The 70,348-nt window shown below is 51.8% G+C and overlaps 1 protein-coding gene across 5 annotated transcripts; it reads left to right on the top strand.

Moving 5' to 3' along the window:
• Positions 1-24,811: 24,811 nt before the first annotated feature.
• Positions 24,812-66,690, top strand: FLT4 (fms related receptor tyrosine kinase 4). 5 transcript variants are annotated; one of them, XR_006793489.3, is made up of 31 exons: positions 24,812-24,970; positions 40,520-40,616; positions 41,238-41,482; positions 41,671-41,783; positions 41,907-42,069; positions 42,228-42,367; positions 42,696-42,864; positions 43,143-43,260; positions 45,856-46,010; positions 46,115-46,277; positions 47,555-47,681; positions 48,736-48,844; positions 49,829-50,191; positions 50,490-50,636; positions 50,736-50,867; positions 51,054-51,160; positions 51,460-51,595; positions 52,044-52,148; positions 52,491-52,604; positions 52,771-52,859; positions 53,001-53,151; positions 53,640-53,734; positions 54,100-54,222; positions 55,332-55,443; positions 56,764-56,863; positions 57,198-57,303; positions 57,906-58,051; positions 59,011-59,131; positions 60,347-60,432; positions 61,622-62,139; positions 62,254-64,499. XR_006793489.3 is itself a non-coding variant. In XM_045890689.3 (30 exons), the coding sequence occupies exons 1-30, from the start codon at positions 24,904-24,906 to the stop codon at positions 64,709-64,711; spliced, it is 4,098 nt and encodes a 1,365-aa protein (XP_045746645.1). In that variant the 5' UTR covers positions 24,812-24,903; the 3' UTR covers positions 64,712-66,690. The 5 variants fall into 5 exon arrangements, 4 of the variants coding, with proteins under 4 accessions (XP_045746645.1, XP_045746660.1, XP_045746670.1 ...); XM_045890689.3 differs by lacking the exons at positions 61,622-62,139; positions 62,254-64,499 and adding an exon at positions 64,513-66,690; XM_045890704.3 differs by having other exon boundaries at positions 61,622-64,499.
• Positions 66,691-70,348: the final 3,658 nt, after the last annotated feature.

Here is a 70,348-nt window from a genome sequence, read left to right as displayed (position 1 = left end):
AGCCTCCATGTATTTGAGTTCTTTCAGACTTTCCTCTTGTGATTGAGTTCTAGTTTCAAAGCATTGTGGTCTGAAAATAGGCAGTGAATGATCCCAATCTTTTGGTACTGGTTGAGACCTGATTTATAACCTAGGATGTGATCTATTCTGAAGAATGTTCCATTGACACTAGAGAAGAATGTGTATTCCGTTGCTTTGGGATGGAATGTTCTGAATATAGCTGTGAAGTCCATTTGGTCCAGTGTGTCATTTAAAGTATTTCCTTGTTGATCTTTTGCTTAGATGATCTGTCCATTTCAGCGAGGGGGGTGTTAAAGTCCCCCACTATTATTGTATTGTTGTCGATGTGTTTCTTTGCTTTTGTTATTAATTGCCTTATATAATTGGCTGCTCCCATGTTAGGGGCATAGATATTTACAATTGTTAGATCTTCTTGTTGGATGGACCCTTTAAGTAGAATATAGTGTCCTTCTTCATCTCTTATTACAGTCTTTGGTTTAAAGTCTAATTTGTGTGATATAAGGATTGCCACCCAGCTTTCTTTTGGTGTCCATTAGCATGGTAAATGGTTTTCCACCCCCTCACTTTCCATCTGGGGGTGTCTTTGGGTCTAAAATGAGTCTCTTGTAGACAGCATATCGATGGGTCTTGTTTTTTAATCCAATCTGATAGCCTGTGTCTTTTGATTGGGGCATTTAGCCCATTTACGTTCAGGGTCACTATTGAAAGACATGAATTTAGTGCCATTGTATTGCCTGTAAGGTGACTGTTACTGTATATTGTCTGTGTTCCTTTCTGGTCTGTGTTGCTTTTAGGCTCTCTCTTTGCTTAGAGGACCCCCTTCAATATTTCTTGTAGGGCTGGTTTCATGTTTGCACATTCCTTTAGTTTTTGTTTGTCCTGGAAGCTTTTTATCTCTCCTTCTGTTTTCAATGACAGCCTAGCTGGATAGAGTATTCTTGGCTGCATATTTTTCTCATTTAGTGCTCTGAATATATCCTGCCAGTCCTTTCTGGCCTGCCAGGTCTCTGTGGATAGGTCTGTCACCAATCTAATGTTTCTACCATTGTAGGTTACATATCTCTTCTCCCAAGCTGCTTTCAGGATTTTCTCCTTGTCTCTGAGACTTGTAAGTTTTACTATTAGATGTCGGGGTGTTGACCCATTTTTATTGATTTTGAGAGAGGTTCTCTGTGCTTCCTGGATTTTGATGCCTGTTTCCTTCCCCAAATTAGGGAAGTTCTCTGCTATAATTTGCTCCAATACACCTTCTACCCCCCTCTCTCTTTCTTCTTCTGGGATCCCAATTATTCTAATGTTGTTTCATCTTATGGTATCGCTTATCTCTCGAATTCTGCCCTCGTGATCCAGTAGTTGTTTATCTTTTTCTCAGCTTCTTTATTTTCCATCATTTGGTCTTCTATATCACTGATTCTCTCTTCTGCCTCATTTATCCTAGCAGTTAGTGCCCCCATATTTGATTGCACCTCATTATAGCCTTTTTTATTTCGACTTGGTTAGATTTTAGTTCTTTTATTTCTCCAGAAAGGGTTTCTCTAATAACTTCCATGCTTTTTTCAAGCCCAGCTAGTATCTTTAAAGTGATGATTCTGAACTCTAGATCTGATATCATACTAATGTCCGTATTGAGTAGGTCCCTGGCAGTCGGTACTACCTCTTGTTCTTTTTGTTGAGGTGATTTTTTCCATCTTGTCATTTTGTCTAGAGGAGAATAGATTAATGAGAGAACAAAATGCTAATGGGGTAACAATGTCCCCAGAAAATATACTTTAAAAAATCAGAAAAGACCTGAATCAGGGGGAAAAGAAAGGGAAAGAGAGAAAAAAGAAAAAGAAAAAAAAGATAAAGATAAAGATAAAAACAAACAAAAACAGAACAAAACAAAACAAAAAAAACCCAGAATATGATCAAATATGATCAGGCTGGTACTTAGATCAGTGCCCCACACTAGATTTTGGGTGTATTTTGGTCTGTTAGAAGAAAGTGCCTCCCAAAATTTTAAAGAAAGAAAAACTTATATATGTGCAAAAATAAGGGTTGATATGATGAAGGGATGGAATATGACTGTAAAGATGAAAATTAAAAAAAATTTAATAAAAGGAATTGATAAGAAGTTGTTTGAAAAAAGAAAGAAGAGGATTAAAAAAAAAAGAAAAGAAAAGGGAGAGAATGTGATCAGGCAGGGGAGTAGAAAAAAACCATACACTAGAGATTTAGGGTATATTTTGATCTGTTAGAAGAAACTATCTCAAAATTTTAAAGAGAGAACAACTTATAAATATATATATGCCAAAAATACGGGTAACTACTATGAAGGGATAGAATATGACTCTAAAAATGAAAAATAAAAATGTTTTTAAAAAAAGGGATTGATAAGATGTTGGTTGAAAAAGGGAAAAAGAAAAATTCAAAAAAAAAAAAAGACAGTTAAAAAAAATTTAACTTTGAAAGACTAAAGGATTGTGGTAAAAAAGCCATGGATTCTATGTGCAGTATTCCCCTAGTGCTGGAGTTCTGCCGTTCTCATTGATGGGTAAACTTGGTCTTGGCTGGCTGTTCTCGCTGATCTTCTGGGGGAGGGGCCTGTTGCCGTGGTTCCCAAATGTCTTTGCTGGAGGTGGAATGGCCCTGCCCTTGCCGGTGGGTGCTAAGTAATCTGCTAGGGTTTGCTCTCGGGAGCTTTGGTTCCCTGCAAGCTTTCCCTACAGCTTTGGAGGCTGACAGTGAAAATGGCGGCCTCCCAATCTCCGCTCCCGAGGAGCCAAGAACTCGGGGCCCCGCTCCTCAGTGAGCCCCCAGAGAAAAGCTGTCAGTCACTCCCGTCTCCTGGGTCTCCGGCCGCACTCCATGCTCACCCGGCCTGTGACCGAGCATTTCTATCTCTGGCACCTGACTCGTGTGGGGTCTCCAAACCCCGCAGCTCCCTGCGGTGCGCTCCCGCGCCTCTCCTCCCGGGGGAGGAAGGTGAGTCTCCCCGGATCTGCCGCTTGTTGGGTCCCTGCTGGAGGAGCAGTTGCCCGACTGTGCTGCGGATCACGGTTTATGACAACCCTGAGCTGAGAGCCCGTGCCTTGGCTCCATCTCTGCAGCTGGCTTCCCCACTCCAATACCTGGGAGCTCTGCCGCACTCAGGCACCCCTGGTCTTTCTGTGACCCCGAGGGTCCTGAGACTACACTGTCCCAGTGGGTGTTCCACCCCCTGCTTAGCCACTGGAGTGACGTCCCTCAGAGGAGCAGACTTCTAAAAGTTCTGATTTTGTGCTCTGTGGCTCTATCACTTGCCAGAAGCAGCCAACGGAAGCCCCCTCCCCATTGTCTATCCTCCCGAATATCGCCTCAGATTCACTTCTCCGCATGTCCTACCTTCCAGAAAGTGGTCCCTTTTCTGTGCAGAGAGTTGCTGCTATTCTTTTCTTCCATCTCCTGTTGAGTTTGTAGGTGTTCAGAATGGTTTGATCCCTATCCAGCTGAATTCCTGAGACTAGACGAAATCCAGGTCACCTACTCCTCTGCCATCTTGCTCCACCCCCCAATAAATCTTTTTTAAAAAGAAATACATGGTTCTTTATCCACAATTGAATGAAATTACTATCGGGCAACATCCTCCATTTCCACAGATATTGTAAACAAACCGTGTGCACACGTTTCTTTAGCCATTTTTAGATTGAATCTCAGATCCCTCCAAGCTAACTCAGGCTCCTTTAGGTAAAGGCTTGGTCTGTCAAGGCTCCACAGCTCTCCATCATCTCCCTCTTCCCTGAAAGTGATCTAAGTTTGGAGGTTGTAGAGGCTCCCCGGAGTTCACTCTCCACCCTCAGCCGCTCTGGGCAGAGTTAGGGCCTCCCCTGTCTGTGATCACTGGCATGTGGCCAGCTGGCCTGGTTCCAAGGTCCTGCTGTTTCCTCCTGTTGTGACCCTGGCTCCCCCAGGCCACACCTGCTGCGGTGTGTGGTGGAAACCAGTTCCAGGACCTCTCTTCAGCCTTCTTGGCATGCACTGCCTGGGCCCTCTGGGAGGCTGCCTTGGGCCTGTCACTTAGGGCATCTCCTTCAGCGCTTGCTTGTCTACCCTCTGTAGGCTAGGGGCCTCCAGCACCGTGCTAGATGTGGGCTTCCCTTTGCGGGGCTCATGTTATTCCCAGGCTATTAATTAGGTCTGTTAAATCCATCTGGTCTAGTGTGTCATTCAAAGCCATTGTTTCCTTGTTGATGTTCTGTGTTTTTTTTTTAATTTATTCATTTGAGAGAGAGAACATGAGCAGAGGGAAGAGGCAGAAGGAGAGGGAGAAACAGACTCCGCACTGAGCAGGGAGCCTGATGCAGAGCTCAATCCCAGAACCAAGGGATCATGACCTGAGCCAAAGGCAGACGCTTAACCAACTGAGCCACCCAGGCACCCCTGATGCTCTGTTTAGATTATCTGTCCATTGATATAAGTAGGGTGTTAAAGTCCCCTACCATTATTGTATTATTATTGATTAGTTCCTTTATGTTTGTTATTAACTGTTTTATGTTTTTGGGTGCTCCAATGTCAGATGCATAAATATTTATAATTGTTAGTCCTTCTTTTTTGGATTGTCCCTTTTATGATTATATAGTGTCTTTCTTTGTCTCTTGTTACAGTTTTTGGTTTAAAGTCTATTTTGTCTGATATATTGCTATTCCAGCTTTCTTTTGACATCCATTTGCATGATAAAAGTTTCTCCAACCCCTCACTTTTAATCTGCAGGTGTCTCTAGGTCTCTCTGATAGGCAGCATATAGATGGGTCTTGTTTTTTTGTCCATTCTGTCACCCTATGTCTTTTGATTGGAATGTTTAGTCCATTTACATTTAAAGTATTAATGATGTACTGTCTGGTGACTAACATAACATAATAAAAAGATAAATAAACAATTTTTTTAAAATGAAGTATTTATTGACAGATATGTATTTATTGCATTTTATTACTTGTTTTGTGGTTATTTCTGAAGATTTTCTCTGATCCTTTCTTGAGTCTCTTTCATGATTTGCTTATTTTTCTTTAGTGAAATATTTGGATTTCTTTCTCTTTATTCTTTGCATATTTATTAGTGGTTTTTGATATATGGCTACCATTAGGTTTGTATATAACCTCTTCTGCATATAGCAGTCTATATTAAATTGATGATCATTTAAGTTTGAACCCATTGTTTGCTCCTCTCCTCCCCACATTTTAGGTATATGTTATTATATTTTATATATTTTTTGTTAGTTACTTGACTTATTTTTTACAGAAATATTCATTTTTACTGCTTTTGTGTTTCTAATTTTATGCTATCACGTTTGGTTTCTCCTTTCCACTGAGTCCCCCTTAATATTTCTTGCAGGGCTGGTTTAGTGGTCACAAACTCCATTAGTTTTTGTTTGTCTGGGAAGTTCTTTATCTCTCCTTCTATCCTGAATGATATCTTGATGGATAGAGTATTTTTGGCTGCAGATTTTTCCCTTTCAGCATGTTGAATATATTGTGCCACTCCATTTGGCTTGCAAAATTTCTGTTGAAAAATCTCCTGGTAGCCTTATAGGTTTTCCCTTGTAAGTTACTGACTTCTCTGGTCTTGCTGCTTTTAGAGACTTTTTTCTTTATCACTGTATTTTGGAAATTTAATTATAATATGTCTTGGTATGGGTCTGCTTCTGTTGATTTTGGTAGGAATTCTCTGTGCCTCCTGGATCTGCATATCTGTTTCCTTCCCCAGATTAGGGCAGTTTGAAGTTATTATCTCTTCAAATAAATTTTCTGCCCCCTTTTCTCTCTTCTTCTTCTGAGAGTTCTATAATAAGAATGTTATTATGTTTGATGGAGTCACTGATTTCCCTAAGTCTATTCTCATTTTGTGTAATTCTTTTTTTCAGCTTGGATTACTTTCCACTACTCTGTCTTCTAGGTCACTAATTCTTTCCTCTGTTTGCTCCATCCTGCTGTTCATTCCATCGAGCATGTTTCTCATTTCATTCATTGAAATCTTTATCTCTACTATGTTATTCCTTATCTCTGTGTTAAGGGTCTCACTGATGTCCTCCACTCTTTTCTCAAGTCCAGTGAGTATCCTTATGATCATTGCTTTAAATTCTGTATCAGTCATGTTACTTATATCTGTTTTGCTTAGATCTCTGGCTGTGGTTTTGTCTTGTTCTTCCATTTGGGATAAATTTCTCTGTCTCCTCATTTTTTCTGCTTCACTCTGTCTGTTTCTGTGTGTTAGGAAAGTCATATATGTCCTCTGCTCTTGAAAGTAGTGACTTCATGAAGAGGAGTTCCTAGAATGTCCTGGTGTGTAGTGTCCCCTGTTCACCAGAACCTAGTGCTTCAGGAGAGTATCCTATGTCTGTTGCTTACACCATGCTGCTGTGTCTGAGTCACTTTTCCTTTCAGTACAGTTGTCTTACTGACTCTGCCTGTTGTGGGCCATACTTGCTCTCTGTTGTATTAGTGGGACCCATGTAGGCCAGCTCTGAGGGGGCATGTGCACCAGGGATCTTGGGAGCCTAGTAGCAGTGTTAGCAAAATTTGCATTGAGCCCCTAGTTCTATGCCAGATCTATCTCCCATTTGCCCTGGCATTATGTCAATGACCATTTTTATATTGTCTCTCTGTGCAGGCTGCTCTCTCTTTAAGGGTGGCAACCCAGCTATCATTCACCCTCCCTGCTCACCAAGTGCTGAGTCAGTTGACTTTTAAAGCTCCAGGCCCTAAGTCTCACTTATTTTACAAACTCATGGAATTCAGCCGCTCAGGTTTGTTCTTTTTTGTTTTGTTATTTTAGAGAGAGAGAAAGAGAGAGAGTGCATGAGATGGGGGAGGGGAGGGCAGAAGGAGAGGGAGAGACTCTTAAGCAGGCTCCATGCTCAGTACAGAGCCCAATGCGGAGCTCAATCTCGCAACCCTGAGATCACGACCTGAGCCAAAATCAAGAGTTGGACTCTCAACCGACTGAGCCACCTAGGCGCCCCTCAGCCCCTCAGGTTTTTAAAGCCAAACATTATGGGGATTAATCTTCCCCATGTGAGCTCCTGGGTGGGAGGGCCCATTTCTCTGCCCTCTCCATGCACATAGCTCCCTTCCTTCTGCAGGCAGGCTCCCTCAGCCTCTCTGGCCTTCCTAATCTTTCTTTTTTTTTTTTTTTAAAGTAGGTTCTATGACCAATATGGGGCTTGAACTCATGACCCTGAGATCAAGTGTCACATGCTCTATCTACCAACTGAACCAGCCAGGTACCCCTGACCTTCCAAACCTTTTATCTGCAGCTTCTTCTCTATATTTAGTTGTAGAGTTTGTTCTGCCAGTCTTCAGATCACTCTCTGGTTTATTGACTTGGATATGGATGATATCTAGTTGTAAACATGAGATGGGGTGAGCTCAGGATTCTCTTACTCTACCATTTTCCCCAACACGTACCTCTGCTCTGAGCTTTAAGACATTGAATTTCAAAGTCAAAGCAAAGTCATTATTTGGTGATCCTTTGGCTTCCCATCCTCCAGAAGACTGTTTTGGGCATGTACACGGGTGGCGGCAGGTTCTAAGTGCACAAAGAAAAAAAGTTTTCATGCCGTTAATTTTGCTGAATTCTTTTGGCTAAAGTAAGACAAGAGAATCAAGGGAGAAGAAATCAATATCAACTCTTGATGGAAGAAGCTACAAAGTCACATTGTAAAAGTGCATGAACAGAGGGACAAGTAAGGGATGGTGGCCATCTTTGCAATTTACCATATTAATAGAAGAGAAAAAATGTAATAATAGAAAAAAAACACTTAACCCAACTTGAGCTACAGGTTCAATGCAATCCAAATCAAACTTCCAGCAAGCTATTTTGTGGGTATGGACAAACCGACTTTAATGTTTAAGTGGTGAGGCAAAAAACTCAGAATAGTCAACTCAATATTGAAGGAGAAGAACAAAGCCAGAAGTCTGACACTACCTAACTTCAAGACTTAGTATAAAGCTACAGTAATCAAGATAGTGTGTATTAGCAAAAGAATAGATAAATAGATCAATGGAACAGAATAGAGAACCCAGAAATAGACCCACATAAATATAGTCAACTGATCTTTGACAAAGGAGCCAAGGCAATGCAATGGAAAAGAGTCTTTTCAATAAAAGGTGCTAGAACAATTAGACATCCACATGGAGAAAAATAAATCCAAACACAGACATTACACTGTTCACAAAAATTAACTCAAAATGGAGCATAGACCTAAAGGTAAAATGAAAAACTATAAAACAACTGGAAGGTAACATAGGAGAAAACCTAGATAACCCTGGGTATAGCACTGACTTTTAAATGCAACAACAAAAGTGTGGTCCATAAAAGAAATAATCAGACTTCATTAAACTTAAATTTTTCTTATCTGTGAGAGGCAATGTGAAGAGAACAGTAAGACAAGTCACAGACTGGGAGAAAATATTGGCAAAAGACACATCTGATAAACAACTGCCAAACAAAATATAAAAAGAACATTTAAAACTCAACAATAAAAATAACTCAATTAAAAAATGAGCCAAAATCTTGGACACCTCACCAAAGATGATATACGGATGGCAAGTAAGCACATGAAAAGATGCTCAACATCATATGTCATCAGGGAATTGCAAATTAAAACAACAATGAGATACTACTACACAACTATTAGAATGGCCAAAATCCAGACCACTGACAACACCAAATGCTGGTGAGGACATGGAAAAGCAAGAAATCTCGCTAATTGCTGGTGGAAATGCAAAATAATACAACCAACTTTGAAAGAAAGTTTGGTAGTTTTTTCAAACTAAACATACACTTACCACATGATCCAACAAGGAGTTGAAAATGTATGCCCACACAAAAACTTGTACACAGATGTTTATAGCAGCTTACTTCATCATTGCCAAAACCTGGAAGCAACCAAGATGTCCTTCAGCAGGTGAATGGATAAACTGTGGTCCATCCAGGCAATGGAATATTATTCAGTACTAAAAAGAAATGAGCTATCAAACTAAGGAGATATGGAGGAAACTTAAATGCATATCACTAAGTGAAAGAACCCAATCTGAAAAGCCTATATGCTGTATGATTCTAACTATGTGACATTCTGGAAAAAGCAAAACTATGGAAACAGTGCAAAGATGAGTTGTTGCCAGAGGTTAGGAGATAGGGAAGTTTGAATAGACACAGCATAGAGGATTTTTAAGGGCAGTGAAATTAGTCTATAATAGTGGATATTTGTCTACACCCATAGAATGTACAACACAAACTTTAAACCCTAATGTCAACTATGGGCTTTGGGTGATAATGTGTTAATGTAGGTTCACCAATTGTAATAAATGTACCAATTTGGTGGAGAATGCTGTTAGTGGGGAAGGCTACACATGTATGGAAGCAGGGGATATATGGAAAATCTCTGCACCTTTTCTGTGAACCTAAAATTACTCTAAAAAATAAAATCTATTAACATTTCATTGATCCATAAAAAATAAGAAAGATGAAATAAATTAACAAAAACAGGACAAATAGGAAATAAATGACAAGATGATAGGCATAAATACCTTAGTCATTACATTAAATATAACGGCACTAAAGTCAAAGATTGTCAGTCTAGTTTTGTTTTTTTTTTTAAGTCAACTAAATGGTGTTTATCAAACATTTTAAACATAAGGGAACAGCCACAGTCAGTTATGCTATGATGCTTGTTTTGAATATTTGAATTTTATTCAACAAATTGATATATTAGGAAACAATTTGACCATAACACAAATTTTGCATTTGCTCATGTGTGATTTCATTTGCAAGAAACATTAGTAAACGCAGAAAATTGTACCCAGTCCCAGCTGATTCAGCCATGTAGAAGTGCACAAAAGCACAAGGGCCCAAACACTTCCAACACCTAGCAGCCACCTTGCTTCACCATCTGTTTTATGAGCCATATCCATGATATTTGGTGTAACAGCTTCTCATTCCATCTGATTTCAGATAACCTCCCTTCCACCACTTCACCCTGACTCATAAGCTGCCAACACTGCCAACACTGCCAACAACCATTTCCACAAGCAACTTTGAGTCTTATTCAGGGTAAAATGCCATATTTATTATAGTGTTTATCTACTTCTTAACTATTTAAGATGTGTAAAACTGTGCTACTAATTCACATACTATACAATTCATCCATTTAAAGTATATAATTCAATGCCTCTTGGTATGTTCAAACAGTTGTGCCACCATCACCAGAATCAGTTTTAGGTTTTATCACTTTAAAAAGAAACCTAGTACCCTTTAGCTATCACTCTTTTATGCTCCCATGCACCAGCCCTAAGCAACTACTATTATACTTTTCTGTTGCCATATATACATTCTGGACATTTTGTATAAATGGAGTTGTATAATATATGATCTTTTGTGACTGGCATTTAGCATAACATTTCAAGGTTCATCCATGTTATAGTATGTATCATTACTTCATTCCTTTTCCATAGCAGAGCAATACTCCATTGTATGGGTATATCCCCATTTAACCTATCCATTCATCAGTTGGTAGAAATTTGGGTTGTTTCACCTTTGGACAATTCTGAATAATGTTGCTATGAACATTTGTTTACACATTTTGTGTGGATGTATGTTTTCATTTCTCTTATATATATACCCACCAGTGAAATTGTTGGGTCATATGGTAATTCTTTTAATTTTTTGAGGAACTGCCAAGTGGTTTCAAAGTAGTTCCCACCAGCAGTATATGAGAATTACAATTTCTTCATTTTCTCAGTGAAAATTATTATTTTCCATTGTTTTGATCATGGCCATCCTACTAGGTGTGAAGTAGCATTTCATTTTGATTTTGATTTGCATAACGTTGATGTATGGGGATGTTGAGTATCTTTCATGTTCTTATTGGCCATTTGTAGCTCTTCTTTGGAGAAATGTCTATTCAGATCCTTTGTTTAATTAATTAATCCCATGCATAATTGAATTGTCTTTTTATCACTGAGTTTTAAGAGTTCTTTATAGATTCTAGATACAAGTGCCTTATCAGATATATGATTTGAAAATATTTTCTCCCATTCTGTAATCTGTCTTCTCACTCTCTTTCTGGTGTCTTTTTGTATACAAAATTTCCTAATTTTTTTTATTAAGTTCAATTAACAAACATATAGTGCATCATTTAAAGTATATAGTTCAACGCCTTTTTGATATAGTGTTCAATGATTCATTAGTTGCTTATAACACCCAGTGCTCATCAGATCACGTGCCCTCCTTAATGCCCATCATCCAGTTACCCCATCCCCCCTGCCTTCTGCAACCCTCAATTTGTTTCTCAGAGTCCAGAGTCTCTCATGGTTTGTCTCCCTCTCTGATTTCTTCCCATTCAGTTTTTCCTCCCTTCCTCGATGGTCCTCCGAGCTATTCCTTATATTCCACATATGAGTGAAACCATATGATAATTGTCTTTCTCTGCTTGACTTATTTCACTTAGCATAATACCCTCCAGTTCCATCCATGTCGATGCAAATGGTAGCTATTCAATCTTTCTGATGGCTGAGTAATATTCCACTGTATATATGAACCACATCTTCTTTATCCATTCATCTGTTGAAGGACATCTGGGCTCCTTCCATAGTTTGGCTATTGTGGACATTGCTGCTATGAACATTGGGGTGCATGTGGCCTTTCTTTTCACTACATCTGTATCTTTGGGGTAAATACCCAGTAGTGCAATTGCTGGGTCATAAGGTAGCTTTATTTTTAATGTCTTGATGACTCTCCATACTGTTTTCCAGAGTGGCTATACCAGCTTTCATTCCCACCAGCAGTGTAAGAGGCTCCCCGCTCTCCACATCCTTGTCAACATTTGTTGTTCCTGTCTTGTTAATTTTGGTCATTCTAACCAATGTAAGGTGGTATCTCATTGTGGTTTTGATTTGCACTTCCCTGATGGCTAGTGATGTGGAGCATTTTTCATACGTCTGTTAGCCATTTGTATATCTTCTTTGGAGAACTGTCTGTTCATGTCTTCTGCCCATTTCTTGACTGGATTTTTTGTTTTTTGGGTGTTGAGTTTGAAAAGTTCTTTATAGATCTTGGATATCAGTCCTTTATCTGTTATATCATTTGCATAAGCTAAATTACAAAGCTGTGATCATCAAGACAGCATGGTACTGGCACAAAAACAGACACATAGATCAATGGAACAGAATAGAGAGCACAGAAATGGACCCTCAATTCTATGGTCAACTAATCTTTGACAAAGCAGGGAAGAATATCCATGGAAAAAAGAGAGTCTCTTCAATAAATGGTGCTGGGAAAACTGGACAACCACATGCAGAATGAGACTGGACCGTTCTCTTACACCATACACAAAGATAAACTCAAAATGGATGAAAGACCTAAATGTGAGACAGGAATCCATCAAAATCCTAAAGGAGAACACAGGCAGTAACCTCTTCGACGTTGGCTACAGCAACTTCTTCCAAGGCATGTCTCTAAAGGCAAGGGAAACAAAAGCAAAATTTCCTAATTTTGATAAAGCTCAAATTATCTATGGTTTTCTACTGTTGCTTGTGCTTTTGGTGTCAGATCTAAGAATCACTTACCAAATCCAAGGTCACAAAGATTTACCCCTATGTTTTCTTTCAAGAGTTTTATAGTTCTGGCTCTTACATTTAGGTCTTGATACACTTTATTTTTTTATATGGTGTGAGGGAAAGGTCCAACTTGATTCTTTTGCATGCAGCTATCCAATTATCTGAGCAGTTTGCTGACTAGACTATTCCTTTCCCATTGAATGGCCTTGGCACCCTTGCCAAAAATCAATTGACCCCTGTCAAAAATTAATTGACCATATACAAATAAGTTTATTGTTGGACTCTCAATTCTATTCCATTGATCTTTATGTCACATTATGCCAATGAATTATCATTGCTTTGTGGTAAATTTTGAAAACAGAAAGTTATGAGTCCTTAAACTTTGTTCTTTTTCAAGACTGTTGGCAATTCTGGATACCTTGGGTTTCCATATAAATTTTAGAATCAACCTGTCCATATCTGCAAAAGGACCATTGGAATTTTATAGGAATTACATTGAATCTATAGTTCAGTTTGGAGAGTATTGTCATCTTCATAGTATGTCTTCCAATCCTAGAACATGTAGTATCATTCCATTTATTTCAACAATATCTTGTAGTTTTCAGAGTACAAGTTTTTCACTTCTTTTGTTAAATTTATTCAGGAATAAATACTTAGGAATGTATTTTGGTTTTTATACTATTATATATGTAATCGTTTTCTTAATTTCATTTTCGATTGGCCACTGCCACTGTATAGAAATAAAGTTGATCTATGTATATTGACCTTGTAGCTTATAACCTTGTTGAGCTTGTTTCTTAGTTCTAATGGGTTCTTTTTAGTGAATAGAGAAATTTTACATCTTCCTTTCCAATCTGGATGACTTTTATTTCACTTTTGCCTTATTTCCTTGGCTAGAACCTCCAGTACAATGCTGAATAGAAGTGCCAAGAGTAGAGATCTTTACATTTTTTGTATTTTTTATTTGAGTATAGTTGACACACAATGTTATATTAGTTTCAGGTGCACAACATAGTGATTAGACAAGTTATACATTATGCTAAGTTCACCACAAGTGTAGCTACCATCCGTCCACACACATCACTATTATAATATCTTTGACTGTATTCCTAATGCTGTGTCTTCTATTCCTGTGACTTACTTATTCCATAACTGGAGGCCCATTCTCCCAGTCCCCTTCACCCATTTTGCCCAACCACCCTACCACCCTCCCCTCTGGCAACCATCAGTTTTTTCTCTGTATTTATAAGTATGATTCTGTTCTTTGTTAATCACTTGGGGTGAATGAAGTCATATGGTATTTGTCTTTCTCTTACTGACTTATTTCACTTAGCATAATACCCTTTAGGTCCATCCATGTTGTCTCAAATGGCACAATCTCATCCTCTTATATGGTTGTGTAATATCCCATTGTACATATATACCACTTGTCTCTTTGTCTATCAATGAACACTTATGTTGCTTCCATTTTTAGCTATTGTAAATAATGCTGCAATAAACATAAGTGTGCCTATATCTTTTTGAATTCATGTTTTCATTTTCTTTGGGTAAATGCCTAATAGTGTAATTATTGGATCATACAGATATCTTTCTATTGTTCCTTATGGAGACAAACCCAAATCATCCAGTCTTTCACCATTATGGATCCAGCTGGTTTATAGTGTCACTCAGGTCTTCTATTTCTTTGTTGATCTTGTGCCTACTTGTTCTATCCATTGTTAAAAAGTCAGGTTTAGGGGCACCTGGGTGGCTCAGTCAGGTGAGTGTCTGACTCTTGATTTCGACTCAGGTCTTGATCTTAGGGTCATGAGTTCAAGCCCTGTATTTTTTTTAAAGTTAAAAGTAGGGTTTAAAGTCTCCAACTCTGCAGTTAATTGTCTATTTCTCCCTTTCTTGCTGTCAGTTTTTTATTCGTGTATTTTAATGCTCTGTTGTTAGGGGCATTTGTTTATAACTGCTATATCTTCATGATGGGTTGATCCTTTTATCAATATAAAATGTTCCTCTTTATCTCTAGTAACATCATTTGTTTTGAACTCTATTTTGTCTGATATTAGCCTAGCCACTCCGGGTTTTATATGGCTGCTGTTCACATGATGTATCTCTTTCTATCCTTTTACTTTCAATCCATTTGTGTCTTTGGATCTAAAGTGTGTATCCTTTAGACAGCCTATTATTGGATCTTGTTTTTGTACACTCTGATCATCTCTACCTTTGGGTTAGATCATTTAATTCATTCACATTTAATGTTATTATTGATATGATGGGTTTATGTTTGCCACCTCATTTTCCTGTTTTCTATCTGTCTCATGTCTTTTTTTGTTCTTCTATTTTCTTCTTCTATTGCTCTTCTATTCTCTTTTATAACAAGTGACTATTTACTTTTTTAAAAAGATTTATTTATTTATTTTAGAGAGAGAATGATCATGAGCAGGAGGGACAGAGGGAGAGAATCCAAAGCAGACTCTGCACTGAGTGCAGAGTCCAACTCGGGGCTTGATCTCATGACCCTGAGATCACGACCTGAGCCCAAACCAAGAGTTGGACATTAAGCTGACTGCCCCTAAGGCGAATATTTTCACCTCTTTCACCCTTTCACCCTCAGGTACCCCTAAGTGAATACTTTCTTATGTAACATTTTAATTTCTTTAATGATTTTTCAAACTACTTTTTTTGTTATTTCCTTAGTGATCACTCTTGGGTTTACACATACATCTTAACCAATCAGAATCTACTCACATTTATACTAACTTAATTCCAATAAGATACAGGAATGTTACTATTATATAACTCCATTCCCTTCCCCCCTTTTTTATTTTTATGATATTTAGTTATACATATTTCATCCCTGATAAAAATATAATACACTGTTAAAACTTTAAAGTTTTAATTAGAACTTTATATCATTTTTATGTCTTTTATTTTATTTTTTTAATTAAATTTCTTATTTTAATTCCAGTATAGTTAATATACAGTGTTAGTTTCAGGTGTACAATACAATACAATATGATATTGTGACTCAACAATTCTATACATTGGTTTAGTGTTCATTATGATAAGTGTACTCCTTAATCCCCATCACTTATTTCACCCATCTTCCCACCCACCTCCCATCTTGTAACCATCAGTTTGTTCTCTAAGACTCTGTTTCTTGATTTGTCTCTTTCTCCTTTTTTTTCCTTTGCTCATTTGTTTTGTTTCTTAAATTCCATAACTGAGTGAAATCATATGAGATTTGTCTTTCTCTGACTGGCTTATTTCACTTAACATTATACTCTCTGGTTCCATCCATGTTGTTGCAAATGGCATGATTTCATTCTCTTTTTATTCTTGTTTATGGTTGAATAATATTCCATTGTATGTATATACATCACATCTTCTTATTCACTTTATGTCTTTTAAAGAAGCTGAGATAAGGGACATCAAGTATATAGTTATAGCTTCTGCCATTTTAGCCTTCCTGTTTACCATTTCTGGCTCCCTTTATTTGTTACTGTGGCTTCAAATTACTGTCCAGAGTCATGTCTTCAACCCAATATAGCTTTGCTCACATGCTCCTCCCTTGTGCTATTACTGCAAATATGTTACATTTCTATATGTTAAAGGATCAACAAGTAATCATATACATGTTGTTTTATATAATTGTTTTTAAAATTGTTAGTAGTAGAAAGGAAAAGAAATATGCATTTATACTGTCTTTTATACTTACCTTTATTGGTGTTCTTTGGTTTTTCATGTGGAATTGAATTATTATCTGTGATCACTTGCTTCCAGTCTGGAGAAATTATATAGTGTTTTTGTAAGGTGGATTTTCTTTCTTTCTTTTTTTTTTTTTTTTAAGATTTTATTTATTTATTTGAGAGAGAGACTGAGAGAGAGAGACCATGAGAGGGTGGAGGGTCGGGAGGGTCAGAGGGAGAAGCAGACTCCCCGCCGAGCAGGGAGCCCGATGCGGGACTCGATCCAGGGACTCCAGGATCACGCCCTGAGCCGAAGGCAGTCGCTTAACCAACTGAGCCACCCAGGCGCCCAGGTGGATTTTCTAGCAACAAATTCTTTCAGATTTTATTTATTTGGGAATGTCTTTATTATGCCTTCATTTTCGAAAGAAAGTTTTATTGTCTATAGGATTCCTGGTTGACAAGTTTTTTGTTTTTTTTTCTTTAAACACTTGGAATATGTCATCCAAGTGTCTTCTGGCACCCATTTTTTCTGCTGGGAAGTCAGCTGTTAATCTTACTGGGGAATTTCTGTAGGTGATGATTCATTTTTCTCTGGCTGCTTTAAACATTTTCTCTTTGTCTTTGTCTTTCAACATTTCTACCAGGATATATCTGCTTGTGGACATCTTCATGTTTATCCTACTTATAGTTCATTGAGCTTCTCAAATGTGCAGTTTTTCTTCAAATTTGGAAAATTTTCAGCCATTTTTTCTTCAAATGTATTTCTTCCTTTCATTTCCTTCTCTTTTTATGGCATTTTTACACATACGTTGGTACATTATTGGTGTCCCACATTTCTATGAAGGTCTGTTCAATTTTCTTCTTTTTTCTCTGTATTCTTCAGATTGCATAATCTCTATCCATCTATTATCAAAATTACTGATTCTTCTGCTAGTTCAAATCTAGTGTTAAGCTGTAATAGTAAAATTATTTCAGATATATATATACTTTTCTGCTCTAGAATTTCCATTTGAATCTTTTTAATCATTTCTACCTCTTCTTGGATTCTCTATTTGATAAGACATTCATTATCATATATCCTTTACTTTTTTAATTTAAATTCAATTAGCCAAGGTATAGTACATCATTAGTTTTTGATATAATGTTCAATGATTCATTAGTTGAGTATAACACCCAGTGCTCCTCTATCCTTTACTTTAAGCATGATTTAGTTTAGTTCTCTGAGGATATTTATGGCTACTTTGAACTTTTTAAATCAGACACCTAGTCTTTCTCACAAAAAACTGTTTGCACTGTCTGCTTTTTTCCTCCATGTGTGAGTCAGACTTTCCTGGTTTTTTGCATGTCTTATAAATGTTTCTGTTGGAAACTAGGAATTTCAGGGAATATATTGTAGCAACTCTAGGTACTGGTCTCCACCCTCTCCTTCCCCAAGATTTGTTGTTGTTTGTTATTTATTTGTTTAGCAATTCACTGGATTATTTTAGTGGCTTCCATTTTTCTCCAGCAGTGTGAACTTTATATTGCTCCTTGGCAAGAACAGCCTAGAACATGTACAGTTACCCTGGGATGACAGGGATTTTGGCCCTTTTGATTGTCTCATTCCCGCCCACATCCAGATGTTAAGCTCCATTAATTGCTGACTGAATGCTCTGTTGTTTTTAACAATGCTCTGGGTCTTCAATTGCTTCATAGACTGATCAAATTAGATCTGGGCTCCATTACAGTGATAGATTTTGAAGTCAGAGATTTGTTCTGACCTCAGAAGAGCTCTTCTTAGCCCTTGTGGTTTAGCTTAGATCTCTAACAAATCTATGAGTGTCTCCTTCTCTTATTTTCCCCCAAACCTCCATTGTTTTTGAGCATACCCTCAGGCTTGATCTTTCCTACTTTCTGTTGTGAATGAATTTAGTTCTTTTTGGAAGAGCTTCAAAGTACTGTTTTACACCTACCTCTCCCTCTGGGCAAAAATCTCTGAGCCAGACTCTAGAGCTAGGAGTGGAGACAGTGGTATGCTTCTTTCTGGGAAAAATACCTGCTTTAGGAGTTGTGTGCTCCATAGAAGAGGAGGAAAAGCTGCAGCTTCTGCTCTTCTTGCTTTGCCTCTCCTATCATGAACTTTACAAACTAGCTGAGGTGAGGGCAATCAGGGCCCCTGGATTCTCAGTGCACCACACCTGAGGTAGACCCTCTGTCTTATGAATGGGGGCTGGGCAGAAGTTGTGGGCCTCACCTCTTGGCTACCTACACTCACCCAAAACCTAACCTCTGCAACAGGTAGCCAAGGGACAGGATGAGAAATGTTGATATCCTGCCCCTCCTGGAAAGAAACCATGGGACTTCAATTGAGAGCTAGAGGGGATGGTACCCTGTATTCTTGGGTACACATGTCTGGAGTGTTATTTCCATCACTCTGAGCTTGGGGAGGGGAGGGAGGATACAGGCTGTACTTCAGTGGCCAGAGACTCTGTTTTTACCGAATTTTTATAGGTTTTCTTGAATAAATATTTCTTCATTTTCTGTATACCCTTAAGACCATTTCCAGAGACTTTAAATGATTGTTTTACAATAATTTTCACCAGTGTCCACAGACTCCTTATGTTGCTATGCCAAAAGTAGAGACTCTGCTACCATTTTTACTAGGTTCCTATCTTTTTTTCTTTTTTTAATGTGTCCTGCTGAAGTTTTTGAGTATTATGCCCCTGGTCCCATTTCCCGCCTACACTGTGGTTTTTGTCGTGGGATTTGTGTAGTCTGGTGATTTTTAGCAATGCATATGTTGAATTAGAGGAGAATTGACTGTAAGTTGGAAGAAAAAGGATAGTAAAAGATTGACCAACACCTTCTAGTCAACAGAGAGTTGGTGTGGCTATAATGTCAGGCCAAGTAGACTTTACATTAAGATGTATTACAAAAGATAAAAGTTACAAGTAATACATAAAGGGGCACTGGGCTGGCTCAGTCAGTAGAGCATGTGACTCTTAATGTCAGGGTCCTGAGTTCAAGCCCCACACTGGGTGTGGAGCCTACTTAAAAACAAAACAAAACAAAAAACAAATATTATATACAACTAAAAGGGTCAATTTAACAGCAAGTTATAACAACCTTAAATTTGCATGCCCCCAATAATATTCCTTCAGAATACATGAAAAGAGGAGCTCCCAATCACATTGTAAGGGGTATGGACACAGAGAGAAATAAAGAATGGTGACCATCTTTGCAATTTCCACATTAATAGAAGAAAAAGTGTAAAAAACACTTGACTAGTCTATTAAAAAGGAAAAAGAACCACTTCATTAGCCCATAGAAAACAAATATGTAAATATATAATAATGTACATTCAAATCACATAAAGCAAAAATTAACAAAACTAAAAGGAAAATTGACAAACCCAAATTGTGGGTATAACTTTAACATACCTCTTTCAGTAACTGACAGAACAGGGGGAAAAAAACCCCAAAAAGTTAAAGATATAGGAGATCTGCATAACATGATTAACCAACTTGATTTAGATGCCATGTGTAGTGCCACGCTACACTAAACAACATTTTCAAACATATTATTTCCAAGTACATATGGGATGCTTACCCAGATAGACCACATCCTGAGCCTAAAAGGTAGTTTCAATAAATGTCATTGGATTGAACTCACTGAGAATACATTCTCTGATCAAAGACAAACCAAACTTAGTATCAAAGTTAACTAAAAGAATCCCCAAATATTTATAAATTAAGTAATGTATTTCTAAATAGCTCATAATTCACAGAAGAAATCACACTGGAAATTTAAAAATGTTATGATCTGAATTATAATAAGTATAGCAAATCAAAACTATAAAACATTAGGGATAGAAATAAAAGATTAGATAAATGGATGGACATGGTTGAAAATTATTAAGATGGTAATTCCTCCAAATCTATTCAATGGAATTCTGATCAAATTTCTGGCATATTTTTCATTTCTGAAAATTGACAAGCTGGTTCTAAAGTGAATATAGAAATGCAAAAAACCAAAAAAAACGTAGACACTCTGGAAAAAGAAGCAAGAATTTTAAGCACTAACAATATCACATATTAAAATTTGTTATAAAACCACAGCAATTACAACTGTGTGGTATTGGGACAAGGATATGCAAGTACACAAATGAAACATAAGTCCAGAAACAGACCCCTCCATGTAAGGTAACATGGTTTATGACAAATGTGCTTCTACAATGCAGGGGGGAAAGGTAGTTATTTCAACAAATTATATTAAGCCAATTAAATAACAATATGAAAAAAATGAATATTGATACCTATCTTATACCATACACAGAAATCAATTCTAAATGGACTGGCAATTTAACTGTGAAAAGGGAAAACTAACGTATTGAGCAAAAAAAAAGTGGAGGAAAAAAAGTTTTTTTTTAAGATTTTTATTTATTTATTTGACAGAGAGAGAGAGCACAAGTAGGGGGAGTGGCAGGCAGAAGGGGAGGGAGAAGCAAGTTTCCTGCTGAGCAGGGAGCCTGATGCGGGACTCAATCCCAGGACCCTGGGATCATGACCTGAGCCAAAGGCAGACACTTAACAACTGAGCCACCCAGGCATCCCTGGAGGAAAATATTTCTGAGTTTGGAGTAAGCAGAAAATTTTTAGAATAGAACACAATAGAAGGTTATGCACAAAAGGAAAAGATTATAAGAAGGACCATATTAAAAACTGTAACTTCCATTTATCAAAAACAGCATTAAAATAATGCAAAGGCTAATTATTTACAATAGCCAAGGTATGGCAGTAACCCAAGTATCCATCCATAAGTGAATGGATAAAGAAGACGTGGTATGTATACAATGGAATATGACTGGGCAATTAAAGAGAATGACATCTTGTCATTCGCAACATGGATGGACCCAGAGGTCCAATGCCAAGTGAAATAAGTCAGTCAGAGAAAATGATTTCACTCATATGTAGAATTTAAGGAACAAAACAAATGAACAAATGAAGAAAAAAAGAGACAAACAACAACAAAAACTAGACTTAAATTCAGAGAACAAACTGGTGGTTGCCAGAGGGGAGGTGGGTAGGGAAATGGGTGAGATAATAAAAGGGGATTAAGAGTACACTTATCTTTTTTTTTTTTTAAGATTTATTTATTTGAGAGAGAGAGCAAGCATGCAGGGAAAGGACAGAGGAACAGAATCTTCAAGCAGATTCCCCACTGAGCACGGAGCCTGACCCAGGGCTTGATCTCACAACCCTGAGATCATGACCTGAGCCAAAACCAAGAGTCAGATGATCAACCAACTGAGCCACCCAGACGCCCCAAGAGTATACTTATCTTGATGAGCACTGAACAATGTATTTAATTGTTGAATCATGTTCTACACCTGAAATTAATATAACTCTGTATGTTAATTATACCTCAATTAAAAAATTAACTCAAAATCAAGTAAAGACTTGAACCATGAAACTCCTAGAAAAAAAATATAGACAATAAACTCTGACATTAGTCTTGGCAATGACTTTTTGAATGTGACACCAAATGCAAAAACAACAAAAACAAAAATAAACAAAGGAAGGAAACCATCAACAAAATGAAAAGGCAGCCTACTGAATGAGAGAAAATATTTGCAAATCATATATCCAAAATATATAAAGAATTCACAAAACTCAACAGCAAAAAATAAACAATTTGATTTAAAAATGGGCAGATCTGAGTAGATGTTTTTCCAAAGAAGATATACAAATGTCCAAAGTTACACAAAAACATGCTTAACATTATTCAACTCCAGGGAAATACAAATCAAAACCACAATCACTTCACACAGGTTAGAATGGCTATTATCAAAAAAGATAAGAAATAACAAGTATTGGCAAGGATGTGGAGGAAAAAGAACCCTCAATTCAGGGACTCAAAAAGATATTTGCACACTCATGTTCATAAAAGCATCATTCACAATAGACAAAAGGTAGAAGCAACCCAAGTGTACATTGACAGATGAGTGGATAAACAAAATGTGGTATAAACACAATGGAATAATAGTCCACCTTAGAAAGGAAGGAAACTGACACATGCATGCTACAACATAGATGAACATTGAGAAAATTATGCTAAGTGAAATAAGTTAGTTGCCAAAGGACTAATACTGTATGATTCCAATTATAAGAAGTACCTAGAGTTGTCAAATTTATATTTATTAATTTATAAATGTCCATTTATATATGGAAAGTACAGCAGTGTTTTCAGGGGTTGAGGGGAGGGGGAGAGGGGGAGTTATTGTTTAATGGATACAGAGTTGGGGTTTTGCAAGATAAAAAGAATTCTGGAGATGGATGGTGGTGATGATGGCCCAACAATGTGAGTAGCCGCTGGACTTAAAGATAGTTAAGATAGGGACGCCTAGGTGGCTCAGTTGGTTGAGGGACCAACTCTTGATTTCAGCTCAGGTTATGATCTCAGTCAGGGTCATCATGATCTCAAGCCCCACCTGGGGCTCCACACTCAGCAGGGAGTGTGCTTGGGATTCTCTCCCTTTCCCTCTGCCCCTCCCCCCCACTCACGTACTTGCACTCTCTCGCTCTCTCTCTTTCAAATAAATATTTTTAAAAATGTGCTTGGGCACCTGGGTGGCTCAGATGGTTAAGCATCTGCCTTCAGCTCAGGTCATGATCCCAGGATCCTGGGATAGAGTGCCACATCAGGCTCCCTGCTTGGCGGGGAACCTGCTTCTCCCTCTCCCTCTGCTACTCCCCCTGCTTGTGCTTTTTTGCTCTTTCTCTCAAATAAATAATTAAAATCTTTTTTAAAAATAAAATAAAAATAAAAATATGCTCAACCTCAACAGTAATTAGGGGAAAGCTAATGAAAGTCATAATGAGATGCCACTACAAGACAACCAGAACGGCTAAATTTAAAAAATCAAAACTGACATGTCCGTAAAGATGCAGAGTTCAGGGAACTAGTTACATTGCTCTGGAGTCCAAAATGGTACAAATAACAACTACAACAACAACAACAACAAAATAGCTGGCACTGTCTACGGAAGTTGAAGATACACATTCTCTGACCTAGCAGTTTCACTCCTCGACACACATCTAAAAAACAGATCATATGTACACCAAGAAACATATACAAGCATGTTCGTAGCAGTAAAAAACTGGAAATTGATAACAACTCAAACTTCCATCAACAGTAAATGGACGAATAAACTGTGGTTACCACACCGCTATGAAAAGGAGGGAAGCATGGATCATCATAGTGGTATAGGTGAATCTCACAAAGGATGCCCGGCAAAAGAATATATGTGGGATGAGTCCATTTAAATAAAGTTAAAAAACAATCAAAACATATATTTGGGTAATAAAAAGATAAAGAAAAGCAGGGAAATTGATAAAGCCAGGATTTGGGAGTGAGGGAAGGGTTTGTGATGGGAAAGGGTGGGCACTTCTGGAATGTTGATGCCATTCTGTATCCCCTGATCTGGGCGGTGGAGACATCGATTTTTAAATTTCCATTCATAAATTTCCATTCCATTGACATATACTTCTTTCCATATGTGTGTTACACCTTACAATAAGTTTCTATTTTAAAATAAAAATATTGGAAGACAATATATAGCTGCAAAAAAAGTCTAACTTCATTTATTTGGTTGTCTCGTTCCTCCAACATCATTTTTTAAGTCATCTGAACTATCCCCACTGATTTGTGATTCCAACTTTATAACATACTTAATACTCGCAGTTGAGAGTTGGTAATGGTTGTTATCAACAATCCGGTCTTGGTCTTTGGCCAGGATGAACGGACTTTTGCGTACAGGGTGGCGCTGGAGTGTGAATAAAGTAGACTAAAAGCGGGGGAGGGAGGCCGTGGTAGTCCTCGTCCTGGGGTTTATTTTTAAATAGGAAAATTCTAGAGACAGAACTGAAAAGAGAAAGGAAGTCTGCGAGAGGGTTGCCAAGTCAGAGAGTAAAGTGTCACCTGATACAAGGACTTATGAATGAGCTCAGAGTAAAACTATTTGGGGGAGCTCTTAAGAAGAGGCCAGGCCTGCGAGGAGGGTGGGGGGAGATTTGTTATACTGGATGCCTCCCCCAAGGGTACAACCTCATCCACACCACGTAGGTGGTAAGATAAAGCTTGCTGAACGTTCTCAAAGATTTGACATACTGTTATCTTTAAGTTGTATTCATTGTTTTTTTTTTCTTACTTTAAACACTGTATTTATTGATTAAAGGAAATTACAGAAAAATACACTCTGACACATTTTGTCTAATCTTGACCGCTGCGGAGTTCATTGCCTTTTTAGCGCGCAGTGGAGGACTGGTGCATTACCTGCATTCCCCGTCCGCCCAGAGCTGCCCCGGGGGTCTCGGAAGTGAGACACTAACCAGCCTCCAGCCGCTGAGCGAGACGCGAACCCTCGGATCAAGCCAGCAAGCTCCCCGGCCGGGGGGGGGGAGGGGGGAGCGGGACTGATAGGTGCGAGGGGCGGTCCGACGGGCCTGGCTCCGCCCCTGGGGAAGGGGTCCCGCCCAGTCCCCGCCCCGCCCGCGCCGGGCCCCAGCCCCGCCCGCGCTCGCTCTGTGCGCCCACACTTTGAGCCCCGAGCCGCGGCCACGCAGGTCAGACCCGCGCCGCAGCGGCCGGAGATGCAGCGGGGAGCCGCGCTGTGCCTGCGCCTGTGGCTCTGCCTCGGACTGCTCGACGGCGAGCGCGGTGAGCCCTCTGCCCGCACGCGTGCGCCGCTGGCCGCGATGGGGGCCGCTTTCCCGGGGCGACGGGGGACGGGCGGGGCACTGGACCCCCGGGAGCCTGGGGCTGCAGGGGAGATGGGGCTGGGAGCCAGGGGATACGGACCCCGGATGGAGCCGGCCTGGGCCCGCGGGGCTGAGGAAAGGGCGGGCGGAGACTGCAGCTGGGTCGGGGACTGGGCACCGTCTGCACCGCAGCGCAGGGATTGTGCTCGGGGTCCTCGACCACCCTCCACTATCTGTCCTTTGGAGCCGGGCCCCGTCGCACCGCATCCTCAGCTAGGATCCTTCGCTTGCTTACTGGCTTCCCGGGGTAGGTGTGCCGGGGGTGGGGAGTCCCGGGGCTGCACTGCGCTGCCCTCCCACCCGCGCCACGGGGACGGTACCCCGGCAAATCCCCGCCGGGCCGCAGACCTGGGTGCGCACTTCCCGACGCCTCCCAGCTGCGCTCGAGGTCGGTCCCCCAGAGGGCGCTCCGGGCAGGTGTCCACCTTCCCCAGGCCAGAGATTGCGGAGGCAGGGGTTCGGGGACCAGCAGAGACAGGCGCCGTTGGGCAGATTGGGCGCAGGTGCACAGGGGAACTTGGGGATCTTGAGTTGACAATCCAGGAGAGATCAACGTGGCAGAAGAGGCAGAATGCCGGCGCTCCCTGTATTTGACGGGGCAGGAGCCTTTGAAGGCCCAGCTCAAGAGCTTGGACTATCCGGCAGGAGAAGCCGTGGAAGCGTCTTAAGCACATCTCTGTGGCAGGGTATGGTCTGTGACAGGAATATGACCAGAAGTTGTCCCCGTGCGGTTGGAGAAAAGGGAGTGTGGGAGATGAGAAAAGGAGCAGAGGAGTATTGTTGTATAGAGATGTCAGAGGATGGGTAAGGATGAGCTGGACGTCTATACAAGATCTGGTGACCCAGAGAATCAGAAGGTAGAGAGAGGGTCATGGGTCCCCAGTGGTTGGAGGAAAAGTGCTGGAAGGGCTGGAGGGGGTCCAGATTTTTGAACACGGCAGATATTAAATACTGGCTTCACATGCTTCATCCCTTTTAATAATCCTCACAAGGGAATATTAGACCCGTTTTACAGAGGAGAAAGCATAGAACAAGGACATCTGTAATTTCTCCAAGGTTCCCAAAGGCCAGCAGTAAGGGAAATGGTCAACCCAGATCTGTAGGATAACAGAGCCCTGTTCTCTATGCCTTCACAGACTGAAGGGCAGAGGACAGGGGAGATGAAGGAGGTGTGGATGAATCTAGAGGCAGGATGGAGGAAGACATCTGCCTGGGGCCTCTGAGGCAGGTCAGAGAAGAGGGGCTGCCCCTTTGCCCTTCCTTGCTCCCCTGCATCCAGCCCAGGGCCAGGCTCTCACCAATACTTAGTGTGTTTGCTGAGTGACCGAATGAGTGTGGAGAGAGAAGTGAAGTGGATCAGGCTGAGGAGGGGGAGACCCCACCTTGAGGAGACATCCGGCAGACCATTGGGTGTAGTGTCTGAAGCTCAAGAGAGGCTGGGCTGGGGAGCTGGAGAGGAAGCAGAGCAGAGTCCGGGCTGCATTTCCCCCACACCAGGGAGGGAGCCAGAGGCTTCCAGGGAGACAGGGAACGTACTGCAAGGTGTGAGAACGAGGAGAGCCTGAGGTTGGGTGCTCCGGAGGTGGAGGAGGGAAAAGGGATGAGGCCAGTCTTACGGGGAGCTCAGGTGGTTCATACAGAGTCAGGCAGTGAAGAGGAGGAGAGAGGATGTTAGCTGAAGGGGCCCATGGAGGAGGATGGCCCAGCTGGACCGTGACACGGCTGGTGGGAAATGTGCCCTGCATTTGCCCTGGGGAGCTCCCCAGCCTGATGAGGGATGCTGGAGCAGAAGCATAAACACTTCAGTTGCAGCCAAGTGTCAGGACAACCAGACTGGGTGGCCAGGTACTGGCAGGTGAGAATCTCGGGGAAGATGAAGCTGACCCCTCAAAAGTATGCAGTTAGCCCTAGATTCACATTTTTGTGGATGCAGCTCTGCCCCTAAATTCCTGGCTGTGTGGCCTGGGTCCCAACTTCCTCTCCCTGCACCTCAGTTTCCCCATGCATAGTAGTGCAAATGAGCAAGCACTTGAGGGGCTGTGCTTGGGCTGGACTTTATGGCTTGGGGTCCCGGTCTAGTTTCAAAAAGCAGTTCCTTGGCAGTGTCCCTGTGGAGAGGGCAGGTGGCAGAGGACAGGCCCAAGAGGCTTTGTTTGGGGGGCTTAGTCTAGAGAGAGGCTGTCTGTGCTGCTGGACAGTGGGCAATCAGCTCAGGGACATGTAGGGGAAGCAAGTGACAGCCGGGCAGCTGGTTGCCCTGGCCTGAGGACACTGGCCCCTGCCGTGGGCTGAGTCTCGTGTGGCCAGCCATTCAGTTCTCTGCTGTCCCTGTTCCTCAGCCCTGAGCCAGACCCAGGTGTGGACAGAGCAATGGGGGAGGGACGGGGCATGCCAGTGAGGCAGGATGTGGGGGCTGGGCCACCTTACTGGGGTCCTGTGGGCCACTGGCCCCATCTCAGTCACTGTGGCTTAAGGGCTCTCTTCCTCCTCAGAGCACAGAGCCCACACAACCAGGCACTCGACTGAGAATGAGGTGTGACGAGGATTATCTGGCCAGCTCCACCCTGTTCCACCCCCACGCTGCCCCAGGCAGTGGGACCTCAACCTAGGGAAGGAGACTGCAGTTCTATGCCAGTCACAAGCTCTGGTGCCTGTTCAGGGTGGCTCAGGGAGGATTTGGACCAGCCCCATCCTGCAGGGGTTTTGCTGAGTGCCAGACTGGCTGGGACACAGACATGGTATCAGATATCTGTATCATAGGGACAGAAGTGCTCAGGACCCCCACGAGGCCCAGCTGGTAGCCGTGGGCTGCAGAGGAAGGGGGCATCACTTCTAGCTGGGGGCTTCTTGAAGGGATCTGCAGAATCCAGGGAAGGGAATTCCAAGTAGGGCAAAGAACCCCTCCAAGGCTCAGAAGCAGGGAAGTCCAGATGGTATATGGGGACTTGTGGGTAGTAGATGAGGCTAGAGGCTCGAGGGGGCTGGGGGTAAGGTGGGGGAGGTGAGGCAGTTGGAGGGGGCAGGAGTCAGCGGCACACCTGGAAAAGAGAAGTTCTGGGCAGGGAGGCTCCTGGTCAGGTCCCCTGAAGGCACTGCCAGAGGTGCAAAACAAGGTGGGGGCCCACAGCAAGGGGGTACCACAGGGGAGGAGGCAGGGGAGGGCAGGGATGTGTGCTAGTCTCTGGCCTAAGTCACAGAATGGGTCATGAAGGTGGTTTACCAGATGGGAACCCTGGGAGGAGGGGCGCAGGTAGGGACATGAAGGCTGCTCAGGGAGCCAGGTCCTCCAGGAGGAGGTGCCCTGGGGACTTCCTGGGAGACCCCAGTTGATACAACTGGGCCAGATAAGGAAGGAGGAGACTTGGGAGCACCTGACTGTAATAGGGCAGAAGGCAATCCGGGAACCCAGGAAAATTAAGTGGGGTCTTAGCCTGGAGGGAGAAGTTCTCTGTGTCTAGCTTACACTCCTCCCGCTGTTGGTTTGGGCGCTTTCCCCCACAGGGCAGATTTCTCGCCACCAGGGCCTCGCCGGCACCCTCCCCCCCCCCCCCCCAAGCTCTCTGAGAGGCCTCTCCGGGAGGGAGGTGGGCCGGGGAAAGGGTCTGGAGAGCCCCTCACGCTCCCTGCGCTGACTTCGGAGCCAGAGGCAGCCGACGTGTCCAGCTGGAGCCAGGGATTCCTGAGTTTCGATCCTTTTCAGACACTGGCTTCCTCTGGGATCTCAGTTTTCCGGTCACGCCGAAGGGAGAAGTCTGCGAGCAGGAAGGTGCGGGCATTCAGGGCTGGCAGCGGCTGGGCCTGGGTGGGGCAGCCGGGCGCGCCCCGGCCGCGCTCCCGCGCCGCGGGTCACCTCCGCCACCCCCCATCCCAGGCCAGGCCAGGGTGTAGGTGGCCCCGCGAGCAGGCGCAGGTCAGGGTGGCGAGTGGGGGAGCCCCGCCACGTGGCCAGCGAGGTCAGCAGGGGTTCATGGGAAAGGACTTGTCGGCCACAGGAGAGGACATCCTGCCTGCGTTTCCCTCTTCCTGCGGCAGGAGCCCACGGCCCCGATTTAGCAGCGCTCGGGGGCCTCCTCTGAGCCAGCTGGGCTGTCTGATAACACGGCCCGTCCTGCCGCCCGGGAGCGGAGTCCTGACCCCAGGCGGGCGGGCTAACTGCCTGGCACAGCTGGCTGCACCCGCAGCTGGGCTGCGCTCGGAGCTCAGCGTCTGCCAGGGTGCCCCTCCTCCCCGTCACCCTCAGGGGGTCCTCCGGCAGCCCATGCTCCCACTCCGCCCCACCTCCCTCCCTGCTTCCAGCGGGACCTTTCTAAAACACAGATCTGAGTTTTCCGTGGCACCCCCTCCCCCCGCCCGAGCGATAAAGCACCAACTTCTTGAGCTGGTGGTCCAGACCCCTCCTGCTATGGTCCCAAGGGCATCCCTAACCCCGTGTCCACCTAGCCTGTACCCACCACACACCCCAGCTCCCAGCACATGACCTTCCTCCTGCTCTAGATACGCCCTGCCTTTCACCCCACCTTTGGAGGGGTTGCCAAGAACTGCAGGTAGGGGATGGTGCTTCTCCAAGTGGGTGGGTTCGAGGGGGCTCCGTTCCCACACGCTGCCCCCAGAGCATGGAATGCGGGCTTTCAGGCGGGTTTGGGGGAAGCCCTGATCCTCACCCTTAGTGCAGAGCTTCATCCTCAGAGCTACACTAAATTCTACCCAAGGGAGATTTATTCGTATTAGGCGGCACACACATGTGCATTTGGAGTGTCTGGCGGTGGAGCCTCACCTCGGTGTCAAAACGGCTAATCAAACTACTTTACTCTAGGGTATGCGAAGGTTTTAGCTTTGTGTCATGGCTTACTGTGTCCACCTTGGACATTAGGAGTTAAGGCTGGAGGGTGAAATGGCTCGCTTGGGCAGCTTTGAAGGAGTGTCGGGTGTCAGGTATCTGGTCCCAGATGGCATGGGGGCTAAGGGGTCAGAAGGGGCAGGTGGTTGTCCACATTCCCCAAGGAAGGGTCTGGTGGGGTGGGCAGGTGGGGTCCTAAATTTTTTACCACTTCTTGGACATTTTTATCTTAATTGTCCCAGAGACCTTTCAAAAGCGGCATGCCCTGCAGACACATGGCCTTTCTCCCAAGTTTCCCCCCGGCCAACGTGCCTACCTCAGTGCAAGACATCTCCACCTCTGTTGCTCACCTCCACACCTGCCCACACACTCTGTGCTCTCCCTTTGCTCCCCAGACCCTCAGGGAAGTCGGGGCAATCACGCCAAGTCTCATGCTGGGGACACCACCATGAAAGGCAAGCATAAGCCCCTCCTCCTTGCACTAAGCAACTGCCAGATGCAATGAGCCAACCACTGCATGGAGCTGCAGAAACATGCAGCAGGGGCCCAAGGAGGGGGCCTCAACTTGTGACTCTAGGGTTGGAGGGAGCACCAGTCATCTGTAAGGCCATGCCAAGAACGCAGCTTCTGCCCCCAAGTAGCATAGTGGTTTTAGTCAGGAGAGGGACTTGTATTCTAGAAAGATAATCTAACCATTGGGTAACCCTGGACCAGTGGGGAGACACTGGCGTGGCAAGCCAGGGGATGGACGTTGAGGCCGGCCGGACGGTGGGTTGAAGAAGCAGGGGACTGGACGGGGGCTGTCCCATGATCTGGCTCTCTGGGCAGAAGGAAGGCGTCCCCTGCTAGGTGTCTGAGTGCTGTAAGTGCGAAACACTTTGCTCGGGGGGAGGGGCAGGGAGAGAAGAGGGGCAAGCCTGGAGCTCCCAGCTCCCCACCGGCCGTTGGTGCTGCCTCTGAGGATGGACATGACTTCGTGACCCGTTGGCTGTGGGGGCTGAGTGGAGTCAGGAATGCCTGACAGGTGACCACCACTACGATGGCAAACAGTGGAAGGGAGAGCCGTGCTTCCAGGGCTGATGGAGAAAAGATGGTTCGATCTGCAGAAACGCAAAGAATGCAGACATGCACGGAGCAAGGAGTAGTTGCCGTGATCCTGCACCCCAGAGATAATCTCTGAGCAGCATGTTAACACCTGTGCCTTTAGTTTTCTCAACTGCAAAATGACAAGAACAGTACCCACCTCAGGGGGCATGAGTGGGGTGTGGGGTGCGCAGGTGCGCAGGCCTGGGCTGGTACACAGAAAGTGCTAAATCCGTGTTTGCTATTATTATCCTAACAGGATGTATGGGGTAAGCAGAATTTGGGGGTCAAAGAGTATGAGCCTTCGTTTAGTGCTATGAGTGCCTATTTGCCTATTTGCCCACATCCTTGCCAATACTGGGAATTGCCTATCTTTTAAACACGTGCTCATCTTGTGGGGTGGGGAGTTGTGCGCTCTGTGGCTCCAGTTGTCCTGCCCCGCGGTGGGTGTTGTCTGGTCTGAGGGGTGGGGCGGGGTGCCCTCCCAGAGACATGCTGGAAGCATCTCCCCCGCCCCAGGTCCAGAGCTCAGGAAAGCTGCCAGGGAGGGTGGAATAGCTCAAAGGTGGGCCTGGAGCCCTGGAGGGTGCCATCACCAGGAGGAGGGAGCACACTGGTGAGCAAGGCCAAGAGCCTCAGGCTGGCCTGTGACCGAGGACCCTTTTCTGTGGCCTCCTTGCCCCACATCTGTTCCATCTACCTGACAGCCCAAGGTCCCCCATATGCTAGCCTTGCACGTCCTGTCTGTCCTGTGTTTTCTCCTGGGCCAGCAAGCTCCTGCTCAGCCTACCAAGCACGTTTCAGCTCACCCCGTCCTACCAGCAAGGCCTTCTCGGTCCACCCCCTCCCACCACCACCACCACAGCTGTGGCATGCAAAACACTTAGCAGGCAGTGACGGCCATGGGCTCAGCGTGCATGAGCCAGCAACAGTTTGTTCTTGCGACGGTTTGTAACGTGGTATTATGTTATGTGTGGCTCCCTATCATCCTGGGGACAATTCTCATTTTGCACATGGGAAAACTGGGGCTTGGAAAGAGGAAGGGCCTTCCTCGAGGCCATACAGCCAGAGAGTGGCATTGTGGGGCACGCAGCCCGGCTCAGGGAACGCTCTGGGAACAGCCCCTCTTATCCCAGCTATCTCAGTCTTGTAGGGTCAGGGGACTGTGGCCTTTTGACCCTCACCCTTGACCTCTGGAGGCACAGAGGTTACCAGCCAGTTTTGGGGGGTGCGGGGGGGAGGACTCTAGGACTGAACACCCTTGTGCCTCCCCTCCAAGAGTGAAGGGAGAGGGAGGACCTGGAGCAGGTCTCCCCAAATCTGCCCAGCTCTAGGACAGATGCATAGAGACCCCAAGCCCGGCCTCACCTGGCCAGCTGTCCCCCATGTTTCTCCTTCAGCTTGCCTCGAGTATGTAGCCTGGCCCCTGGATGCCTCTGTCGTCCTGGGCACAGCTGCTAGGGAGAGTGTGGATCAGACTGGCAGGACTGCCACATAGTACCCATCACCCACAGGGTGACCATGACAGCATCTGCGGTAAGAAATTGTCAGTGTGTGGAGAGGCACCCCCGAGCTCACCGACCATCCCGACTTCATCCCTGGGTTGCCGTACTGGACCCGAGGATAGAGCCGTGACCAAGGACAGGGCCAGGGGAGGGACAGAGCACTCAGACTCCAGCCTCCAAGCAGGATCAGGGATTCTCCAAGCACAGAGAGCAGGAAAGGACAAAGGACACAACCTGAGGCCAGCAGGGAGGTGGGCAAGGACCTGGTGGATGCTGGAGGTGGCAGGGGCACTGGGAGGTGAAGCCGGCCAGGAGGGCAGGACCTGTTGGGATGGGCTTCACCCTGGAGGCCAGGCCAAGGGTATGCACAGCTCCAGAGGGCCACAAGGAGCCAGTGAAGGTGTCCTCAGGCCACGACAGCCCTCTGGGCTGAGGGACAGATTGGAGACAGGAAAGGAGGCTGCTGGGGAGCAGAGAGGCAGGCACTCGGGGTTGTGCTGGGAGAGAAGGGGACAGAGAGATGTGAGGACTGGGAACTGGGCAGGGATGTGCCTCTGTGGGTCCTGGAGCCTCAGTTTCCTCATTGCCGACTAGACTCGTGATTCTTCCCTTCCTCCCAGGTTGTGTGAGGATCAAAGGAGGCAATGACCTCAAGGCCATGGTCAGTGCCTAATGCACAGGACTCCCCACACCCCAGCCTCCTGCCACTCGCCCCTCACCCAGGATCCCAGCGCTGCTCCCACAGCTGGCCGCCTGTGGCTGACGCCAGGGTCCTCACTGCCCAAGGCTGCTGACAGCACAGAGAAGAGGAGGTGTGCACTCTGGCCTCCCTGACCTCGGCCCGGCGCCTGCCGCAACTGCTCTGTTGAGAGCTGGGGGGCCAGGGCCGCCGGCCAGGGGAAGGAAGAAGCTAGTTCCTGGGCCAGGAACAGGAAGGCAGGGGGAGTGCGGCAGAGGCCAGGATGACAGCGCTTCCTGCTGTGGGAAGGGAAGGACAGTGGGGACAGACAACAGCCCGGCAGGAAGGATGCATCTTCGTTGGGGTCGCAAGTGGGGGCTGGGCGCATGGAACCTCTGGGCAAGACAGTCATTGGGTCAAATCTGTCTTAGCTACTGAGCATTCTGGGGTACACATGGTCACCAGGGAGCTTGGTCTTTAAAAATGGAAACATATCTTCCAGAGGAATGACAGGGTCTGACATAGTTCCAACATAAAGGAAAACGTGAGGCCTGTTTAGCCAGCCAGTCAGCCATCCACCTATCCTTCCATTCACCCATCCATTCAACCATGTATTTATCCATCCATCCATCCATCCATCCATCCATCCATCCATCCATCCATCCACCTATCCTTCCATCCATCCAACCATTCACCCATCCTTCTATCAGTCTGTCCATCTATCCTTCTACCTAGTCATCCCTCCTTCCATCCTTTCATCCATCTTTCCATCCATCCTTCCATCTACCCATCCATCCAACCATCCATCCATCCATCCATCCATCCACCCATCCTTCCATCTATCCATCCTTCTATCCGTCTGTCCATCTATCCATCTATCCTTCTATCTAACCATCCCTCCTTCCATTCTTTCATCCATCCTTCCATCCATCTTTCCATCCATCCATCCATCCATCCACCCATCTTTCCATCTATCCATCCTTCTATCCGTCTGTCCATCTATCCATCTATCCTTCTATCTAACCATCCCTCCTTCCATTCTTTCATCCATCTTTCCATCCATCTTTCCATCTATCCATCCGTCCATCCATCCATCCACCCATCCTTACATCTATCCATCTTTCTGTCTGTCCTTTTATCCATCTATCTATCTATCCTTTTATCTAGCCATCCCTCCTTCCAACCTTTCATCCATCTTTCCATCCACCTGTCCATCCACCCACCCGCCTATCCATCCATCTACCCATCCTTCCATCTATCCGTCTGCCTGTCCATCTATTCTTCTATCTAGCCATCCTTCCTTCCATCCATTCATCCATCCATTCTTCCATCCCTCCATCCTTCTATCCATTTGTCTGTACATCTCTTCTTCCATTTAGCCACACTTCGTTTCAACCATCCATCCATCCTTCTATTCATCTATCTGTCCTTCTATTCATCTATCTGTCCATCTGACAATCCAACTAGCCATCTTTCCATCCATCCACCCATATTTCCATCCATTCACTCATTCATTCACCCATCCACCCATCCGTCCATCCACTCATCCATTTATTCATTCAACAAATATTTATGGAGTCTTGATTCTGCGTGAGATGCTGTGCTAGACATGCGGTGGGGTAAAAAGGAGACTGTCCTGGTCCTTTGAAATTTACCCCCACTGAAGTTTACTGTCTAGTAGAGGAAATGGAAAAACACAAGTTGAGGGGCACCTGGGTGGCTCAGTCGGTTAAGCGTCTGTCTTCAGCTCAGGTCATGATCTCCAGGTCCTGGGATTGAGGCCCATATGGGCTGCCTGCTCAGCGGGGACTCTGCTTCTCCCTCTCCCTCTGCCTGTCACTCCCCCTGCTTGAGCTCTCTCTCTCAAATAAATAAATAAAATCTTTAAAAAAAAAACATAAGTTGAACAAACAAATAAATAAAGAAGATAATTACAAATTGTGACAAGAAGGATGAAGCAACCAGGAAGTTAAGATGGATATTAGAGGGGGACTTAGGTTTTGGAGGGGGTGAGTAGTCATGACTAAGCTAAGGCCTGAGCATGAGAAGAAGCCAGCCTGTGCAGGGCATGTGAGAGGAGGCAAATCAGGAGGAGTATGTGCAAAGGCCCTGGGACAGGAAGGAACATGCATGTTATGGAACAGCCTGAAGGGCATGATGGCTGAAGGACATGAACACAAGGTGAGAGTGGCCCAAGAGGGTATGGAAAGGGGGTCAGGGACCCAGCCACAAGTTTGGATTTTCCTGAAAATGCAGTGGGAAGTCACTGATGGGATTGAAGCACAAGCATGATATGGCCCATTTCTGTTTCTTAACTGTCACTAACAACTATGTGCAGGACTGAAGGAGGGTAAGAGTAGGCCCAGGAGCCCCCACTTTGGGGCTGAGTGCAGTTGGGCAGGCCCCATTGGGAGAGCAGGGGCTGGCTCTGGGATGCTTTGGTGGTGGGTGGTTAGACAGGGTGAGGAGAAGCGCATCCATAGCTGGTCCCATACAGGAGATGGGAGCTATCAAGGAGAAGCCTTGGGCGGGGTGAAGAGAGTGTGAGTCTGGAGTTTAGCATCAGAAATATGGGAGCCGGGGTGTCTGTAGGATGGCCAAGTGCTATGGCAACTGGATAATTCAGGCTGGAGTTGAGAGAAGGACAGGAGGTAGAGACTCTGGAGGTATCTGGACACTTAGGGGAGATACATGTGGTGCTGGGCAGAGGGGAAAGAGGAAGACAAGGAGACAGTGAGCTCACAAAAGGTGGCAGAGGAGGAGTGCCCACTGGTACTGCAGCATGGGGGTCATGGGAATGCCTTGACCAATGGCTCCATAAAACAGGGGTGGCATCTGCACCCCAGAGGGAGGATGAGCAAATGTGGGAGGAGGGGACAGCAAGCAGAGTTTTTGCTGTGGAGGGAAATAGGAAAGGGAGCAGGGCTGGAAGGGAATAGAGGATCAAGGAATTTGGGAGGGGTAGGGTTGTTTATAGGATGGAAGATGGAGGGTTTGGACTTGGGAGGGGGAAGCGTCAGAAGGTTTCCAAGGCCCAGGCAGGGAGTGAGGAGTTTGGATGTAGGAAGATGATCTCCATCTAATGGCTTTACTTCATTAATGCTGACAGTGAGGGAGGAGGGAACACCCTGAAAACTTCAGTCCAAGGGCCCATTAGGGTCTGCCTACAAGACAAGAAAGGGAAAGAGCTCTGGCTTTGCACTGCACGCTGAGCCAGTGGGGGCCATGGTGGTGCTGCAGTGTTGGGCTGGAAGGTGAGAGGCAAGGAAACAATCCGAATCATGGGCCAAGGGCCACATGGGTGAGGCCAGGAAGAGGTATCTATGGGGAGGGGTCCCTGGACTGGAAGTTTTGATGAGGCTTAAGAACTTAGAGGCTGTCGGACAAGGGCACCTAGCAAGAGGCAGAGGGGATGGGGAGAGCAGCACAGGAAGGCAGGAACTCGGTGATGGCGTAGCTTCTGGTAAGGACCAGGTACAGGGTGTGCCCAGGAAGTGAGTGGCTGAGAGGAGGAGGGAGGACAGTGGAGATGAGGACCACAAGGGCCAGGACACTGGTGAGTCATCTCTGTGGATGTTGAAACCATGGGGAATGGCCTGAGTTGGGGTGGCGGGAGCTGGAGAGCCAGGAGCAAAGAATGAGGGGAAGTAACCAGGACAACAGCTAATGACAGCTTTAGCAGGGAGCAGGTGGTACCATCAGAGAAGGGAGATGACCACAGGAAGCTCTCCGCTGCCAGGCATGTGCCATGGAGAGCACTACTACCTCAAGGGGCAGTGGTGCTTCAGAAAGCCAGGTTTCAGTTAAGGCAGAAGGGATGGAGGAGGACAGTGAGGTCTACAGCACAGTCTGCTGATCATACAGGGCCTGGTGGATGTGAGTGAAGACAGGGCCACTGGAGCAAAAAAGGAGAGACTTGCACAGATGGATAAAAGTGTTGGCAAGGACAACAGATGGTCTATCTGTTTAGTACAGTGATGCGGATGCTTCCTTTGGTGGTATGGTGGCCTCTAGGGAGGAAGATCCTACAGGCCCCATTCGCCATCCATCAACCCACTCCAGCATCCACCCTTCCACCCATCCACCCCCATCACCTATCCACTCCCATCCACCCATCCACCCACAATCCAACCATCCACCCCCCCATCTACCCATCCACCTCCATCCACCCATCCGCCCTCTGTTCACCAACCCACCCATCCACCCATCCTCCCACAATCACCCACCCATCCACCCCATCCACCCATCCACTCCCATCCACCCATCCACCCAAAATCCAACCATTCACCCTCATCCACCCATTCTCCCACAATCCACCCACCCATCCACCTGTTCACTCCCATTCACCCATCCACGCTCCATTAACCAACCCACCCATCCACCCATCCTCCCACAATCCACCCACCCATCCACCCACCACCCACCCATCACTCATGCATCATTCCATCCACACTCCATCTACCCACCATCAATCCATCCAACTATCCATCCACCCATCCACCCTCCCACCTACCCACCCATTTATTCATCTGATCATCCATCCCCCATCCTACCATTACTGAATTCATCCCCTACACCTTCGGTGTGCATCTCCTCTGTACTGAACTTAGGAAGGTGAAGAAAATACAGCCTCTTTTCAGATGTGACCAGAAAACCACAATTCAGTTTGAGAAGTGTTCTAACAACAGGGGCCCAGGAGGCCGAAGCTGCCTGAGTAACGTTGATTGCCCCACCACAGGGACGGGACATGTGAACCAGGCCCTGAAGGGGGGGCTCCGCAGGAAGAAAGGAAGTACAAATGTCCAGGGCAAAAAGATAGGTGAAGGCAAAGACTTCAAGATATGAAAAGCCTGGGGGTGCCTGGGTGAATCAGTCAGTTAAGCATCTGCCTTCAGCTCAGGTCATGATCCCAGGGTCCTGGGATTGAGCCCCGCATCGGGCTCCCTGCTCAGCGGGAAGCCTGCTTCTCCCTCTCCCTCTGCCCCTTCCCCACTGCTCGTGTTCTCTCTCTTCCTGTCTCTCTCAAATAAATAAAATCTTTAAAAACAAATGATATGAAAAGCCTGGCCCTTTGGGACAATGGTGAGAGCTATGTGTCTCTCAGAGATGTGTCAGGAGATGAAGTGGGGAGAAGGGCAGTGGGCAGAGTCCCGGCGTGCCCCTACTTCATCTTGGAAGCAAAAGGGAGCTGCGCAAGGAAGCTGTGCTGACATGTGCCACAGCTCCATAGCCAGGGGTGCCAGGGGTGCCAGGGATGTACCCAGGATGTATACCCCAGAGAAGGGGACCCTCGGCCTCCCCGGGGGTCCTAGGGCAAAGCTGCAGGCCTCAGCCTGGGGCAGATGGGTGCTGGCAGCCGTGCCTCTCCTCTGGTGGCCACACACTGGCCTCAGGCCTAACCCCTGACTGGTCCACTGGGAAGGCAGTTATTTCATCCCCTGCAGGTCCAAACCCAAGCCCGCTGTCCTTCCTCTTCTGTTGTCAGAGGCCAGTTGTCTGCTTGCTGTGGCTTTATTCACTTTCCACTTCCTGGAAAATCCTATTTCTCCTTCAACACCCAACTCAGAGGTGCCCTCCGGGATTTCTTCCTAGCTTCCAACTACCCGAGGGGAGCCTCCCCTTTGCAGGGCACCCCCTTCCCAGCAGCCTTGGGGTGTGCAGTGGAGGCTGGTGTGCATGGAGGGCTAACACTCACCCTGGGGAAGATGGAGCTGGTGGCAGGAGGGGGTGCTCTGGGTTCAGGCTAAGGAGGGATTTTGCAGTGGTCACAGCGGCCAGGCGAGGAGTTGCCTTCTGAGATGGGTGCTGCTGTCCAGCAGGAGGGCCTCCATTTCCCTGTCTGTGCAATGGGACTAGGTGCTCAGTGAGGACCTTCTGCCTCTGACCTACAGTGCTGTGGTGCCTAGAAAGTTTTGGCCAGCAGGCAGCATGGAAGGGAGGGACAGGCCAGGCCCTGGCTAGTGGCTGCCTTGTCCATAGGATGCCGAGAAATGAGATTTTGGTGTACAGAACGTGCCATCCTGGTACTGTTTCCTAGGGCAGGTCAGGGTCAGGGTGGTATAAAGCCAAGTACAGTGGGAGGCCCTGGGATCCACGTCCCACAATTAGCTGCCAGGGCAGGACAATGGGCATCAGAGGACTGGGGAGGATGGGGGAGGGATCTGTGGGACCGGAGAGGGCTGCGGGCTGGGGCCGATAGTGGGCTGTGCCCCCCAGGAGGACAGGGACACAGGGGGAGGGACAGGACACAGCCCTGGGCCTCCAGCCACACAGTCCTCTCTTCCTGTTGTCTCAGGATGGTCCTGGCAGGATGCATCTGCCAGAGTTCCAGGTCCAGGCCTCCCCCAAGGCCTGCTCCCACCCCCACCGGGATCTCACACACACGCACACACACGCGCGTGCACACACACATACGCACACACGCCCATGGGCACGCACATACTGACCTGTCAAAGATACATGCATACACATCCGCACACAAAGCCACACACACCACTTACACACCAGCCCCACAAACATGTGGGTCCACGCCCACAAACACACACACACACACACACACACAAGGACCCACACCTATCGACATGCACACACCCAGGCACACGCTATCCTGCTGGAAGGAGGACGGTAGGCTGGAAGCTGCAAGGGCGGCAGGAGGGCTTTCAAGCAAGCAAAGCAGGGTTATTTGTGTGTCTGGGGTCAAGCCCTGGGGGAAGGATGAAGGAAGAAGGCCCCGGGACTGGAGGGAAGCTAGGGCAGCCAGAGGGGGCTGCGAGGGTGGACAAAAGCCGATGGAGCCAAGGACATATGAGGAAAACGCCACGGGACCCGGGAGAGGGTGAGCTCATGGGCAGAATTTGGTGGGAAAGCCAGGGCCCTTGGTTCTGGGCATTTGGGGAGGGGCCGCGCAGTGCGAGACGCCCCCCCTACAAGCAGCCGCAGTGCATCTACAGTGCAGGATGGAGGGGCCTTCCAACAGACATGTGAGGCTCACACACTCCAGGTCTCCCCCAGTGTAGGATGAGGCCTGCAGTCTCCCCCGTCGGCTTCATGCTGGCAGCTGAGCCTATGTGCGGCCAAAGATTGGGGTTCGGTTAGGTCAGGGTTCACTGGGAGCTGGGACCAGTCTGCTGCCAGGGACCAGGGCCAGGGGCACCTGAGGTAGAGATTACTGATTGTCTTGGGGCCTTGCAGGTATGGCCCAGGGCCAAGAGCTCGGGCAGCCCCTGCCCTAGGGAAGAGTATGGTATTATGGGCAGGGAAGGTCCATCAGGACCCGACTGACGTCACCATGTCACCATGTGATCTCACGACCCAGCGCCATACTAACCCTGTCTTCCACCCCAGGCCTGGCGAGTGGCTACTCCATGACCCCCCCAACCCTAAACATCACGGAGGAGACACACGTCATTGACTCCAGGGACAGCTTGTCCATCTCCTGCAGGTACTCAGTCCTCAGCCCGGGGGGACAGGGGCCTGGGTCTCCCCAGGCCAAGGGGACCAGAGAAAGCCAAGGCAGGAGATGGTAGAGGAGAACCCATGGAGAATCCCTACCAACCAGGAGATGGTAGAGGTAGAGGGCAGAGGGGCCTCAAGGCTTAGTGGGGCTCCCTGGTCACCTGGGTGTGGGTGCCTGGAGGCACGGACCATCCCTGGCCCTGCAGACACCTTGTGCCCACCCCTACTCCTGGGTCACTCCACGCTGACTCCAGGCCAGTCCCTGCCCACCTTCCATGTTACCCTGCATGGACCCCAGGTCCCCTACACCTACCCCCAGCCACCCTCCACTGGCTCTAGGCCCACCACACAGAGCTCAGACCCATTATGGTCCCTGCAGCCCGGGGATGATCAGCAGGCTTCTCTGCAGGCCAGCCTACCCCACGTAGGCCTTGGAGCCAGGCAAAGGCCCCGAGGGGCCTCAGGGAGCACCCTGCCCCAGACTGGGTCCATGGCGTGTGCCCCCAAATTGGGCTGTTCTGACCTCTGGGTGAGACAAGCTACGGGCAAGGCTTGTGACCCGGGGCTGCAGCTGGGGCCCCTCTTGTGCTCTCGTGTCCTCTGCCAGGGGGCAGCACCCCCTTGAGTGGTCCTGGCCAGGGGCTCAGGAGGCGCCGGCCACAGGGGAGAAGGACGGCGAGGACACAGGGGTTGTGCAAGACTGCGAGGGCACGGACACCAGGCCCTACTGCAAGGTGCTGCTGGTGCGTGAGGCCCGCGCCAACGACACGGGTAGCTACCGCTGTTCCTACAAGTACATCAAAGCCCGCATCGAGGGCACCACGGCCGCCAGCACCTACGTGTTCGTGAGAGGTGAGGGGGCAGGCCGCCTGGCCCTGCAGCTGCCCAGGAGGCACAAGCAGGGCCTGGATCCTGGAGGGCATCTGGCACCTGCAGCCCCGGGGCCCAGCCTGCGGGCCTGGGCGGGGGGGCTGCCCCACTGCCCCTCACCTGAGTCGAAGCCCCGCCTTCCCCTCCCACAACCTGCCCCCTCCCCTCAGACGTGGAGCAGCCATTCATCAACAAGCCAGACACGCTCCTGGTCAACAGGAAGGATGCTATGTGGGTGCCCTGCCTGGTGTCCATCCCGGGCCTCAACGTCACGCTGCGATCGGTACGGCCCTCCTCCTCCCCGACCCCCGCCCCGGGATCCGGCCCCCTCCTGTCCCGTCCCGGGGAGAGGCAGTCCCTGGTCTGGTCAGGAGAGAGGGCACTGACAGCCACCATGTCCCCGCAGCAAAACTCAGCCCTGCGGCCTGACGGGCAGGAGGTGGTGTGGGACGACCGCCGGGGCATGCGTGTGCCCACGCCCCTGTTGCGCGAGGCCCTGTACCTACAGTGTGAGACCACCTGGGGTGGCCAGGACTTCCTATCCAACCCCTTCCTCGTGCACATTACAGGTACGCACTGTCTGGTGCAGAAGGAGGATGGGGCATCCCCCAAATCCCAGGGACGGGGCTGCAGGGGCCATAGCCGGGCCCAGTGGGCACCCCGTGCCCTGTGCTGTGTGTGCCATCCTGTTTGAGGGGCGTGGGGGTCACTGTGCATGTGTCACCAGGCAACGAGCTCTATGACATCCAGCTATTCCCCAAGAAGTCGCTGGAGCTGCTGGTCGGGGAGAAGCTGGTCCTGAACTGCACCGTGTGGGCCGAGTTCAACTCGGGTGTCACCTTCGACTGGGACTATCCGGGGAAGCAGGTGAAGGCGACGGCCCCAGCAGGGCCATACTGGAACCATCCCCCGGAGTCCCCGTCACTGCCTCCACCTGCCCTATGCCCACACAGTCCCCAGGAGTCCCCATCACTGCCCACGCCCACCCGGCCTGGTGCACATTGGCCTCTGAATAGGTGTGGACCCAGTCCTGCCCCAGGAGCCCCTGTCTGATGAAAGGGGCTGCCCCAAGGAAAATTCTGGGTCTGGGTGCAAGGCTTCCAGAGCCACGGCTGGGCTGGGGTATGTGCCCTTGGTGCTCAGTTCTGCCAGAGCCCACCTGCTCTGACCCTGGGCTTCCCCTGGGTGTGGGTAGGCAGAGCGGGGTAAGTGGGTGCCAGAGCGGCGCTCCCAGCAGACTCACACAGAGCTCTCCAGCATCCTGACCATCCACAACGTCAGCCAGCACGACCTGGGCCCATATGTGTGCGAGGCCAACAACGGCATCCAGCGGTTCCGGGAGAGCACCGAGGTCATTGTGCACGGTACGGCCTGGGGCTGGGCCGGGCGTCAGTCATCAGGCCTGGGGAACAAGGGTCCATGTGCAGTGTGGGCGGGGGTCAGAGGTCAGGGTGCACCTGAGCAGTGTGGAGTCTAGCCAGAGGGAAGAGAGGGCAATGAGTGGACCCCCGGAGGGCAGGGCGAGCCCCAGTCTGCAGGCGTCTGGCTGCTGGGGGTGCCGGACCATGGCTGGGCGTCCCTGGGCAGTGGTGGGTCAGTGACTCCAGGCCCTGGCTTTACACGGATGCCTCCCATCTGGCAGAAAAGCCCTTCATCAGCGTCGAGTGGCTCAAGGGTCCTGTTCTGGAGGCCACGGCAGGAGACGAGCTGGTGAAGCTGCCCGTGAAGCTAGCGGCGTACCCCCCGCCGGAGTTCCAATGGTACCAGCCCTGGCCCCTGCCCCCCGCTACCCCCTAGGCCCAGCACGAGAACAGACCACAGGGCGGAACCTCTCCTCTGAAGACACTCTAAGGAACGCGCACCTAATACAATATTTAAGCCAGAGGGAAAGTTATCTTGCTACAAAACTGCGCAAGCTTGCACCTGCCAGTGGGCTGTCGTGTGTGGGTGTGCTGGGCACCCTGCTGGGCTTCATCTAACCGATCCCTGCACCTGCTTGGTATCTCCGAGGGCCCCGCCAGCAGGACGAGGTCCTGGAGCTCTGGCCTGCCCAGCAGCAATGGCTTTGGGTTTCTCAGGCCTCCCTCTGAACAGGTTGCCACCCCCACCCCAGGCCCTCTTATCCAGAAATTCAGAGATGCCACAGGGGTTCCACAGACTGCTGTAGAGCCAGGCTCTGGGGCAGGCCTGAGCTGTGTGGCAGAAAGCAAGTTTCCAGAAAGCCCACAGGCTCCAGAGCCCCAGCTCTGGCCTGTGACCTGAGAGTAAGACCTTCCCTATGGGTGTATCAAGGGTCACTGAGGGGGGTCCACCCTTGCTAGGTGTTCCCCAAAAGCTAAGAGCTCAGGTTGGCATTGTACGCCCACACACACCCTTGGGTCATCTGAGCCTTCCGCATGGCCCAACGCTGGGAGGTCACACTCTAGCCTGACCCCCATGGTGCAGACGAGGAAACAGAGAGGTGGGGGAGGGGACAGGGCGTTCCTACCTGAGCTCTGAGCCCCCTGGGAGGGCTCTGCGTCATCCTTTCCCAGCTGGTCATCCTTTCCCAGCTGGCTGGAGGAGCCCTGCCCTTCGCAGCCTGGGAGAGCTCCCTCCAGACAGGATGACCTTTTCGGAAAGCCTGGGGCTGAGTGAGCGGAGGCCCCAGACATTCTCAGCTGGGATCTCACTGTGCTGGCTGTAGGCTGGCAGCAGGCTTCTCCTGGGGGGACCTCAGGAGGCCCTGGGCCTGGACCTGGTATAACCCTACCTCTGAAGCCACAGGCTTTGGGGTCCATTGGGGGCACCTGGACAGGACGAGCATTAGGGAGGGCAGGAGGCAGCCTGGAGCCTCCCTCACACGTCGGCCTCCTGGAGACCACTGGGGCTCTGTCCCCTGCCCTCCAAGCCCAGTGGGACTCAGGCTGTTCTGCGAGGGGAGCCCAGCTCTGCTGCCTCCAGGGTCTGGCCCAGGCCTGATGCTCAGGCAGCTGGCTGCCTCTCACCATTCCCACTGCATCTGGCTTTTCTCCGCTTATTTGGCCAACATCTGCCTCCAAGAAGTGCTCACTGGGCCCACTGTCCACTGAGACACCAGCCCCGGGGCACTAGTAACCACCACAGCCCCACAGGGGACTCTTCTAGGCTGTCATGTGATGATTATAAATGAGTGGATGGAGATCTAGCCGACAGATAGACAGGCTGGTCCTCCGCTCCTAAAGCACCCTTTGTGTCCAGCCCGGTGCACACACTAAATGCTGTAACTCAGTTAAACCTCAAGACCCCTGCAAGAAAGTCCATTTTGTTTCCCCAGTGTTTAGACTGGGGACCCTGGGGGCTCAGGGCCGTGAAGGGGTTTGTGTAGGATCACTGATGCTGCAGGTGGTGGACTCAGGAGTTTGCATCAGAGCCTGGCAGACGACACAGCCTCGGGTTTACTCCGCCCTGTCCTGCCGTGGGACCCCGGCTGAGTCAGGTCCCTCCCTTACACCGCTGGCTGAATACCAGGGGAAAGACCATTTCCAGGTAGAGCCCGGCTTGCAGAGTGGCTGCCTTGTAGCACTCCCAGCTCAGGCCTGGGCAGGTGCCACCCCTTGGGGTGGAAGGCATCCGTTTATTTGCATGTGCATTTGTTTGCATATGAATATGCACTGAGGACTGCATGTACTGCTCTCCCCTAGTACGGGGACAGGGGGACAGTCTCTGCACTGCTCCATGGGGGTGACGGATGGCCAAGAGACTCACGTGTGAAAAGCAGGGTGCTCATGAGCAGGCAGGTAGAAGCAGGGCAGAGGGCAGGAGCTGGTTCCTAGGGCGGTTGCTCTAATGAGTGGGTATTTGTGTATGGGAGAGAGGGAGCCACGCAGGTGTCTAGAGGACTGAGCATCCAAGCAAGGTGGGGACAGCGAGTGCCCAGGCTCCAGGTGGGAGTGTGAGGACAGCAAGAAGGTCCTGTATCTGAAAAGCTCCAGAAAGGGCAGAGCTGGGGTCAGAAAGTGAGGCAGGGCCCCCCAAGGGTTAAGGCTGTGCTTCTAGGGGACCACACCTACAATCCTTCCCAGCACACACCACTCTGAGAGGCAGGGCGTACAGGGCGCTGTAGCTGGTCCCGAGCCTGCAGGGGCCGTGAGACCAGGGCAGACCCTGCAGACCATCCCCATAGCCCTCCGGTCGGCAGTCAGCTGCCCCAGCCCGAACCCCCGCCTGGTCCAGTGCAAGAGGTGGCTCTTGCTCGAGCCGGGCCCATCAGGACTCTGGCGCCAGTCTCTTCTGCCCTCTACTGCCGTTGTTGGGGCCTAGGTGCGGCAGGGGAAGAGGGCCAGGATGGGGCAAGAGTGGGGTCCACACAGTCCCCTGAACTCCCTTCCTGCCAGGTACAAGGACAGAAAGTCAGTGTCCGGGCGCCAGAGTCCGCACGCCCTGGTGCTCAAGGAGGTGACAGAGGCCAGTGCAGGGATCTACACCCTCGCCCTCTGGAACTCCGCGGCCGGCCTACAGCGCAACATCAGCCTGGAGCTGGTGGTAAACGGTACAGGGGCGGGATGGGGGAGGGGGCACCGGGGGGCTGGCTGGGGGGAGGGTGGGGGGTGTGCTGACGGGGCCTGCTGACCAGCCGTCCGCCTCCGCCCCCAGTGCCCCCCCACATCCACGAGAAGGAGGCCTCCTCCCCCAGCACCTACTCCCGCCACAGCCGCCAGGCCCTCACCTGCACGGCTTATGGAGTGCCGCCTCCTCTCAGCGTCCAGTGGCACTGGCGGCCGTGGACGCCCTGCAAGGCCTTCGCCCAGCGCAGCCTGTGAGTGTGACTCCAGCCTGTTCCTTCCCCGCTTCCCGGCCCCATCCCCAACCTTGGCGTGACCCCCACTCCCTGCCTGCGCCCCTCCCCAGGGCCCTGCTCTAAGCTCGAACCCCGCCACAATTCAACGAGAGCCAATCCCTGACCTCACCTCGCCTGAACAAGGCCCAGACCCTCTCTCGCATGAGTCGGGCTGGGCCAGACACTGGGGATGGTGCAGCCCCCACCAACCCCCCTTGAAAATAAAGCCCCCCAGGACCCATAATTGCATCATCCAAGAGGACACGGGACCTGGGCTCCAAGTGGGCGGACCTGAGCTAGTTTTATGAGCCTTGTACTGAGTTCCGCAACACACCAACCATGCCCAGTTAGCTTTTCCTGAGCCCTGTTCATGATGACCCCTTATAGAGGAGGCAACCGAGGGTTGGAGGAGAGACCTGCCTCTCCCAAGGTCACGGCTGTAAGCAGCAGAACCCACCTGGGCCGTGCTCCTCTGTGCTGAGCTGGGTGCCAACAGGACAGAGAGGCCCGGGAGTATGCTCCGAGCAGGGACAGCTTGGACAAGCAAGAGATGGGAGAGGGTGCCAAGGTGGCCAGTGGTCTGGAGGGCACTAGGGAGCCGTGAAGGGCGCTGAATGGGCAGGAGTGGGGGGCCACATTTGCCGTTCAGCTAGAGATCCTTGTGGGCAGGGTAGAGGGTCACAGGCTGGGCAAGGATGGATGCTGGGAACCCCAGGAGGAGACAGAGCGGCTGCACCCGGAGGCGGGCCATAACCCCAGCATGGTCAGAGGAGGAGGTTCTGTAGGGGTGGCCTGCTGCCTCCAAGGCTTGTAAGAGATTCTTCTACACCACCAGGCACTTCCAAATTTGCCTCCCTCTGATGCTCTACCTTTATGCTCTGGACCACCTGACAGAACCCTGGGGTCCTGCTCTGCTCTGCTGGAGGCAGACAAGAGCCTCCCTTGGGACCCGAGACCCATGTCCCAACAAGAGACCAAAGGTGCTGGGGTCACACTCAGCCCAGGAAGGGGCTGCAGCTCTGGAAGGAGGAGAGAGAGGGTTTCCTGGAACAGGAGTGGTGGCTCTGCTGCCCCCCGACCCTGGGAGATCTAGGTGGACTTTGCAGGAAGGGGCACATCTCGAGTAAGGGATGGTGGGCGCTGCAGGCCAGAGGGGGACCGTGGGGCCACAGGTGTGAGCTGCTTGACGGGCAGCAGCCCCGAGCCTACCAGGGAAGGCTGTGTCCAGCAGCCCTCACAGGACAGGCTGTTCCCAGCAGCCGGCGGCAGCAGAGAGACCACATGCCACAGTGCCGCGACTGGAGAGAGGTGACCACGCAGGATGCCGTGAACCCCATTGAGAGCCTGGACACTTGGACCGAGTTCGTGGAAGGGAAGAATAAGGTACACGCACCAGCTGGTGCCACTGATGGGAAAGGAGAAGGGAGAGGGGGAGGGGCCCTCTTCTGGCCTTCTCCACCTCTACCAGGCCTGCAGAGTCGCTCTGCAGTGTCTCTGGGCCTCAGCTCCCCTTCCTGCCTGTGGATGGTGGGCTGAGGGGTGTGGGGACCTCCAGCTGCTTCCCAGACAGGGAAGCTTAGATTGAAGGCAGCCTGGCCAGGCCCTGGGCCCCAGCCACCCACAGGCCCCAGGGCTGGGAGGACCAGGCCTGGGGCCAGCCAGGTCCCCACCGAAGACAACTGAGCTGCTGGCCCAGCCTGGGGGCAATGCCTAGAAGAGGCCAGGCGGGGGAGGGGACTGAACAAAGGCACCCACTTCCTACAGTCACTTCCTGTTTTCCTACACACCTCCAGAGCCTCTTCCTGTTCCAGGCCTGGCCAGGAAGTGCCCAGCTTGGAATGGGGTGGGGGGGTTGTTTGGATGGTAGGCAGGGCCTACAGCGGCCCTCTCCCCTCCCCCTGCCTCCAAGTGTCCTACTCCCCAGGCCAGAGTCCTTCAGGAGACCTGGGACCCATTCTCTTCCCAGGCCACCACCCAGGGCCCTGAGAGAGGGGCCGTGAGCAGCCCTGGGGGGAAAGTGGCCCATCACAAGGATCTCATGCAGTGATCAGCCTTGCTCCACACCCCAAATCCTAGCCCTGGCTCGCACTGCCCATTGCTAGACTGGGCCTGTCCCCTGCCCCACGTGGCCACAGCCCGAGCCCATCCACACCCAGAGGCCTCGCTAGCCCAGCCTCACGTTGCCCTCCGACCTCAGCCTCAACCGCAGCTGCTCCTAGCCATGTCCTTGATTGTCCCAGAGGGGCCACCTCTGCCGTGCCAGGGCTCTGCCTCCTGCGCCCCACCAGAACCTTCCTGGTGCTGTCTCTGAGCCTTGGTCCTCTTCAGCTCGGGGCCTCAGTTATCCCCACCCCGCTGCTGGGCGCAGAAAGGGAGGACGGTCAGGGTGGGAGGAACTTGGGCAGGCAATGGAGCCCTGTGCTCGTGCTCTGCGCAGACGGTGAGCAAGCTGGTGATCCAGAATGCCAACGTGTCCGCCATGTACAAGTGCATGGTCTTCAACAAAGTGGGCCAGGATGAGCGGCTCATCTACTTCTACGTGACCAGTGAGTGACCTGGGTGGGTCGGGAACCAGGTGGGCACAGGAGGCTGGAGAGAAGGCCTGGGAGAGGCCAGTGAGGCCAGGTGGGGCCCAGTGAGTTCTGATGCTGTGAGGCACTGGGACCCTGGGTTTGGGCGGGAGGGATAGATTTGGAGGTCATCAGCATATGGGCCGGGGTGCTGGTGTGCTGGGATGGAGGGGCACACTCTGCCCCTAACCCTGAAGGTGCCTCCCCACTGGGGTCCGTCCACTCCTTGTGGCTCCATCACCCTCCAGCCCCCTTCCCAACACAGCAGTTGGCTCACAGGCACACTCTTCCTGGGGAGACCACAGGAAGCTTCCTCCGATGTTCAGATGCGCTAGTGACCCCAGGAAAGCTAAGAAGCCCATTGACGGACAGTCACTGGGCCCAGGAGTGTAGATGAGGGCACCCCGAGGAGACACGGGGCCAGAGAGAACCCTCTGCAGGAGGGAGCCGGGAGAGGAGCCCAGGAGCCCCACAAGGAGTGTGGCCAGCTGGACAAGAGGAAATCAGGAGCAAGGCGTTGCCACAAACTAGTGAAACAATGAGATTATTTCCAGGAGAGGACAGTGGTGGAAGGTGGTCAGCAGCGAGGAGGATGGGACAGGACCGCACCAAGTGTGCTGATATGGACTGCACCGATGGTCTGGGCTCCTGGGAGCAGTAGGGGCGGCAGCCCGGGTGGGGCTTGTCCAGGAGAGGGCTAGAAGGTGAGGCAGGAGGAGTCAGTGGGGCTGACTTCAGGGAGCTGGTCCCACTGGTCAGCGGTGGGGAGAAGAGGGGTGAAGAGGGCTCCCTGGTGGGGTACCCAGCCCAGATACACGTGATGCATGGTCCTGGTTGAGAGCAGAGTGAGTCCAAAGGCAGTTGGGAAAGGGAGAGCAAAGGGAGAGCGGGCACCACGGCAGGCAGGGAGGTGAGCCAACTCTGGGCGAGGTGTCAGGCAGCCTCCTCCTGCCTCCCCAGACATCCCCGATGGCTTCAGCATAAAATCCGAGCCATCGGAGGAGCCCTTAGAGGGCCAGGACGTGCGCCTGAGCTGCCGGGCAGACAACTACACCTACGAGCATCTGCGTTGGTACCGTCTCAACCTGTCCACGCTGCACGACGCACACGGGAACCCGCTGCTGCTCGACTGCAAGAACGTGCACCTGTTCGCTACGCCTCTGGCCGCCCACCTGGAGGAGGCAGAGCCAGGGGCGCGCCACGCCACGCTCAGCCTGACCATCCCCAGCGTGGCGCCTGAGCACGAAGGCGACTATGTATGCGAGGTGCAGGACCGTCGCAGCCATGACAAGCACTGTCACAAGAAGTACCTGTCAGTGCAGGGTGAGGCCGGCGGGGCTGCAGGGGAGGGCTGGCGGCGCTGTGCAAGGAGCCTTTCTTCCCTCCCAGAACGCGCCTGGGCTGCCACTCGGGGAGCCTGAACCTGCAGGAGGGTCCTCCCCCCACCCCCGCTGTGGAGGTCCACAGCCCTCCCCACCCGTGCGCCCAAACCGGATCCTTCCTAGAGCTTGGCGCCATCCGTCCCCACTCTCTGCTCCTAGCCCTGGAGGGCCCCTGCCCCGCACGCCCTCCTGCTTTCTGCAACTCCACTTAGCTCCCTCTCCACGCCCCCACCCCCCAGCCCTGGAAGCCCCGCGGCTCACGCAGAACTTGACCGACCTCCTGGTGAATGTGAGCGACTCCCTGGAGATGAGGTGCCCGGTGGCCGGGGCGCACGTGCCCAGCATCTTGTGGTACAAAGATGAGAGGCTGCTGGAGGAAGAGTCTGGTAGGGTGGTGGACGCGGGCCAAGGGCGGGGGTGCAGAGGCTCGCCAGGCCGAGGCCCCAGAGCCCTCTGAACTCAAAGCAACCCGCCGTCCCCTGCAGGAATCGACCTGGCGGACTCGAACCAGAGGCTGAGCATACAGCGCGTGCGTGAGGAGGACGCGGGCCGCTACCTGTGCAGTGCGTGCAACGCCAAGGGCTGCGTCAACTCCTCCGCCAGTGTGGCCGTGGAAGGTCCGCCCCCCGCCGCGCCCTGCCACCCACCTGCCCCACCCCCTGCCCCGCACTCGCCGCCTTCTCAGAGCCACCTCCCTCAAGTCGTGCCCACCAGAAGGGGAGCTGCTCGCAGGGCGCACCCTCCTCCCCCTAACACACACACACACACGCACACACAAGACTAGCCCCTTTCTGTCCACTCAGGCTCTGAGGATAAAGGCAGCATGGAGATCGTGATCCTTGTCGGCACCGGGGTCATCGCTGTCTTCTTCTGGATTCTCCTCCTCTTCATCTTCTGTAACATGAGGAGGGTGAGCTCTCCTCCCCCAACTGAGCCTCTCAACCACTCCTTGTGGGGTCTCTGTTCGCCCTGCACAGCCTGTAAGATAAGGAATAAGGTCCTCAACCGCCCTGGCTCACCTGGCAGTCTCACCTCCTGGGAAGCCTCGCTGAGCCCTCCATGCTGGGCTCTTGCACAACCAGAGGTTGTCAGTCCGTCTGTCCCCTCCTTGCTTGAGAGCCCCAAAGGAGATCCCATCTGTCCTGGGGAAAAGTTCACCCAAGACCGTGGTATGGCCAAATCAATTAGTTGTCCCCACCCCCACCCCAGCCAGCCCACGCAGACATCAAGACGGGCTACCTGTCCATCATCATGGACCCTGGGGAGGTGCCTCTGGAGGAGCAGTGTGAATACCTGTCTTATGATGCCAGCCAGTGGGAATTCCCCCGGGAGCGGCTGCACCTCGGTGAGGCGGTCCCCCAGTGCCCCCCACCCTACCCTGCGGCCCGCATAGACCGCTTCCCTCTCAAGTGCTGAAATCCCTCCATTCTCAGGCCAGAAAGTCATGCCTGGCCCCCACCTGGCCTGACCTGCCCATCTGGGCGTGCATCCTAAGAACAGGAGCCAGGGTTCCAGTTCTCAGGCCCCCCGGGGTCACTTCCCGCTGCTCTGAGCAGGGCGGGCCCATCACACCTGCTGGGAGAGGATGCAGGCCTTCCTGTCCGCCTCTCCTCGCCCTCTCTCTCTCGCTCCTGCTCTCCTTGCTCTTCCTGTTTGGCCGAGAGGGCTCCCGAGTTTCCTCCCCGTCCTGGGCCTTCCTTCCTGGCCCTCCAGGCAGGTCGCCCCTGCTGCCCGTCCCTCTTCACCCTCGCCCTTGAAGAGCTCACCTGGACCCGGCTCCCTGCCCCCCACAGGGAGAGTCCTTGGCCATGGGGCCTTCGGGAAGGTGGTGGAAGCCTCGGCTTTTGGAATCCACAAGGGCAGCAGCTGCGACACTGTGGCTGTGAAAATGCTGAAAGGTGTGCGGTCAGCGGGTGGAGGCGGCGGCGGTGGGACTGGCGGGGGCAGCGACTCTGGGTGGGCTGGTGGGTCTGTGGTTCGGGAGGGGAAACTGACGTTCAGAGCCAGAGTCTCCCCCAGGGTTCTTCATGGAGGCCCTGGGCTCGGATCTGAGGAATTCTTCCCAGTCCCACCGGAAACATCAGCCTCCAAGGGGCGAGCGGGACGAGCTGGGGACCCTACGCCCCCACGGGCAGGAGCTCTAGCTGCGCCTTAGCTAAGCCAGTGGCCGGGAAGAGGGACGCGCAGGGGTTGGGGGGCGGCGGGCCCAGCACCACGCGAAGCCCCCATGTCCCCTCCAGAGGGCGCCACAGCTAGCGAGCACCGCGCCTTGATGTCTGAGCTCAAGATCCTAATCCACATCGGTAACCACCTCAACGTAGTCAACCTGCTGGGGGCGTGCACCAAGCCCAATGGTACGGAGCTCGCGGCCCCTGGCTCCCTAGTGGGTGGGGCCTCTTGGGCCTGTATGGGAGGGGCCGGGCCGGGGCGGTGCTGGAGGGCGGGGGGGAGGGGTTGTTGAGGTGCCTGCGCTCGGGCCTGCCCTCCGTCACCAAGCGCCTGGCTCCTGCCCTGCCCTAGGCCCCCTCATGGTGATCGTGGAGTTCTGCAAGTATGGCAATCTCTCCAACTTCTTGCGTGCCAAGCGGGAGGCCTTCAGCCCCTATGCGGTAAGTGGGAGCCCTGCCAGTGGCCCAAGCTCTGCTGGGAGCCCGCAGGACGCCAAGGTGGGCTGGGGGGAGGGGGAGGGGGAGTGGAATGTCTGCTGTGGGTGGCCGAGCCCCCCTCAGACCCCCTCTATGCCTTCGCAGGAGAAGTCCCCTGAGCAGCGAAGGCGCTTTCGCGCCATGGTGGAAGGGGCCAAAGCTGACCGCAGGAGGCCAGGAGGCAGCGAGAGGGTTCTCCTCTCCCGCCTCTTGATGGGCAAGGGCGGCGCAGGGCGGGCCCCTCCAGTCCAAGAAGGTAAGAGCCTGGCTTCCCCTTGCCGGAAGAGGTTTGGCTGGCAGGAGGATGCCTCATGATCAGGGGACTGTGGGAGAAGCTGGCCTCAGGCCCTCCTGGAGGGGCTTACCTAGGAGACTGTGTAATGGGCTCTTCCTTTGGGAGGGAGGACACCACAGGGACAGTTTCCACAGAGACGGTTGACATTTGATTGGGCATCACTGGCTATCTAGGCCTTTGCCTTCCAGACAAGGGTGGGAGTAGCAGGTGCAAAGGTCTAAGGACGCAACAAGATTCCTGGTTCTGGGAGTGGTTAGTGGGTGTTGCAGGGAGAGTGGGTGCTGAGGGGCAGGCGAGGGGGCCCACATGCTTGTTAGCTAGCACCAGGGGCCTCAGGGGCCCAACCAGGAGGAGGTGAACACATGGTCCCTTTGGGGAAGGGTAGAAGATGGGAGCCATGGAAGAGGCCCCCTCGCCCTCCGCTGAGCCTGTCTTGCTCCTTTGTGCAGCCCAGGACCTGTGGCTGAGCCCGCTGACCATGGAGGACCTTGTCTGCTACAGCTTCCAGGTGGCCCGAGGGATGGAGTTCCTGGCCTCCCGCAAGGTGACTGCCCCAGCAGGCCCCTCAGAGGGGAGGAGGGTGCAGACCACCAGCATACCAAGGCAGGCCCTGTCCTAGCTCGCCACACAGCAATGCCGTGGTCAGTGCGCGTTTCTCCCACTTTGCAGAGGAGAAAACTGAGACCAGGGTGTGGAAGTGATTTCCTGAGATCTGTAGCTAGTCAGTGACAGGGGAATGTGGAATCTGTCCCACCCCACAGCCTTCTCTGTCCCCATAGTTCCATGAGCCCTCTCCATGGAGAGTCCTGGGGGAGCATAGAAATCGCCCCATGAAAGAGCAAGGCTCAGGCATGGGTGGGCCCTGGGGACCGGTGCTGACCACCCCCTCGCCCCTCCCCGTCCTTCTAGTGCATCCACAGAGACCTGGCCGCTCGGAACATCTTGCTGTCAGAAAGCGATGTGGTGAAGATCTGTGACTTCGGCCTGGCCCGCGACATCTACAAAGACCCTGACTACGTGCGCAAGGGCAGTGTGAGTGCAGGCCATGGAGGGAGGGCGGGATGGGGGCACGGATCTCCCATCCAAGAGCCATCTCCATGGAAGGTTGCAGAGCCCACACTTACAGGGACCTTAGTGGCCCCACCAGGGAGTAAAGACAGGAGCCGACGGGCAGGGACCCTGGTGCTTCATCTGGAGCTTGTGTTGGCCCCCTGCCTTTGTCCATGGGGCAGACGCTGACTGACCCCACATGCCTGCCCTGCAGGGGCTGGGCATCAGAGGTGGACCCTGCATGGTGCAGTCACAGAAGGGCACGTGGGTGCTGGGGGCAGTGTGCATCTCATCGGTGGTGCTCAGAGGTGGCCAGGCTGGCACTTGAATGAACACTCAAAGCCAATTGGGGGTTTGTGCCCCGGAGGAGGAAGGAAGAGGCTTGGAGAGGGAGACAATGGGCAGGATGGGTCTAGGATGTGGTGGGCCACCCTGTCAGCCTAGCCACCTTGAGGAAGGCCTTTGCCCTTCACTCTAACTCATGGCTGAGTGGAGGCGGGTGGATGGGAGAGTCAGGTGCACCTTCCAGAAGCCCCCTCTGCAGGCTGTGAGGAAGAAGGAGGGGGTGTGCTGGGCCGGAGGCGGCGGCCAGTCAGGAGGGGCCAGATGCCCTCAGGGCTCCCAGGTAGAGGCCCCAGGAGGTAGAGAGACAGATGATGGGGAAGGCACATCATGAGCCCCAGGACAAGCGGTCAGAAGTGATGCCCGGCTTCCAGTGTGGGGACCAAGCTGAGGTGGGGATGGTGAGGGGGTGCAGGGTCCCGATTCCTCCAGAGGCTAGGCCTGGGGTCTGGGGGAGGAGGGCTTCCAAGTGCCCCCCAAGAGCACACAGGGGAAGAAAGGGGCCCAGACAACCCAGGAGAGCAGCAGGGCAGAAGCCTTCAAGGAAGACACCTGGCACCTGCAGGGTGGGGGCCAACTGTGAGAGTCTTGTGAACACACAAGGGGCAGATACGGCCCAAGGCCTTTCTTAGGGTGTGGCTCCAGAGTTCTGGGCAGGCTGGGGGTGAGAGAAGGGGCTGCCCACGTGTTTGGCCTTCTCCCTCTCTTCCCTCCCTCCATGGAGACGTGCTTCCTTCTGCCTCCCCCAGGCCCGGCTGCCCCTGAAGTGGATGGCCCCTGAGAGCATCTTTGACAAGGTGTACACCACGCAGAGTGACGTATGGTCCTTTGGGGTGCTGCTCTGGGAGATCTTCTCCCTGGGTAAGTGCAGGGCAGGCTGTGGGGGAGGGGAGAGGCAGGATCCTAGGCTGCTGGTCACGGCAACCTGCCCTTCTGAAGCAGGGGGCCAGATGGCCCAGAGCTGTTGCACCTGCAGCAAGTGGTCCAAGAGCCCTCCACCTCTCCCCTCTGCCTCCACCATGGGCCCCCCTGGCGCCACCTCTGCAGGGTGGTGTGCTCTGGCCTCTGACGGGTGACAGGGCACGGCCTGTGTTTCCCGGGCAGTCCCTGGGATCAGCATAGGTCCCAAGAGGAGAGGCCTCATGGGTCCCCCAGATCTTCACCTCCCTGGATGAGCCCCCTCCTCAACCTGTCACTGGGGAGGCCGTTCCTGCCTTCAAGGGCTGGGGAGCGTCCCGGAGGAGACTGGATGCTCACACACAGGTGTACCTACTTATGAGAGCTCCACGTGGGCCCCTGGGCCCCGCTGGGACCAGGGTGAAGCCCCCACGCTAGGCCGGAGCCGGGCAGTGAGCCAACGGAGAAGCAAAGCACCAAAGATCCACCAGGATGAATGCTGTCACTGCAAACACAAGGGCCTGGAGAGCGCAGGGAGGGCAGGGCTGTGTGTGAGCTGGAGGGGAGGGCCCAGCTAATGAAGGGGCTCGCTGGGGAAGACAGCAGGCCAGGGTGAGGGGGCAGCCAGGCTCCTGGTCCCCGCCCATTGGCGGTGGGCCGGGCGTGGGCAGGGGGAGTCAGGAGGTGCAGCCAAGGGCGGAGGGGAGGTCCATGCAGCCCCTGCAAGCCGGCCAGGGGGAGGACCCGGACTCTGAGTCCCAGGGGAGCCACTCAGGGCTTGGAGCAAGCGAGAGAGCAGCGTGACTTGTCTTACGAGGATCGCCCTGCTGCGTGCGGCTTGCCCTCGGGGGCCCAGGGGGACCGAGAGGCTCTTTGGGGCTGTTTCTCCTGTGGCCAGGTGCTGCAGGGCTAGGACAAGTTAGGTCCCGGGTGTGTTGGCAGGCAAAGCCACGGGATGTAGGAAGGGGTTCAACTGAATGGCCAGGGAGGGTGTCTCTGAAGAAGGGTGATTGTGACAGGCCTGGCTTGATTGGCTCAGTGTGGCTCCCCGACCCTGGTGATCCCCCATGTTTTCATCTATCATCCTCTTTTAACCAAATGAAGAACTATCATTGGGAGACAAAGTGCCTTGGCCACCCCCGCCCCCGGCCCCAACCCTGGCCTGGGAGCAGCAGGGCCAGCCCCCTGCCATAGGGGGCCAGGAGAGAGGCAGTTTGGGGGGCTGGGCTGGGCAGCAGGTGTCTGCTCCCCACTCACCCCTACCTCATCCTGTTCTGCCATCAGGGGCCTCCCCCTACCCAGGAGTACAGATCAATGAGGAGTTCTGCCAGAGGCTGAAAGAGGGCACACGGATGCGAGCCCCAGAGCTGGCCACCACTGCCATGTGAGTTTCCCTGCTGGCTCTGCTGGTGGTGGGGGGTCGGAGGGGGAGGGAGGTTGCCATGGGTGGGGGGTCTTGTATGCAGGCAGGGGGCAGGAATGGGGAGGGGCTGCAGGCACGGGGTTGGGGTAGAGACCTGCAGATGAAGTCTCCTACTCCACCCCTGACCCCTTCACTGGTCCATTGACAGCTCTCCTCCCCCCACCCCCAGGCAGAAGAGACTGGGTGGGCTGGTGGAGGGTTGTGAGGGACCGGGATTAGGCAGGGGAGCTGGGGTCTGCTGGTGCAGGGTGCAGGCGTGCTCAGACCACAGGCCAGCAGCCAGCTTTACCCACAGACGCAGCGTCATGCTGAGCTGCTGGTCAGGAGACCCCAAAGAGAGGCCTGCATTCTCAGAGCTGGTGGAGATCCTGGGGGACCTGCTGCAGGGTGGGGGCCGACAGGTAAGTGTACCTCTGTCCTCCCGGTCGGGCTGCAGCAACCTCTGGCCCCCAGCCCCAGGGCCCTTAAGCAGCTGACCAGGGCCCGTCTTTGGCCAGGAGGAGCCCCAGGCTGGTCTTCGGGGGGTCTGCAAGGAGCCCCTGTCTCCAGCTGAAGGATGGTGTGTCCCTCCCTCCACCTTCCTCTTTGCGCTTCTGCTTCCTACAGCCCCGCCCCCCGCACCCACCCCTGACTTCCGTCTCCCTCCCTGGGGGGTGCCCGGGGAGGGGGCCGTGCAGGGAGCACAGCCAGCTCAGGTCTGCCCTGGTGCTCTGGGATCTGGAGGAGTGAGCAGGAGCTGCCTGCAGCACTTGGGAGTCCAAGTCTGCCCCCAAAAGAGGGGACCCTGGATTGGGATTGCCCCTGCCGCACCTCCCTCATTGTAAGTGGGGTACCTGTTGGGAGAATTTGCCAGGCAGGCTCATTTAATCCCCAGAGCACCTTGGAGCGCAGAACTTCCCCAGTCAGGAGCCCCGCTGTCCTGAGCGCGGAGGTGGGGGCCGGAGGTGGGGGCCGCGGGGGCATGGTGGTCTCTGACCGCCGCGGCCTCTGCCGTTCCTGCCAGGAGGAGGAGGACTGCATGGCCCCCTGCGGCTCTCAGAGCTTGGAGGAGGGCAGCTTCTTGCAAGCATCCACCACGGCCCTGCACGTGGCCGAGGCCGACACCGAGGACAGCCCACCGAGCCTTCACCGGCACAGCCTGGCCGCCAGGTCAGCCGCCCTTGCCCGGGGGCCGGGATCCCCCGGGGCAGGGAGAGAGCAGCTTGGACGCGGTCTATTTTATTCCCGCCAGTCATCAAGGACCAGCAAACTACAAGGACTTGAGAGATCTTTGTACACCAACTGAAAGAGCACAGTGGTTTTTTAAATGACAGTACTCGGTCTGGGGCTCCCTGGAGGGCCTGGCGAGCCTTGGGGCCCCTCCAAGACCATGTAGCCTGTGACTTCGCTTTCCTCCGTGCCCCCTCAGACCTTCCCTCTGCCCTGCAGCCTCCTCTGCTTCGGGCACTCACGGCCCCCAAAAGCCCCTTCCCCAAATTTGAAATTTGGGGTCCCGGGAGCAGGGCGGGCCAGCCACTCACCCGTATTCAGGATTTAGAACATAGCTTAAGTTCCCAGAGTTCTAGACCCGAGGTCTCTTGCCAACAGCTATTTACACTCCGGGAAGACCGTTCACATTCCCAATGGGGTTGCCGAGAGAAGGACTCCAAGAACTGCCACCCCATGTGCCCCAGCGGAGGGGAGGGCTGGGCTGGGGGACAGGGTGCCCACTAGGCTCCTTCCACGAGCCACCCCAGCGCACACGCAAACATGCACACACACGGCCCCGCGCACACAGGCCAGGTGGCGGCTTGCACAGAGGGCCCCCTTCTGGGGTGAAGGCCCCCCCATCTCACCAGCCCCATGCCACACCCAGGCTGGGTGTGCTCCACTCACCTCCCACACCCTTCCCTGGAGGCGCTCTCCTCTTGCACAGGCGAGGAGACATCCTGGCACAGGGGGGCAAAGCAGTGGATAGCGACAGCGCCCCCTCCCCCGGGAGGAACTCAGACCAGCACTCAGACCCAGGTCCCATACTCACAGCCCAGGCCTGGGGTCCTTCTGGGAGGAGAGGGGGCAGAAAGAGAGGTGGAGAGAGCTTTCTTCAGCACTCTGTTTTCTCCCCACAGATACTACAACTGTGTGTCCTTTCCGGGGTGCCTGGCCAGAGGGACTCAGACCCAGGGCTCTTCCAGGATGAAGACGTTCGAAGAATTTCCCATGACCCCGACGACCTATAAGGCCTCTGTGGTAAGTGGGGAGCTGGGCCTGTGCACCCCAGGTCAGGTTTTCTCTGCTGGGAGGAGGTATCAGGACCTCCGGAGGCCAGCAGGGGAAACCAGCTCAGGAAGGGGCACCACATTGAAATGTCAAGTCCATCGTTGGGGCGCCTGGGTGGCTCAGTTGGTTGAGCAACTGCCTTCAGCTCAGGTCATAATCCTGGAGTCCCGGGATCGAGTCCCGCATCGGGCTCCCTGCTCAGCGGGGAGCCTGCTTCTCCCTCTGACCCTCCCCCATCTCGTGCTCTCTCTCTGTCTCATTCTCTCTCTCAAATAAATAAATAAAATCTTTAAAAAAAAAAAAAAAAAAAAGGAAATGTCAAGTCCAGATTGCCGGTCGGGCATGTTGGGGTCTGTGTGGCCCTGTGATGCCACCATCTCTCAGCTGCTTTCCCCCGTGCCCTCCTCACACACACCGGTCTCCCCTCCACACAGCAGAGAAACCCAATGGAAAGACAGCTTCTCCTTCCAGGTGATTATCTTTGGATTAGCCTGAGTCAGGGCTTCCCTTTGGTGGCCACCAAGCCATGTGGCCAAAGAGAAGGGGACGGTGTCCCTCGAGGAGGAGCCCGGGGTACGGGGTACACGACACAGCGGTGTTCTCAGATCTACTCAAGCAGAGTGGACCTCTCAGGGCACTGGGAGGCTGGAGCCCGTGGGTCCATTTTGCAAAAGCACAGACTCATCCTCCGCCTGGAACCTTCCCGCCCCGGCCTCCCTGCAGACAGGCCTGCTCAGCGATTGCTGGTCCCCGGCTCCTGTCCCCCAGGGCAGATGGAGATGCTGGGGGGACCCCAGCTGTGACAAGAGTGCTGTTCCCCTCCATGTCATGCAAAACGAAAACCATGCCAAGTCATGCACCATCGAAGGGCAACAGAGCCCTGCTAAATGTGGGATGTGTCTGCGTGAGGACCATTTTGTTACCCCATGAGCTGCCAGATTCTTTCAAGAGGCTCCCTGTTTCTCTCTGTGTTCCTGCTCTGCCTGCACCCTGAGCCTCAGTTTCTCCCTCCCTGGCAGGGGTGTGTGACCCTCACCTGCATGCTTCAGCGAGGAATGGACACGTGCTTTCTGCTCAGTTTCCACAGGGCGGGTCTCAGGCCTGCAGAGAAGGTCCATGCCACGCCATCCTGGCTGGGGGGTGCAGGGGGTGCTGCCTGCAGACGGGCTTGTTCTCTCTGCACAGGATAACCAGACGGACAGTGGGATGGTGCTGGCCTCCGAGGAGTTTGAGCAGCTGGAGGGCAGGTACAGACAAGAAAGTGGGCTCAGGTAAGGCTTCCAGAGCCTCTTTCCCTGCGAGGGGCCGGGACGGGGAAGCTGGGCCTGTGTGTGCCCATCACTGACTCACCTGAAACCTCTTGTGGCTTCTTATTACCTTTTTGGGTGTTTAAAGCAAGCTGCTCTGGGACTCAAGACCTTTGGCCACCTGGGAAGCCCCCTCCCCCATCAGCATCCTGGCCCAGCACACCTGGTGCTGGTCCCCACACTTCCCTTCCATGTTACAGGTGCTCAGAGGCCACCTCTTTGTGAACCAAGTATGATCTCGCATGCCCACTGTGCCTACGCACCCCTCCCACAGCCAGGGGGTGCCACCACCATCCCCAGCCGACCCACCCTCCCCCAACCTCCCATTTAAGCTCCCCTTTGAGCTCTGAGGCCTCAGGAGCCAGACAGATCATGTGACCTGGAGCTGGCTGGTGTCCTTTTTTGATACGAATGCAGTCACAGAGAAATCCTCACATACCTGTACAGAGGGTGACCTCCCTTTGTCCAAGAAGATAGCCACCCCCCCAAAAAAAGCCCTGAATGTTTAATCTTTTAAGGGTATAGATGAAATAATTAAACGTCTACCTACTTACTCTAGTAGTCAACTTGCACATAGCTGTTTAAATGACAGAACCTATGGGGCGCATGGCTGGCTCAGTCGGTAAAGCATGGGACTCTTGATCTGTGTCTTTGTCGGGAGCCCCTTTTTGGGGTCGTCCGACACAGTTTTCCGGAACGAATCCTGGCCTCTGCCTGTGCTGTTTTTTAATCAATGTGTGATGTTGTCACTGAGTTTTTTTTACCCGAGACCATAAGTATTTATTTGTATCACGTTAGGATAGTTGATGTGATTCTTAGGTGTGTTTATGATCTCTGCAGCTGAACCAACTAGCGGTTATTTTTCCAGCAGCCTACAAAAAGTGTGTTTGCTGTGGGTGCTGGTGGTTTGTGGGGCACATACCCAGCTGTACCGTGCATCTTGGCCTCCTTGATCACCCATCGGGTGATCTCTGTTAGTAACCTAGTTTTGGAAAATGAATGCTAATTGCATTATTTGAAATAGTGTCTGGCTAATGTTTCTTTACCCAACAGTATTTTATATCTCAAGAAAAAAAAAAAAGGTAATTCAGTAAGAGGGTGAGCCGGGGGATGGTTGCTACTTAAGTTCTAATCTCCACACGTCTTCATAAAGACAGCCCATGGAGGCAGGCCCCTCAGAGCCCACACCTGTGCCATAAGCAGGAGAGAGAGACTCAAGTTTATGCGTGAGTAGGAAACCCAGCGCTGGGACCAGCAGAGCCGTGCCTGAGTCACGCGGAAGGAAAGGAAGATGCGGCCCGCCCGGGAGAGAGGAGTATCTCGAGGTCCTTGGGACAAACCAGGGAGATGAGGGAGGAGGCAGAGGTCTGGTGGAGGAGGCTCCAGGGGCAGCCGTCTGGGGAAGGCAGTGCTTCTGAATGGCCAGTGAGCAGGATGCGAGCGCTTAGTGCTGAAGGAAGAAGAAAGTTGCAGAAGATAAGAGTCCTCCAGAAGCAAGAATCCAGAAGACAGATCCACACCCAAGGGAACCGTTTATTACAGAAACTGCACCTCACAATAGCAGCAATAGAAAGTACTCTTGTCCACACAGGTTCCCTTGGAAACACATCATGACCAGCCACTGAGAGGTGCACCTGCATTCGCTTGGCGTGTGGAACAGTCTCCAAACAGGTGCAAGGATAGAATGTGCCTTGGATGGCTCTGTGGGGGAGAAGTAGGAGGGGGTCTCTCTGCCCAGTCCTTTCCCGTCTCCTTTGAACCACCCCACAGTGTCCTCACTTTCAGGTCATTCATCCGGCCCTTTCAGCGGCCGCACAGGATCCCACATCCACACCCTGCAGGGTGGCGTCTCCTCCAAGTGTGTAGGCAAGAGGAAGATCTGGAAGCCCTCGGCTTGTGGTAGGTCGGCATGGCTGCGTGGCAGCACTCCCAGCAAAGTGACTGGTTGGTTCCTGGTGGCAGTACAACACCATAACACGAATGGAGCCTTTGCAAAGAAGGATGCAGTTGAAGGAATTCAGGGTGATGCCAAAGATGTGGGTCTAATGCAGCACGGCTAAATGAGGAAGCCTCCAAAGCCACCCACGTCCCAAGCCCCTTCCATAGGAGAACCAGATATTTCTAGTCCTGGAAATCCCAGCACGAATCATCATGAACAGAAAAAATAAGCATAGGACGCTTGGGTGGCTCAGTCATTAAGCGTCTGCCTTCGGCTCAGGTCATGATCCTAGGTCCTGGGATCGAGCCCCAGCATCGGGCTCCCCGCTCAGCGGGAAGCCGGCTTCTCCCTCTGCCCCTCCCACCCCGCTCATGCTCTCTCTGACAAATAAAATCTTTTTTAAAAATTTTAAAAATATCCATACACTATTCATACAGTTATTATAAGAATAAAAAAAAATAGAATGAAAACTTTTCAGTAGCTGTCAACACTCAAAAAAAAAAAAAAAATGAAGCAGAGAAAAGCTGATACACTACTCTGACGTGAATTAAATACATAATTAAACAAGGAGCTGCACCAGGAGTCGGAAATTCAAACATTCAGAATGGAAATGAACAGTGCGAAGGTATCAAATGGTGGCTGACTACGTTTAGGAAAGAAATTGAAATAAAAGACATCCCCTCAAAAATCAAGACCAGGGTCGGGGGAGGCCCAAGGATCAATAGATACAATCAATGCTCCCTTACGGGGAAAGACACAGAAGGTGGACATGAAGAGACAAAAGAAAAGAAAACCAAAATAAATAAAAAGGTAAAGAAGACCAGAAACGAAGTTGGCAAGTACACTAGTGCAATATTTGAGTAGAAAAGATCCAGTATATATAAAATTGGAGTCTCCGAGGGAGACAATGCTGGCCATGGAACAAAACTAATATTTTAAAATTGTAAGTCAAGGGACTCTCTCAAATAAAAGAACTGAATCTACATCGCAGAAGAGGGCCTGGGAAAACTACCCCAGAGCGGTAGACTTGGCTGCATATCTGAGTTGAACTGTTAGATTTTCAAGGTAAACATTCTGGAATTCAGGCAAAAAGGCTGAGTCATTTAATGAAGGAAAGAAAAAAAAAAAAAAAGGTTGGCACCAGGCTGAGCACCATGCACAGCAAAAACAAAATCAGAAGAAATGAAGCAAGGTCTTCAAAAATCTCAAAGAAGGGGGCACCTGGGGGCGCAGTTGGGTAAGCGTCCAACTCTTGGTTTCGGCTCAGGTTGTGATCTCAGGGTCATGAGCCCCAGCTCCGCGCTCAGTGGGGAGTCTGCTTGAGGATTCTCTCTCTCCCTCTCCCTCCCTCTGCCTCTCTCCCCGCTGGTGCTCTCTCTCTCAAATAAATAAATAAATAAATAAATAAATAAATAAATAAATAAATAAAATTTTTTTAAATCTCAAAGAAAGTGAGAGCTAAGTAGGAGCATCCTACGGCCGTCGGGGAGGAGGCAGGGGTGGGGGCTGGCACCTCTCTCAGGGTGAGAAGCTCGGTGCTCATTCTGGGAATGATGAAGAGCCACTGGGGGATCTGTCGGGAGAAGGACATTCTCTGGCAGAAAGGATCTCTGAAGCAGCGTTGGGAGAAGAGGGACGGGCCAGGAGAGTGCAGAGCGTCAGAGTTGGGCGCTCACTCTGGACCGGGGCAGGGCATGCAGAGAGGGGCTCGGGCCCATTCTGGAGTCAGCACAGACAAGACTTCTGGATAGACTGGATGTGAGGGGTTTGGGGAAAGGGAAGAGCAAGGATGATGCCCAGGGCCCTGAGCCACGGAGTGGTGCGTTTACAGAGATGGGCGAGTCTGGGAGAGAAACAGGTCTGGGGGCACGAGGTGGGCATTCTCCGTCGTCCCACGTGCCCAGGCTGGGGACAGAGAAAGCTCCAGGGTTTGCCAACCCTCACGTCAGTCCGGTTCACTGTGTAAGTCAGGTCTGTGTCTCCGAGGGCTCTGAGCTCGCTTGGAGCTCCGGTCGTGTCTTTGGTGACTCCAACCAGACCCCGACTGGGGTCCTGTGCCTCTTCTCTTCTTGTCTTACTGACCATCACCTTCCCTGTCTCGGCAGCTGTAAAGGACCGGGCCGGAACGTGGACGTGACCAGGGAGCACCCTGACACTCAAGGGCGGCGGCGGCGGCCAGACCGGGGGGCACGGGGAGGGCAGGTGTTCTACAACAGCGAGTACGGGGAGCTGGTGGGGCCGCAGGATGAGGGCAACTGCCCCCCGCCCGCCCGAGCACCCTTCTTCACAGATGACAGTTACTGAAGCAGCCCCGGGCAAGGCCCCCGAGCCCCCGGGTCTGACAGCTGGTGGGGGCCGTGCCTGGAGGCGAGCAGAGGGCTGGGTACTCCTCTCCCTCAGCTTGGTCAGCACATGTTTCCTCCTCCCTAGTTAGGAAGATCAAGACCCAGGCTCCAGGGCTCCCCAGACTCCATCACCACACCTGCCCCGCCAGGCCACCCTGACGATCCCCCAGGGCCTTCTTCCCTTGAAATTCAGATTCCATGCAGCCCCATACCCACGGGGCCGGTCTGGATTGCCTCCTCCCACCATGGTGGGTGGGGGCATGATCCCCATTTTCTGAGGAGGACTCTGAGGGTCTGAGAGTCACAGTGTTGGACGCGAAGCCAGACTTGAGCTTCGGTCCCCAGATCCCACCCCACTATCCCCACTCATTCCCGTGGGAATGGCTTTCTTGGCTCTCCAAGGCAGAGAGAGGGCACCATATTTCCATCTCAAATGACAGATAAGGAGTTGGGGGGGATGGGGTGTCCTCTCCAGAGCCCGGCCAAACAGCTCACCCTCCCAGGGGCCGTGGTCTCTGCTGGGCCAGGCGTCACGGTGTACCTACCCCTGGGTGTTGACAACTATTCAACAGATGCATTTTCATTAGAACTTCAGAGACTCTTGGAGCTGCTGTGAAGAATTCACTTTTCAAGACGTTAATCTGAGGGGAGCCCAGGGAAGGTCTTTCTGAATCTAGATGATTCTCGCCTCTGACCCCCAGGCAGGTGCCGACATAGGACAGGCCACTGTGGCCCCACCTGCCTGGCCCAAAACTGGAAGAAGCAGCTAATGGTCCAGAACAGCCCAGTTTGAGAAATGGCCGGTTCTTCCCTCAGAGGCTGGGATCTGCCACCCAAAGCCAGCTTCCAAGCTGTGAATGGCCTTTTGAGAAGCAAACACCACGGGACCCACTGAGGAAGGTCTTTGGTGCTGGCCCAGAGGAGCCACCACGTGTGCCAGGAGGCTGTCAGCAGATGTTCTGGTGGCCCCAGGGGGCCCCTGTGTTCATCCCCCCCGGTCTGTGCCTGATGTCGGCGCCCCGGCAGATCAAGCCTCTGGCCTCCCAGGAGAGTGGGCAAGAGCCCCCTGCAGGCTGGAGCTGTTCTGCCCAGGGCCCCCCATTCCAGCACCCACTGCCCAGCCACCCCTACCCCCAGCCGGAGAGGGACCCTTCTCCAGTTAGCACCGTGGAGATGGACATCCCACCCCCACCCCACGAGACGCTTGCAGGACAGGCGGTCGTTCAGCGAGCAGGGGCTTGCCCGGCAGAACAGCCCCTCCCCCCACCGCCCCTGTGTAGTGTGCCTTTAAGATACGTCGAACACACGTGTCTCTGCACTCCTCGCTGTCCCCAGTGGCCCTCCTCCTCTGATGTCACCTGACCGGGAGACATAGTTCTCAGGTTTAGCTGGTGGAAGTCCAGAGGCTGTTCTCACCCAGAGGACCAAGGCCCATGATGCAGGTGCAGGGGCGCCCCCCCCAGGGCCCTCCCTACATGCATACCACCTGTTTACGTCCCCTCCCCCCCGTCACATGACTGCACCCGCTAAAATGTACTGGGAAGAAAACCCACCACAGCCTTGTAGACCATGTGTTCTGAAAAGATCTAAAATATTTAACAAACGATAATAATAAATTTGATGCCAGTCTTTGAGTTACAATGAATGGGTTCTCAGCTAAGTCCCAGCTCTCTGTGAATATTGGATTCCGGCGTCCTCCCACGGGATCGTCAGCCCCACCAGGCCACTGGGCAGGCCACGCCAAGGACCAGACAGCAAAGGCCTGAGCTCCGGGTCCTCCCTGCCCCCCCAGCCAGTTGTGCAGTCCCCCAAGGCCACCAGCAGAGGGCGCTCGGGAAGCACCAGGCGGCCGGGCTCCTCTCCCCATGCCAGGAAGCGCCCAGCCTGGGAGCCACAAACCTGTCCTGATGTCTGCTTTATGGTAAAGTGACAAGGCTCTCTGTCCCCGCCTCCTAGAGCCAAATGCTGCCTCCGGCCCTGAATATCAGTGACACAGGGGCCTGTCTCCCCGGGCCCAGCAGGTGCCTTCGACCACCCCCATCCACACCCAGGGGGACAGGCCCAGCTCGGTGGACTCCGAGATCAGGGAGGTCTGAGCTGGGACTCCAGCTTCATCACCCCGGGGAGATGCGCTCCAGCCAGGCGGGCGTGGCAGGGCCCTCCACGAGCCCTGCCCTGCCACGTTTGTGTGATTTCCCTTCACATGTGAGTGGACGGCATGGGGGGGGCTGCAGATTGGGGCGTGACACTGGCCATAGGGATGTGGCCCATCAGCAGCTTCAGGGGTTCGCGGGGCAGGGTAGAGACCTGGCTTTGGGCTGGGCCCAGGGAACACCTCACCCAGGGGAGCAGATAGGATGGAGCCCAGCAAAGGTCAGGAGCCAGAGGCCATCCTGTATCCAGGCCTCTCCCAGGCTGGGGAGACTTCTGGGTGCCTGCACCCCTCCTCGGGCTGTGATGCCCACTGTCCTGGCCTCATTTTCGACACCAGTGGGAAGAGCCCCTCCCCACAAAGGCAGCTGGCAATGATGGGCTTGTTGTTTTTACTTCTATAATAAATCTAAATGTGAATACAGAAAAGACACACACCCCCTTTAGGTTTGGACATTTTAACTCTACAATTTCATCGGTTGGATGTAGCCACTTCCCTGGATAGATACCCCAACCCAGGTGTCAGCCATCAGGCTGCCTGCCCGGTTGCCTGGCCCAAAGCACGGCCACACGCGGTTCCGGGCAGGGCTGTGCTCACACTTCTCGGCTCTTCTGGTCCTACCTGGGCTGGACGCCCAGGGCCGCACTCACTGTCCCAAGGTCCCAGCCCTGTGTCACTCCCCAGAGCATCAAGGTCTCCAGGTATGAATGGGAACTCAGCCAGCAAGGGGTCCCTCGGCCCACCTCCCCCTCTGCCCCAGCCCCAGCCCCATACACCTTCTCTCAGGGGCATCGGGTCAAGGGCACACTGGAGTGTCCCTTGATGCTATTGATTCCATCCTGACATCACCCCTGCAGGCCAAGGGGCCCACACCGTGCAGCCACACATCATCCTAGGCCATGGGACACAGGAGAGTCCCAGTCCTCACCGAATTCACAGGCCTCAGGTCAGAAGGAAGGAGGGGCCGGGGGGTGGGGAGGTGAGGAGGAAAGGCCCCATCCCATCAGGCCTGGGAGCCCAAAATTAGGAGGCGGTTTCTTATTTTAAGGCCAGAGCAAAGTTTTGAGGAAGGGGTGATGTGCTCTGACTTACATTTAGGTTCTTGAAGGAGCAGAGTTGGCCCTCCGGGAGCAGGGCAAGGCGTGGGTGGGGAGAGGCTGGGCTGCCCCAGGGTGGTCTCTGAGCAGGAGAAGAAGATGGCTCTGGGAGACACAGGAGCAGAGAGGAGCTCAGCTGTGAGCTGGGTCCTTATCCAGGTTGGATATGCAGGAAAACAAAAACAAAAACAAAAAAAAGCTTTTTCCTCTGTGATCTTCTACAAAAGTGGGTGCCCAGACCTGCTGCACCCCCATCGCCTGAGGCCCAGGGGCAGGCCTGGAGGATAGGGGCAGGACGGAACACAGACCCAGACCCACATCGGAGGGTCTTCCTGGCTTCCTCAGGCTTGGGAAGGTGCCGAAGCCCAGAAGAGAGAAGAAAAAGGTTCGACAGGGCCAGGAGAGCTGGTTCTAGGAACAACCAGGCAGGCTCATGGGAAGCCAGGAACAGGTCTACTCCGACCACCACGGGCCAGAAGGGGGCACGCAGGAGGGGGTGGGTACTTTAAAGGTAAAGAAGTGCAGGAAGGGGACACGGCCAGGAAGCCGGGGCTGCCAGGAACCTGCAGATTGCCTGCCTCCCCCTCCTCTGGCTTCACTCTGGTCTTTCCAGGCTGTCAGTTTTCTGTGTGCACGGCGAAGGCGTCCCCAGCTCAGGTCCCAAGGTCTACGCACGCTGATCGCTCGGGTCAAGGCCAGCACCTCGGGGGCTCCAGTGCAGAATCCTGGGTGGGGCCCCGGCTCGCGGGGGTCCCCGCCTGGGTCGGTGAGATTCTCTCCAGTCAGCTGGGGCTGGGCTCAGCCCCCTTGTCGAAACAGGGTAGCTGCCTCGGTGCAGAGGCCGACTGGGGGGCAGACAGGCCAGCAAAGCAAACATGACCAGGCGACCATTCTCAGCTCTCCCCGCACAAAGAACAGGACCCTCCCCTCTTCGGTTAGCCTCCCCTCTGTGTGGCCCTCTTCAGGATGCCACGGTCAAAAACCACACAAGAAGATGTTCCTCATCCGGACCGGGCTTGGGGTGTTGGCAGGGGTCCGGGGATCACCTGCCCCTGTGCACCCCACACTGACAGTGAAGCAGGGGGCATGGGTTGGACTTGATCAACACCCTGGAACCTGGAGCGAGTGTCAGGGGCAGAGCCGGGCGCGGAGCTGGGCCCCAGTGCCTGCCCACTGCACACCAGGCTACATGGGCTCAGGCAATGCCAGAGTGCATGGGCAGCCTCACTGCGAGGGTGGGGTGCAGAGCAGTAGGTGATCCCCTGCACGCCCCACCCCGGTCCAGATGAGCAATGTTTTCCTGCATCATTTTTGGCAGTGACATTATGAAGAGGGCTCACGGTTTCTGTGACCCTGCACTAAATTGTCTCCAGTTACTTCCATTAAAGGCTGATGGCTTCTGCGCCAGGTGCAGGAGGCCCAGAGCTGAGGGCCGGTGAGGCACTCAAAAAGGTTTTCATTTTAGTGTCTCTTTAAATAAGAAAATGTAATATGATGATAAAGAATATGTATAATAATGGATCCAGCCTGAATTCAACAATGCAGTCATGAAATATATATATTTTTTAAATTTATGGAAGAAGACATCCACCCTCCAAGGCAAAAGTACTGAGGGCCCCACAAAAGGCACACTGCAGGCCTGCCTCCTCTTAGAAGTAATCGTCATGGACGTTGTCACAGGCATTTTTGTTGGCTGGTTATGTCTGTAGGATTAACTTCTAGAATTAGATTTGCACACAGGGAGATTAACGAGATGGGGGCTTGACCCCTGAGGCCTCTCAAACCCCACGAGGGATTTCTGTTGTCTACAGAACTTCGTAAACCCTGGCAATTTCCACCCCCGCCCCAAGTATTCTCTCATCTTCTATCAATAAACCACTAAACTTTTCAAAACAATTTTAGTCATTCCTTGTTTGAGAAAACATGGGGCTTGCTTTCTCCATGCTTGCCTTGACAATGGTCATTAAAAATGAGAAGGTTAGTGCCCATCAGTGAGAGACCAGGAGAACCAAGCTGGTAGGAAGACACCTTTTCAAATGTAAACCTTGTGATTTCCCATTAAGCACATGCATTGATTTTGCTCTCTCCCAAGTTTCTACTAAAAATGGACTAATAATAATTGTTTCAAGTTGTAAACCCACAAAGGCAAAGAAAACTGGCCAGAAAACAACAATGATAAAACAAGCCAAAAAATTCTTAAATGATAAAAAGTGGATAAACTGGATACCCACATGCAAAAGAATGCAGTTGAACCCCTACCTCACACCATAGACAACAACTAACTCAAAATTGATCAATAACCCAACTATAATAGCAAAAAACATAAAACTCCTAGAAGAAAATATCA

The sequence above is a fragment of the Mirounga angustirostris genome, unplaced genomic scaffold (genome assembly GCF_029215605.1).
Source record: "Mirounga angustirostris isolate CCGP_5_RB_7025 unplaced genomic scaffold, mMirAng1.0.hap1 SCAF_7, whole genome shotgun sequence".
NCBI lineage: Eukaryota > Metazoa > Chordata > Mammalia > Carnivora > Phocidae > Mirounga > Mirounga angustirostris.
This window is presented reverse-complemented; position numbering and strand designations above follow the sequence as displayed.

What these genes read in the sequence shown, in the direction of transcription:
- FLT4 (XM_045890689.3), top strand. Translation starts at nt 24,904, where the DNA reads ATGCAGCGGGGAGCCGCGCTGTGCCTGCGCCTGTGGCTCTGCCTCGGA. An exon ending in GCCTTCGCCCAGCGCAGCCT is followed by an intron (nt 46,278 to 47,554) that starts GTGAGTGTGACT and finishes GGCTGTTCCCAG; the next exon opens with CAGCCGGCGGCAGCAGAGAG. An exon ending in CGGCACAGCCTGGCCGCCAG is followed by an intron (nt 58,052 to 59,010) that starts GTCAGCCGCCCT and finishes TTCTCCCCACAG; the next exon opens with ATACTACAACTGTGTGTCCT.